The sequence below is a fragment of the Perna viridis genome, chromosome 3 (genome assembly GCF_037379345.1).
Source record: "Perna viridis isolate PV_CMFRI_1.1 ecotype Kerala chromosome 3, ASM3737934v1, whole genome shotgun sequence".
NCBI lineage: Eukaryota > Metazoa > Mollusca > Bivalvia > Mytilida > Mytilidae > Perna > Perna viridis.
In genome coordinates this window covers 13549902-13621990 of record NC_142447.1, presented here as the reverse complement: position 1 = coordinate 13621990, position 72089 = coordinate 13549902, and the positions used below count along the sequence as shown (strand labels likewise).

Sequence of the window (72089 nt, the reverse complement as noted above, 5' to 3'; positions counted from 1 at the left end):
TTTGCATTTGAGTCGATATTACCGCATGCAAAATTTTTGAAAAAATCTAGCACATGATATTTACGTATCTCCTATCTTAATACTTTACATACTCGCAATTTATACAGTACAAGTAATACATAAATCTGTCGGCCTGTTGGGGTTTAACGTCCGAGCAGCAATATTTCAGCTATATTCAGACAATGAACATGAAATGAAATGATAAAAAAAGGATGGGTCACAAGGACAACAAGGTTGACAAATTTTGATTACCACTAGAAAAAGGGGGGATGGGTAAGGTCGGGCAATTTAGCCTCCTGTGACGGAGCGCAAGGTTCCTACTCCTATCGAATACCACAGCAGGGTTCTTTAACGTGCGAGGAACGTGGCATCTTTCCCAACACGGTGCACCACTATGGTTTACGGTCAGGTTTTCCGTATTATAGCCTGACAACCCCAGCATGTAACATGCCAGGGGTACCCCACTCAACCACCTGGGGCACACATCCCAGTTGCTCTGTGGGCAGAGCGCCTAGCCCCCGGCTAGGTTTCTGAGCACTATTTAGTCGCCTTATGACAAGCTTAGCGCTGCTGCAGGCCTATTCTTTTAACACCCGGTCCTGCACGGGGCTACATAAATCTGAATGGTAAATGTAACAATGAAGGTTTTTCATTCGAATTGATCCCGTATTTCACCTGTACAAAGGACCGACAAAGATACGACAAAACACGTATAAAGCAAAACAGAAATACCTAGGAAATCGGCCAATTCAATATTACGGGCTGTTACTATCGACTTCCGTTGTACTGACCGACTTTATAGGCTTGGACAGGAAAAAAATACAAGACTATTTTCTGCTGTTTAAGACATAAAAGCAGTTTTCCATCTAACAACAAAAGATAAAGTACTTTTCGAAATTTGAATAAATCTATAATTAACATCATAATTATATCAGTACATTCCCGCCAAGAAAAAATCAAGATATAGCTATTTTAATCATTTCTGTATATAAGACGAACCTGCATTCTTTGTAAGCTAAATGAAGTAGACAAGGGAGGATCTTATCTCTGAAATCTATCGATATTTAGTCATTTCAAGACAAAATAATAAAAATATATACTCGAATGCAAGGAACAAAACCGATTGATTATTGAGGTTTAATGGCCGGAGCAGCAGTATTTCAGCTATATTCAAGCGATGAACGTGAAAACATGCAATGGATGATAAAATGAACATGAATTGATAAAATGAAAAAAAAAGGGATGGGACACAAGGATAATAGGATCGACGAATTCTGTTTGTTTGTTGGGGGTTAACGTCCGAGCAGCAATATTTCAGCTAAATTCAGACGATGAAAATTAAATTGATGATAAAATGAACATGAAATGAAAAAGGGATGGGACACAAGGACAATGGGGTGAACAAATTTTGATTGCCACTGGAAATAGGAGAGGTAGGTAGGGTCGGGCCCCGTGCAGGTCCGGGTGTTAAAAGAATAGGCCTGCAGCAGCGCTAAGCTTGTCGTATGAGGCGACTAAATAGTGCTCAGAAACCTAGCCGGGGGCAAGGCGCTCTGCCCACAGAGCAACTGGGATGTGTGCCCAAGGTGGTTGAATGGGGTACCCCTGGCGTGTTACATGCTGGGGTTGTCAGGCTATAATACGGAAACCTGACCGCAAACCATATTGGTGCACCGTGTTGGGAAAGATACCACGTTCCTCGCACGTTAAAGAACCCTGCTGTGGTATTCGATAGGAGTAGGAACCTTTGCGCTCCGCCACAGGAGGCTAAATTGCCCGACCTTACCCTTCTCCCCTTTTTCCAGTGGCAATCAAAATTTGTTTCATTATTTCATGTTCATTTTATCATCCATATCATGTTCATCGGCTGAATATAGCTGAAATATTGCTGCTCGGACGTTAAACCCCAACAAACAAACAAATGCTTATTTCTTGCTGCCTATCAAAGTTACAAGACATCCAAGTAAAAGAAAACGAACTTGTTGAAATGCTTAGAAAACGGATATTCTTGGAGGTTTGATTATTTCAAACCCGAAGTAGATCGTTGGATCTTGCGCTGGAGCTTGAAACGCCAAAACTTTCCACTTCGTGTGATACTTTAAATGTGACCGCTAAGGAGTTGTACCCATGTGTGTTGAATGTTCTAACGATGCCTGCAGAAACAGATGAAAGATCATTTAGTGTGTTACGTCGGGTGAAAACATACGGTGCATCAAGAGCGACTGTTAGCATTAGGGTTGATGTACTTTCACCGGGAAGTTTTGAGTCACGCAAAAACAAAAAACAAAAAAAAAAAAAAAAAAACAGAAAAGGCCCTCATTTACTTGACTGGCTAGAACTGTAAACTCTTCTGAAACCAGTAAAGAGGTTGATTGAGATGATCTGCGTGATGAGTTTTATTTCATTTGGATGTTTTGATACCGATAGTTGATGCTTATAGTTGATCTATAAATCACTGACCAGAAAATGACACAATACAACATAGAAACAATAAGACAATAATCCCTTTGGCAAACATACAAGAATCATCAAATTGCAATTTTCAATTTCCTATGATTATTTCTTAAAGATCTTAAATGCGATGAGCCCTTGCTTTTTGGGGTAATTACAACCCCGTTGAGGTCCGGGTGTTTAAAGAATAGGCCTGCAGCAGCGCTAAGCTTGTCGTAAAAGGCGACTAAATAGTGCTCAGAACCCTAGCCGGAGGTTGGGGCGCTCTGCCCACAGAGCAACTGGGATGTGTGCCCCAGGCGGTGGAATGGGGTACCCCTGGCGTGTTACATGCTGGGGTTGTCAGGCTATAATACGGAAAACCTGACCGCAAACCATAGTGGTGCACTGTGTTGGGAAATATACCACGTTTCTTGCACGTTAAAAAACCCTACTGTGGTATTCTCCCGGAGTAGGAACCATAGGGCTCCGCCACAGGAGGCTAAATTGCCCGACCCTAACCATCTCCCCCTATTTCCAGTGGCAATCAAAATTTGTCGACCCTATTGTCCTTGTGTCCCATCCCTTTTTCATTTCATCATCATTTCATGTTCATTTTATCATCCTTTTAATATTCATCGTCTGCATATAGCTGAACTATTGCTGCTCGGACGTTTAACCCAAACAAACAAACAAACAAACTTTCAATTACAAACATCATATACGTTTCCTAAATCCCAAGAGCATCAGGAAGCTTCGCCCTAGGGATCCCCTACCTTGACTTTGCCCTGGACCTGCTGGAGACCTTAAACTGCCACAGACCCCTCTATCTACGCCACTGAATTTTTGAGCAAGAGTATGGGTATCAAATTTGTACAAATAATTTTTTTGTCAAATGGTAGTACATTGCTAGATGAAATAGTATTAATTTGTTTTCTAACACTATTTGAATCATTATAATGAATAATTCTATAGTAACAACCTATTCTTTATAAAATGAAGAAAAAAGATATAATATCCTGGAAAATAAACAATTTTATTGAATATGGATGGATAATGGGACAAATTAGAGGAATAAATTGAAAAATGGAACACACGCAAGTGTGGAATTAAATCAGGCTAGATACGATAGCAAACTTCTAAGTAAAGAGAAAAATGCCCTGCATACTACCAACAGTTTCAGGTTGAATATGCAATAAGTCTTAATGTTTTTCATCCAAAATGAAAAAAAAAAAAATCAAATGTCACGCCATTACGAACACCCCATTCAATATTTAAATTTCCTGTTTTGCTTCCTCATGTTCGTTATGGTTAAACACATAAATATTATCCTTGACCATCGATGACGTCTTTTAAAAATACGGTACTAGTATTTTCGTTTGATCATGCCAACAATATTTTTCCTGCTGTAACTTTCTTATGTAACTGGACATTTTCCCTATCATTTTAATCACATTTTGATACCCATTGCGAACTTTTGCTTTATATTTGTACATTATCTTGAACTTAATGTGACTCTAAGGGTGCCAAGTGTTGTATACCCTTGCTGGATAAATGTATAGAGCTGGCATAAACGACTACATAACTTAGTGTAGAATTGCATGAAATTCCTTATTTTTGCCATAATCATTCTAATCCCGTCCGACAATGTCATATCACCGTCTCATCTGAATGCTTTATCGACCTTTATTTTTGACATATAATTTCGTAAACAATTAGGTTCAAATCCAATTTTCTGGAAATGCTGTCAAAACGACATTTTTCATTTCTTCAAGACTGCTAGACACGATCGCTATTCAATTATAACAAGCATTTTGAAGTTGAGATAACACGATTTTCTTTAATTATTTTAGTATGTCAAACAATTTTGGCACTTGCAACATTAATTACGATGTTAGTACATGACAAAGAATAAAAAAAGGATACAGAATTGTTCTGGTTATGTTAGTGCAGTAGTGGTAATTGTTCTTGATTTAAAAGAACATATTGAACAAGAAATTTCAATTAAAAGGGATTTATTTCAGAGCGTGAAGGGATTTTATTCTAATACGTAAGTAATAATAATTTTATCTTCGGGGAAAATTTTCTTGGGTAATTATTACTTTAATTAAGTAAAAAATGAATAAAAAATATGTCCTGCAGTATAAAATTCAATATCACAAATTACGATTAATCATTCTTGTTTTACTGTTTTGCCTGCCCCGTGCAGGTCCGGGTGTCAAAAGAATAGGCCTGGAGCAGCGCTAAGCTTGTCGTATAAGGCGACTAAATAGTGCTCAGAAACCTAGCCGGGGGCTAGGCGCTCTGCCCACAGAGCAGCTGGGATGTGTGCCCCAGGTGGTGGAATGGGGTACCCCTGGCGTGTTACATGCTGGGGTTGTCAGGCTATAATACGGAAAACCTGACCGCAAACCATAGTGGTGCACCGTGTTGGGAAAGATGCCACGTTCCTCGCACGTTAAAGAACCCTACTGTGGTATTCTACCGAAGTAGGAACCTTTGCGCTCCGCCACAGGAGGCTAAATTGCCCGACCTTACCCATCCCTCTTTTTCCAGTGGCAATCAAAATTTGTCGACCCTATTATCCTTGTGACCCATCCTTTTTTTCATTTCATGTTCATTTTATCCATTTCATTTTCATTGTCTGAATATAGCTGAAATATTGCTGCTCGGACGTTAAACCCCAACAAACAAACAAACATCATCCATTTCATGTTCATCGTCTGAATATAGCTGAAATATTGCTGCTCGGACGTTAAACCCCAACAATCAATCAATCTGTTTTGCCCAAAACAGGCATTGAGTACTGTTTCATATAGAGGTTAAGAGGTTCCTAACCAACGAGCTCATTGGACTATTTTATCAATTTATTAATCTTTTAAAGGAACTTAACAATCCGATAACAAAACGCAACACGCCGCTTTTTCGACATATATACCTGTTTTGGATATTGCACGTTTTCTGATGAATATCTTCATTAGTATTTCTGACTGTTGTTGTTCGAGGTATGAATTGAAGAACGCATTAAACATTTTGCTATTGTTGCCATGATTGTAATTAACCAATTGAAAATTAATCATTTCGTACAATTCTTGCTTAAGAACTCAAAACCTATAAGACGTTATCAGTATTTAAAGTTTTAAAATATCTAATTCAAATTAATTTTGTTTTTTTTTCTACAAAATACTCAGTATCGAGTATTTTATATAAACACATTGAGAGAGAATAATCATCTAGTACAGCTATAAAAAGTAATGGCGTCCTGTTAAACATTTTTTAAAATTTTTACTGATAAAGTCTTGGATTTTTAAACGTTATTAGAATGATTAGGTATCCAAGTGTGTATGCAAGAAAGATTCAAGCAAGAAACACGATGAGTGCAATTTTAGTATTTCAAAAATTCCAAAATGACAATTCTGACAATTATTCTTGATCCTTATAACTTTAATTGATTAAAAGATTCACTATAAATTGCTTTAAATAAGTACAGGAGAATAAGGAGATAAATGTTAAATTTGTGTCTCATAACGACACCCACATGTCAGTTATAAGTAAAAAAAAACATGGCTATGAAAACGAGCGGTATGAAAAAATCGTGATGTCTGTCCGCCCGTTCACACACATTTTGTTTCAACTTGACTAGTTATCACAACCACTTGGTATTAGGAGAGAAATTTTATATAAGTATGCCGTAGCGTGGGATTCGATTTCAAACTTAAAAGACATGAATCTCCATGTTTTTAGTCTTCTAGCATTTGAAATACAATTTCGGAAGATGTAACGCGTGCCAAGCCCAAGTTTCAATATTTTCAATTTCACACATTTCAATAAATTTTGGATATGTTTTAAACACTTTAGCCCTTTTCGTCTCAATTAGCGGATAATGAGAAGAACATTATCAATAACTTATATTCAACGGGTCATAGTTTTCCTTTCCTCGTTTGTCTACCCCGGACTTGAATTTTTATGAGCAACTCGGCGGGTGTTTCTAGAAAACCAGAGGACGTTACCATAATGATGCACCTGGTCCATGCTCCCAGTTTTTATAATGGAGTCCGAGTTGCTCATTTGCTGTTGTTACTTTGTATGTATGATTTTAGTTACGTATGTCTGTTTTCCATGTCGGGTCTTTGTCCCTGGATTACATTCTTTTGATTACCGCTATAACCTTGCTTCCCTTGATTACTCTTATAACAATATCATATTCATTCTTCTTGATTTCCAATATTAAAAAGCTGGAGTTACTAATGATGATTAAATCAGAATAGTTCTTTTAACACTGCTAATGTTTAATGTAAAAGCTTATCCACAATATAAACTGAGCTGCTTTTATTTTGATTTATCTTCTACTTTCCAATGGGTCATTTTGTCATTAGCATTTTCTATTCATCCATTTTCTACTATTCCAATCTATGGTTTGACAAGCCAAGGTTTCATTTATCAGCTTATTGCCCAGTTTGTTTATTACTGTACTGAACTGACTGACAACATAAAGCAAAGTTGTTCGCCTATTTAGTGTCTTGTTGATGAGATTGTCTTACCGATTATTATTCATCCCTTTAGAAAGGAAAAGCAGAAGAATAACATTAGCAAACAAATTTTTCTTATTTATGTAAATGTCAAACAACCATGCAGAATCAATCACACAAATATGTTTATGTCCGACAAGGCAGGTGCTCTGTGTAATTAACAAATCATTTGATGAAAGAAATATTTAAATACTGTAATTTTATAGAAAAAAACTTTCCATTTTGTGGTTTATGGGAGGTGAAGATGAGGAATGAGGGTTTGTATGGGAGAATGGAGATTTTGAATGGGAAAAATTAAGAAAGCAGTTTAAAATTATTTACACACCTTAAGTCATATTTAATAAAACTACATATAATAAGTTAAGTATTGGAGAATTTAACGATATCTATTTTTAGTATGTAATTTGGCACGATTATAAAAGCAAAAATTCTATGAAAATATGTTTGTTGGGGTTTAACGCACGAACAGCAATATTTCAGCTATATTCAGGCGGTGAACACGAAGTGGATGATAATACAAGGATAATGGGGTCGAGCAATTTAGCCTCCTGTGGACATCAAAACTTGTCGACCCTATTATCCTTGTGACCCATCCTTTTTTTCATTTCATGTTCATTTTATCATCCATTTCATGTTCATAGTCTGAATATAGCTGAAATATTGCTGCTCGGACGTTAAACCCCAACAAACAAACAAACAAATAAAATATTTTGCATTGAAAGAGTGTCTGCATTCAATTGACAGAAGTATATTTTACATGAGTTGCCGCCCCGTGCAGGTCCGGGTGTCAAAAGAATAGGCCTGCAGCAGCGCTAAGCTTGTCGTAAAAGGCGACTAAATAGTGCTCAGAAACCTAGCCGGGGGTTAGGCGCTCTGCCCACTGAGCAACTGGGATGTGTGCCCCAGGAGGTGGAATGGGGTACCCCTGGCATGTTACATGCTGGGGTTGTCAGGCTATAATACGGAAAACCTGACCGCAAACCATAGTGGTGCATCGTGTTGGGAAAGATGCCACGTTCCTCGCACGTTAAAGAACCCTGCTGTGGTATTCGATAGTAGGAACCTTTGCGCTCCGCCACAGGAGGCTAAATTGCCCGACCTTACCCATCCCTCCCTTTTTCTAGTGGCAATCAAAATTTGTCGACCTTACTATCCTTGTGTCCTATCCCATTTTTCATTTCATCATCATTTCATGTTCATCGTCTGAATATAGCTGAAATATTGCTGCTCGGACGTTAAACCCAAACAAACAAACAAACATGAGTTGCCTATATCAGTATCTTTTGCTATGTAAAATTCGGATTTGTGATTTCAGCTCGGAAGTCGTTGAAATAATCATTGTATGAATTTAATAGCGATTTTCAATATACCTACCAAACCTCCTTTTTTTTTCTTTTCAATGCCCTGTTCAAGAAGTTTAGCTTCATCAAGATTCGAAATGTATTAGGATTAACTAAAATAATCTATTCTGAAATAACTTAGTACAAAATAAATTTTGGATTTTAATTTCTAAACATGTACTTGTGTGTTTTTTTACCTAAAATAGACCTTAATGACTACAATGCATAGTTTATTATTATTTAAGTTGATAAGTTCAGTCTTCTTTATAATCATTGTAAACAATGCATTCATTTCGTAGCGGCATCTATACAGTAATATAAATGTAAATTGAAGATGGATAGAAATTGGATTCCATTAAAATACTGGCATTTTGTAAATCTAGGAAAATCCCTATTAAGCCTTAAACACGATTTACAGTGTCGACAACCATTTTCATTAACCTTCATCTCATTGTAAAATACAATAAGCATGTATTACAACTGTTTTACTGGATATTCTTCCTTCTATCATTATTCCCAATTGCCCTGGTCATGTTCTTTTAGCATAGTCTGAACGCTCAAACACCGGGCTTTTCATGATCATAATAAATGAGTTCACTGAACTCGTTGGTCAACATAGCTTACTGTTATCCTTAATGCAAAGTTTTTTTTTAAAAGATTATGTATAAATCAAATTCTGAAATTCATTTCTCTACTCCGAAATAACCTTTAAAGGGAATTCACCCTACGCAGGGTACTGTTTATATCAAATATAATTTGGAATAATGTATTGTCGGAGTTAATGGAGATTGTTAATATGGATTGAACTTACTTGCCATTTGAATTATCAAAAAAACTTTATATAAGAAAAAAATGCGTAACATGATAATGATTAAGAGAGTTTGTTTGTTTGTTTGTTTGTTGGGGTTTAACGTCCGAGCAGCAATATTTCAGCTATATTCAGACAATGAACATGAAATGGATGATAAAATGAACATGAAATGATAAAAAAGGATGGGTCACAAGGACAACAGGGTCGACAAATTTTGATTGCCACTAGAAAAAGGGGGGATGGGTAAGGTCGGGCAATTTAGCCTCCTGTGGCGGAGCGCAAAGGTTCCTACTCCTATCGAACACCACAGCAGGGTTCTTTAACGTGCGAGGAACGTGGCATCTTTCCCAACACGGTGCACCACTATGGTTTGCGGTCAGGGTTTCCGTATTATAGCCTGACAACCCCAGCATGTAACATGCCAGGGGTACCCCATTCCATCACCTGGGGCACACATCCCAGTTGCTCTGTGGGCAGAGCGCCTAACCCCCGGCTAGGTTTCTGAGCACTATTTAGTCGCCTTTTACGACAAGCCTAGCGCTGCTGCAGGCCTATTCTTTTAAACACCCGGACCTGCACGGGGATGATTAAGAGAGAGAGAGTGAGTGAGTTAAAATTTGAGATACAAATCTTGGAAAACGTATACAGCCCTACCAGGGAATATTCTTGGCAGTAAATCGCAATGACACCTCAGTCTTTAGTTCCAGCTATGTGTTATGAAAGTTACTGGGGAGCTGAAAAAAAAAATCGATGCACGGTCAAAGACATTACTTTCCGGTGAAAATCGGATTTAAGGGGCTGCAAGTCTAACATTGTTTTGACAAACAATTGAATTAATTAACTTTGGAAGTTATTAATCATCGAAAACAATGAATTAAAAGCTGAATTAAATGATTTTTTTACTCATGAAGGAATACAGTCATGGAAAAGCCTTTCATTGTCGTGTACAGTTGTGATGATTAAGTTTTGTAGAGATGACTATATTGCGTAATCTTTATCAAAGAAACGACATTTCATTCCAAATGACAATGATCCCTCGAGAAAACATCATTACGTTATATTTGAAAATACAATTAAATTGATATGTTTTAAATATAAACAAAAAATACATAGATCGTAATAATGTCAAACGTCAAATCTACCGCCTTGCACTAAGTAAAACATGATTATTAACTTTTAATGGACCCTTTTATGGTTGTTTAAGCCGTACAGAATATATGGCAATATTTCAAAATCGGCGTTGAAATGCTTTGAAAAGACTAACAACACATTTGATTAAAACATTATAAGATTTCCCTTACAATGGTTGTCCCCTCAAACTGGAAATCTGTCCTACTCAGTTAGGTTGCAATACTTCCGATTAGTTATGATACCTTATTAATGACCGATCGATTGATTTCTTGCAAGACATCGGTTTATTTAATAAAATCAAATTTTTAATACACTTAAAAAGTGCTGTTTCTATGTTATTTCATGTACAATTCAAAATTAAGGGAGATAACTCTGTCAATGACACTAAATTACAATAGAAGGCATTGAATTTTTAATGTGAATTTTCTCCCAAGTGCTTACAGATTGGAATGAAAATTATACATTTCATTTGGATGTTAAAATGTTCATGAAATGATGATTAAATGAAAAATGGGATGGGACACAAGGATAATAAGGTCGACAAATTTTGATTGCCACTAGAAAAGGGGAGGGATGGGTAAGGTCGGGCCCATTTAGCCTCCTGTGGCGGAACGCAAAGGTTCTTACTCCTATCGAATACCACAGCAGGGTTCTTTAACGTGCGAGGAACGTGGCATCATTCCAAAGACGGTGCACCACTATGGTTTGCGGTCAGGTTTCCGTATTATAGCCTGACAACCCCAGCATGCAAAACGCCAGGGGTACCCCATTCCACCACCTGGGGCACACATCTCAGTTGCTCTGTGGGCAGAGCGCCTAGCCCCCGGCTAGGTTTCTGAGCACTATTTAGTCGCCTTTTACGACAAGCTTAGCGCTGCTGCAGGCCTAATCTTTTGACACCCGGACCTGCACGGGGCTTTCTGCATCAAAAAAGTGTAAGTTGGTGACTCAGAATATAGTCAAAGTTCCCTTATAAATCATCGACTTTTATGAGCAAATAATAGTTGTTTTCCCTTCATTTAAAGCTTTCCAGTGCTTTCTTTGTAATTATTTTTTTTCGAACCATTCAGTACATTACCAACCAACATTGTTTCTTGGAATAGAAAAAAAAGATATATCGATTTCTTAATGTTGACAATTGTTTCGTAACAAAATTTGGCGTAAACCGCACAATACCTACTTGAGATGTTTCAATTTTCAATGACCAGCCTTTTACGTGAAGCAAGGATCCAGCTACATTGTTCAAAGGATATTGTTTTTTTTTTACATTTTGTTATGACGTGGTGTACTATATGACACATTTGTGAGGTCTTCTTAACTAATTTGCAAGACCTATTTACACAATTTTCATATCAAACATCGTTGTACATGTAATGTTAACACAGTATAAATATTCCTATGAAGTTTGCTTTTCATTTTCAAATAGATTGATCAGTGTCTTTTTACAATACGCTATCAAACCAAACGAAAACAAACAAACAAACATGATTAATGCATTTTTAGAGAACTCAATTTACTTTGGAATATTTATAAAATTGTATTTTTTACCGAACAAAAAAGTTTGTTTTTTTGTTTGATGGGGTTGAACGCCCGAGCAGCAATATTTCAGCCAAAAAGAAAACTAGATTAAAATCGTGTTCAATAAAAACAGACTTACATGGTGTTTTGCACGTTCCTTGTACGGCAGATTCCAATAATAGATTGAACATACCATTATACTGACTATATTCACCTGATACTGCATTTAAATGTAGTTTATTAATTGTTCCCCATATTTTTTGTAGAATCGATTGTATTTTATTGATTTTGGACTTTGTTAGTTCGGGTACTTTCGTAGTGTGATCTAACAATAACTCAGTTTTTTTTTTTTATAAATTTATATTTAAGATCAGCGACTACATTTGACGCTCAGGAACCTGTTCGCAGGTATTGGTTCTATGAATTTTTATTCAAAATGCATCGTTAGGGTCAGTCGGATGGTGGATATGGCTTTATTTAACTTTCGTTTTAGTATGTTTTAAATTTTGGACATGATATTCATTTTCGGTGGCATTTTACACTTCTGTGCAACGAAGCGGTTTGTGTATAAAGCATGAATTAAAGGCGAAAGTGAAATCAATCCATTTAAAATATTTGTTATAGTTTTGTATTATTGAATCGCGGACTGCGGAACGATTGACGTTAAAGACCTTGCAGAACAAAACAAGGTAGCAATAGAGCACCATCCAATTAAGAAAGTCGTTACAAATCAAACTTAATCATTTGAGTGATGAACTGTGAATAACACTGGTCAATAACCAGCTATCGGATAAACATCTCTTAACCCTAGAAAAAGATGGACATTCATCATAGTCCGATCATGATATGCCAGACACACCGGTTTCATTAAGTCCTTCAACGCCAACTGAACAGTGAATTTTCATTCAACCTTAAATTGATCTAATTTATCTGTGAAATTAACAACAATAATAATTTGCGGCTTTATATAACGTTTTCACATAGAACGCGATGGTGAAATGTTCATATTTTACGAAGTTGACCAAAATGCGAGTCTCTCTCATGATCTTACTAATTGCAGGGGAAAGACTACCAGGCAATAATGGATTTCCTTTAACTGATGTATCTCAACCTGAGTAAAGCTAATACGACAGGGCTTGAAAAAATAAGAATTATAAAAATCATTGGATATTCAATTCTTTTTTAAATTGAATGGAGGTGTAGGGAATTTTTTATTATTCGACAAAGGCGAGTTACACTGTAGGTTATTTTTTAATCCATTCTTTACGACAAAAATCCTCGTTCAGTTGTTTCAGAGCTTGAAAAAAAGACCTTCTGACCGAGAATTTTACAGATTGCCAATCTTTACTCTAAACATACGATTGGGAATGCCGTAAAATGTAATGAACTGTTAGAACTTCTGGTCGTTAAGAGAAATCATGTTCAATATAGGGAGAACAAATAACAACTAATAAATTTTATAGCCTATTTGCGATGAACCTGTTAAATATGGTTTTCTAAAGATTTTTAAAACTTGAAAGATCATTGAAAAGCCGCATTAATAATTTTAGAAACCATGTCTTATATGCATTTCTTTTGGGCTAATTTTGACAACCGTCTTAATGTTGTCTTCATATTCCTTTTCGGCGACTAAATAGTGCTCAGAACCCTAGCCGGGTCCTAGGGAGTTTTGCCCACAGAACAACTGGGTTGTGTGCCCCAGGTGGTGAAATGAGATACCCCAGGCGTGTCACATGCTGGGGTTGTCAGGCTGTAGTACGGAAAATCTGACCGCAAACCATACTGGTGCACCGTGTTGGGAAAGATGCCACGTTCCTCGCAAGTTAAAAAACCCTACTGTGGTATTCTCCCGGAGTAGGAACCATAGGGCTCCGGCACAAGAGGCTAAATTGCCCGACCCTACCCACTTCTCCCTATTTCCAGTGGCAATAAAAATTTCTCGACCTCATTATCCTTGTGTGTCGTCCCATTTGTCATTTCATCATCCACTTCATGTTCATCGCCTTAATATAGCTGAGGTATTGCTGCTCGGGCGTTAAACCCCAACAATCATATTCCTTTTTGTTCGGCTAAGGTTTAGTCTAAAAGAAGGGTTATAACCGAACTGATATAATCTAGGCAATAATCAAAAGAAATATTAAACATGTACTATCTTCCAAAAAAGAGATAGACGACGCAGTAAAATTTTACTCAAAAGTTATTACTTTTCTTTCAAGAAAATAACACATTGCACGCAAATTTCAAATACAATTTTTTAACGCACTTTCAAATTTTCGATACAGTTTTTTTTAACACCACTAAGTTAGCAGTATTTGGCTAATCGGGAAACAGAATTGCGATCAGGTGACTTGCGTTTCCATAGAAGAGCGTCCTTAAGGTCAAAGGGTAAAAAGCGAAACTATACCGACTGTGTCGGAAAAAGGGAAAGCCAATAAAATCAAATGGCCATACCAAGAGAAATCCGGACAGATGGAAACTGAAAATATTGGTTTAAAACAGGGTTTCATATCGCGCATTGACTACGGTGAAACAAAGTGATTTTTGGAAAAGAACATCGACTGCATTAATCATCGTTGTAGGTGCATTTAGAGTAAAGGGAAAGACATTATTAAGATTCAATGCATCCACTTCATATTCATCGCCTGAATATAGCTGAAATATTGATGCTCGGGCGTTAAACCCCAACAAACAAACAAAACCTACTTAAATCCCTTACAGGGTGTGATGCATTCATATAAAACACAAAGAGGGCAAGTCGACCGGCATTTGAAAATATATTAAGTCAAATTGATACGAATTTAGAATAATACACTTTTTAGGAACACATTTGCTTATTTTGTCAGCAAAACCTTATTACAGTAAATTACACTATTTTCATGCATAGTTGTTTAGAAATCTTATTGCTTTGTTTGTTCGTTGGGGTTTAACGCCCGAGCAGCAATATTTCAGCTATATTCAGGCGCTGCTGCGCCCCGTGCAGGTCCGGGTGTTAAAAGAATAGGCCTGCAGCAGCGCTAAGCTTGTCGTATAAGGCGACTATATAGTGCTCAGAAACCTAGCCGGGGGCTAGGCGCTCTGCCCACAGAGCAACTGGGATGTGTGCCCTAGGTGGTGGAATGGGGTACCCCTGGCGTGTTGCATGCTGGGGTTGTCAGGCTATAATACGGAAAACCTGACCGCAAACCATAGTGGTGCACCGTGTTGGGAAAGATGCCACGTTCCTTGCACGTTAAAGAACCCTGCTGTGGTATTCGATAGGAGTAGGAACCGTAGCGCTCCGCCACAGGAGGCTAAATTGCCCAAACTTACCCACCCCCCCTTTTTCCAGTGGCAATCAAAATTTGTCGACCCTATTATCCTTGTGTCCCATCCTTTCTTTTTCATTTCATGTTCATTTTATCATCCATTTCATGTTCATCGTCTGAATATAGCTGAAATATTGCTGCTCGGACGTTAAACCCCAACAAACAAACAAACAAAAGGCGCTGCTGCAGGCTTATTCTTTTGCCACCCGGACCTGCACGGGGCAGAAATCTTATGGCAAAGTGCAACCAAAATGTGTAAATTTTGCCAAATTAGAGGAACACTTTATTTCATTACATTTATCTTTGCAGGAAACGTTTGCCACATTCCTCGATACTGAAATGTTTCAACCATAAAAAGATTTTGTATCAGAAAAAAAAATCAAGTATTTATCTTGTCAAGGCAAACCTTTATTGACAGAAAACCTACACTAACCTCCAAATTTCGTAGGAAATAATGAAAGTTGAATAAAAACTATACTCTAACACGCCGGGGGATAGGCGCTCTGCCAAAAGAGCAACTGGGATGTGTGCCCTAGGTGGTGGAATGGGGTACCCCTGGCGTGTTACATGCTGGGGTTGTCAGGCTATAATACGGAAAACCTGACCGCAAACCATAGTGGTGCACCGTGTTGGGAAAGATGCCACGTTCCTCGCACGTTAAAGAACCCTGCTGTGGTATTCGATAGGAGTAGGAACCTTTGCGCTCCGCCACAGGAGGCTAAATTGCCCTACCTTACCCATCCCCCCTTTTTCCAGTGGCAATCAAAATTTGTCGACCCTATTATCCTTGTGACCCATCCTTTTTTTTTCATTTCATGTTCATTTTATCATCCATTTCATGTTCATTGTCTGAATATAGCTGAAATATTGCTGCTCGAACGTTAAACCCCAACAAACAAAACAAACTTTTTGCTTTTTCCTATATTTTTTTGGCAAATGCGTATCATTTTTCATTTTAAGTACAGAATATATATTAAGCTATGACACTATTAACATGTTTTGTTTTACAAGCAAAAAACAGTCATGAAACATAATGCTTCAGAAAAGGGGACTATTTTATACATTCAAAATAAGTGAAGTAGAAAAGTCTTTTTTAGTTCGACCTGTTCTTGTGGGAGTGAGTGTTGGTGTTTAACGCCGAAGCAGTAATAGTTAAGCAATACCCGGGTGATGAATATGAAATGATGTTAAAATGAAAAATGGGATGGGACAGAAGGATATAGGATCTACAAATTTTGATAGCCACTTGAAATAGGGATAAAGGTTGGGGTTGGACAATTCAGCCTCCTGCGTTGCAAAGGGTCCTACTCCTATCAAATACCACAGCAGGGTTCTTTAACGTGTGAGGAACGTGCATCTTTATCATGTAGTTGCACCACTATGGTGTGTTGTTAAGTTTTCCGTATTATGGCCCGATGACCCCAGCATGTAGCATGCTAGGGGTGCCACATTCCACCCGGACCCGCACGGGGCCTTTACTGATGTACCGAAGTTCGTGCTTCCTATAATTATTGACATTTCCTTAATGAAAAAACATGGTCAAAAATTAGATTGAAATTCCTTGTCTATTTTTTGTAAAATTGCCCGACCTTACCCATCCCCCTGTTTCCAGTGGCAAAGAAAATTTGTCGACCCTATTATCCTTGTGTCCCATCCTTTTTTGTCTTTTCATGTTCATTTTATCATCCATTTCATGTTCACCGTCTGAATAAAGCTGAATTATTGCTGCTCGGACGTTAAACCCCAACAAACATGTAAAAAATCATGACAATTTATAGTTTATGGGGCAAACTGAGACCTTAAGTCATTTCTTAATTCAAATATCATATGACTAAAGGTCTTTTCAGTTTAGCTTAAATCTTTCTACAGAACAGGGCCGACAATTATTATAAACGAAAAAAAAAACCCTTTTTTCTACAGAACGCCCCCGACAATAATTTTAAACGAAAAAAAAAACCTTTGACTTTTCATTTCTTATTCAGACGGTTATTCGGTTGTTGGGCCTTTGAGACAAATATGATATGGCTTGTACATGAAAGTGGCCCTTTGAGAAAGTCATCGGATTTTATTTTGTTCATTAATAATAGTATGAGTTTTCCTAAAGCACAGATCTGTATTCAGAATGATTATACTGTTACGAACAATATGGTGTACCTTTGCGCTCCGCCACAGGAGGCTAAATTGTCCGACCTTACCCATCCCCCCTTTTTCTAGTGGCAATCAAAATTTGTCGACCCTGTTGTCCTTGTGACCCATCCTTTTTTTTTTCTTCATTTCATGTTCACTTTATCATCCATTTTATGTTCATTGTCTGAATATAGCTGAAATATTGCTGCTCGGACGTTAAGCCCCAACAAACAAACAAAATATATGGTGTATCATTAACACCACACCGTCCAAGAAAATCGTTTGTTCGCTTGTTCCACCTCTTCCCTTGATAGTGTGTGATTTTGTTTTACAAAAACTGAATAGACAAGACAATAATTATCAGTGCATTTGTTATAAATCGAAACAAATTTATATGGAAATACAGATGTCCATTTAGTATTAATATCTTATGAAAAATGATAGCAAATCTTCACGTGGACAGGTTCAGTATATCAGTCAGGTTTAAAGCAAATAATGTTGATTGATTGATTGATTGATTCTTGGGGTTTAACACTCGAGCAGTAATAATTAAGCGATGAAAATGAAATGGATGATAAAATGAAAATGAAAAATGAAAGGGGCAACTGGGATAATGTGGTCGACAAATTTTGATTGCCACTGGATATAAGGAGAGGTTGGTAAGGTCGGGTAATTTAGCCTGCTGTGGCGGAGCCTAATGGTATCTACTCCGAGAGAGTACCACAGTAGGGTTCTGTAAAGTGCGAAGAACATGGCATCTTTCCCAACACATTGCACCACTATGTTTTTCGGTCAGGTTTTCCGTATTATGGCCTGACGACCCCAGCATGTTAATAAAGGACAGCAATAGTTACCTGTTATATCGATAAAAACACAACAAATAACATTCATTGAGAATCTGTGAAATTAACCTGAATGGAATCAAGTTAATATTTCTATTCAAAGAATTTTGATATTGCTGGTAATTATTTTCGGCTCTCCAATAGATTATCTAGAAAGTCGTTTGGAATAATATTGTGATACAATCCTATTCGCTAATTGATCCAAAGACTTGTTATATATAAATAGCATTCACATAAACAAGAATAAATAAAGGAGATTCAAAAGCTCGAGAAAGGAATATTTAATGAAGGAAGAACAAGGTAAATCACTTCTTTAGAGATAATTTTATGGTTTTTTTTAACAGATTTCATTTTACGTTAAATAGTATTTATATATAAAAGTAATGGTATGCACTATCATATAATTTCAATAAAAAATAATATGCTGTTTTAAAACGTTGGTCCTCTCTGTATTAGTAAGTATACCCGATTCTTGGTTAAATCTTGTTTATTAAAAAGGAAACATCTCGAGTTCATACATTTACTCGTATTAGTATCCAAACCTGTATAGACTGATTTAATTTTAATTCTACGTTCTACCCATATGAATATCAAAAGTTTTATGATTAGACCTGATAATATTAGAACTATGAATTGTACATAAACTGTTTTGAACTTGACTTTAAATTTACCGCAAATAATGAACCGTAAAGGAAGCAGGAGGTATAGCGCGCTATAAAATTTGGTTTAACCCACCTTAGATTTTAAAATGCCTGTACTAAACCAGGACCATTGCGGTGGTTTCATTATCCTTCATTGAAACGCTTGTCTTGGAACTCATATTGTACATGTACCTCATATACATTTCAATTTGTTTGTTGGGGCTTAACGTCAGAGCAGCAATATTTCAGCTATATTCAGACGATGATGATAAAATGAACATGAAACGATGATGAAATGAAAAAGGAATGGGACACAAGGACAATAGGGTCGACAAATTTTGATTGCCAATGGAAATAGGGAGATGTGGGTAGGGTCGGGCAATTTAGCCTCCTGTGGCGAAGCCCTATGGTTCCTACTCCGGGAGAATACCACAGTAGGGTTCTTTAACGTGCAAGGAACGTGGCATCTTTCCTAACACGGTGCACCACTATGACGTGCGGTCAGGTTTTCCGTATTATAGCCTGAAAACCCCAGCATGTAACACGCCAGGGGTACCCCATTCCACCACCTAGGGCACACATCCCAGTTGCTCTGTGGGTGGAGCGCCTAGCCCCCGGCTAGGTTTCTGAGCACTATTTAGTCGCCTTATACGACAAGCTTAGCGCTGCTGCAGGCCTATTCTTTTAACACCCGGACCTGCACGGGGTAAGTACCATTCTGCGTAAGAATCGGGCAATGACTGCTTTTGTAAGGAAAAAGTTCGGATAATTTTTCCCGCTATTTTTCATAGTACATATCGACTGAATATGTTTGTTTGTTTGTTTGTTGGGGTTTAACGTCCGAGCAGCAATATTTCAGCTATATTCAGGAAATGAAAAAAAGGATGGGTCACAAGGATAATACCGTCGACAAATTGGAAAAAGGGGGGTGGGTAAGGTCGGGAAATTTAGCCTCCTGTGGCGGAGCGCAAAGGTTCCTACTCCTATCGAATACCACAGCAGGGTTCTTTAACGTGCGAGGAACGTGGCATCTTTCGCAACACGGTGCACCACTATGGTTTGCGGTCAGGTCTTCCGTATTATAGCTTGAAACACGCCAGGGGTACCCCATTCCACCACCTGGGGCACACATCCCAGTTGCGCTGTGGGTGGAGCGCCTAGCCCTCGGCTAGGTTTCTGAGCACTATTTAGTCGCCTTATACGACAAGCTTAGCGCTGCTGCAGGCCTATTTTTTTAACACCCGGACCTGCACGGGGCAAAAAAGCAAAAAAAGGCAAAAAAAAAAGGTAAAAAGGCAAAATTGTACAAACACTTTGATATTTTTTTCTGGATATTATGCGGCATAAATGCTTTCATAATGTATTAAAATTCAAGCGTTCTTCTTTTTTTCATCTGCCACACCTTATATATATCTTGCCTAATTCTTATACAAAAAAAAATGCTTAATACTTTGTATCAACAAACACTTCTTATACTTGAAAATTCATGAAAATACTGTATGAATCCCGCAAAAGATTGTATCAAATTAACTGAGAAAATAACGTACATATATAGGGTATGTGGCATATTATGTCGTCCTTTTGTTGTCATGGATGCTAAAAATAGTCTCAGTCTCTTTGTACGAATACAGTATAAATACATATGCAAAATCATACTTTTGAAACGTTTGTACAACATTTGTGTTTTTAGTATAATTTACATTTCATGATAACAAAAACTACATCGCCGGTCTTTTCTAGATTAAACCGCGGATTGAATTTCTTCCCTTTTTCTGCATAATTGTTTCTATCTCAATCAGTTATCCAAGGTTGTCTGTTTTTCGTCTCTATTTGCATTATTTATTTACGTATTTATTTTTCCGTTTGTTTCGTTGTTTGTCAATGTATATGTTCCAGAACATATGCCATTAATACACATTCTTTGTTTAATCGGTAATCTGTACTTTTTTCCCCTTGATATTATTGATAGTTATTTTTTCTATTTCTCGTACATGACAAGAAATACGAAAATATGTAAAACATTGGGAGTGAATTTTTTAACTACTTTTATGAGCCCCGTGCAGGTCCGGGTTTTAAAAGAATAGGCCTGCAGCAGCGCTATGCTTGTCGTAAAAGGCGACTAAATACTGCTCAGAATCCTAGCCGGGGGCTAGGGCGCTCTGCCCACATAGCAACTGGGATGTGTGCGCCAGGTGGTGGAATGGGGTACCCCTGGCGTGTTACATGCTGGGGTTGTCAGGCTATAATACGGAAAAACTGACCGCAAACCATAGTGGTGCAACGTGTTGGGAAATATGCCACGTTCCTTGCACGTTAAAGACCCCTACTGTGGTATTCTCCCGGAGTAGGAACCATAGGGCTCTGCCACAGGAGGCTAGATTGCCCGGCCCTGCCCGCCTCTCCCTGTTTCCAGTGGCGGTCAAAATTTGTCGACCCCATTGTCCTCGTGTCCCATCCCTTTTTCGTTTCATCATCATTTCATGTTCATCGTCTGAATATAGCTGAAATATTGCTGCTCGGACGTTAAACCCCAAAAAACAAACAACTTTTATGATAAAACGTGGCCGCTTGCATTGCGTAATCTAACGTCCTTATCTAAAACTCACCAGATTTAAAAAGCAATTTCGTTCCAACTAATTAACAGATTTTCATTGCCATTCCTGTTGCCACAAGGGGTTTATTTTCGATTAATTGAATAACATTATCTTTTTGCAGAAGGACACAATACAACATACTCAAATGTGATTCCGTTTAAGACTGCAGGTGTTTACACAATTTTCGCCAAACCACATCTTTCCGTAAATCAGAATTCACCTTTAGCAACATCACAGTTGATTTAAGCAAATTACAAATTAATTCTCTTTAAAAAAAAAGTCTTAGAATGCAAAGTTAAGTACGGACGGATCTTTGGCTGAACAAATTGACCTATTTTGATTTCGACAAAATGTTGACTCTTTCTTTATTTCACTTGTTGAATCATTTATTTTACTAATATAGCTACGGATGGCCTGCAATGTCTAACAGACTAAACTTGTTATAAAATTATACCATTCAAAGTTACATGATTCATGGACAGATGTTTATTTCCTTCATTTATTGTCTGTTCTTGGGTCTTTCATTGTTTTGTCGTACTTCCCTTTTGTACCAATTAACTGTCGACATTGTCCGTTCCCACAAAAAATATCCAATTATATCTATAAACAATCCTAGAAATGCAACAATTACGATGAAATGCGTATAAGGTCGGTCGTTATTTAGATCTGATGGTAATCCACTAGACCAACATTTACGAACCTGGTCTTGACGGTTATATATTAAAGGTCAGTTGTCACATCATTTAATGTAAAGAAAAAATGCTTCTTAGTTAAACTTTATTTTTAAAAAATCAATTATTAGAATGTTTTGTAAAGGGTGATATTTGACGCATTTTGCATTTTGCATTTTTCAATGATAAAATATTTCTTAATTAAAGTTGCAGGTGATCATATCATTTAACTAAGAATACAGAAAAAAACCCACTTCGGAATACATTTCAGTTGTATGGGGAAGGTTCAGTATAAGAAGAATGTTTCATTTTATAATGTTTCTCTTTGAGTAATGAACAGTTACCATTATTTATCCATTCGGAATTGTATAGTGCTGATTTTTAATATTCGAGTTTAGCGAGCATATTCAAATTTTGATTTCGATACAGAAAGTGGGTTTGTTTGTTTGTTTGTTTGTTGAGGTTTAACGTCCGAGCAGCAATATTTCAGCTATATTCAGACAATGAACATGAAATGGATGATAAAATGAACATAAAAAAAGGATGGGTCACAAGGATAATGGGGTCGACAAATTTTGATTGCCACTGGAACAAGGGGAAGTGGGTAAGGTCGGGCAATTTAGCCTCCTGTGGCGGAGCGCAAAGGTTCCTACTCCTATCGAATACCACAGCAGGGTTCTTTAACATGCGAGGAACGTGGCATCTTTCCCAACACGGTGCACCACTATGGTTTGCGGTCAGGTTTTCCGTATTATAGCCTGACAATTCCAGCATGTAACACGCCAGGGGTACCCCATTCCACCACCTGGGGCACACATCCCAGTTGCTCTGTGGGTGGAGCGCCTAGCCCCCGTCTAGGTTTCCCGCCACAGGAGGATAAATTGCCCGACGTTACCCATCCCCCCTTTTTCCAGTGGCAATCAAAATGTGTCGACCCTATTATCCTTGTGACCCATTCTCTTTTTTTTTCATTTCATGTTCATTTTATCATCCATTTCATGTTCATTGTCCGAATATAGCTGAAATATTGCTGCTCGGACGTTAAACCCCAACAAACAAACAAAACAAACCGTCTAGGTTTCTGAGCACTATTTAGTCGCCTTATACGACAAGCTTAGCGCTGCTGCAGGCCTATTCTTTTAACACCCGGACCTGCACGGGGCACAGAAAGTGGGAAAAAAATATCAATATGCCGAAGAAGAATAGGTCTCTTCAAAGTAATGTATAGAAAGCTTGGAAATAATAAAATGTAGGGAAATCTCTGTGAAAAAATGATAAATTATCTGTGGTTTTGCATATAGAGTCACGAGCATTTTCAATCAATGTTTTAGAGTGAGAGACAAAAAGTCATTTTTTACTTTATTGATTGAACAGTGAAACTGTATTATTAATGCAAAATACACCAATACTTAGAGAACATATTAGGAATTTCTACGAAATAACATTGTCATACTACTTCACTTTGTTCACCTCAGTGACCATTTCTCTTCAACTCGCACTCAACAAAAACTTGAGTATAGACCAGGTACACCTGTAGGGTAAGCATGCTCCGCATTTCTAGAAACACCCGCTGAGTTGCTCAGGGTTGATTGATCATTGATTGTTGGGGTTTAACGTCCGAGGAATATTTCAGTTATATTCAGACGATGATTTTTTTCCCCGAGTTGCTCATAAAAATAACGTCCGGAGTAGACGAAACAGGAAAGGAAAAGATGGATACACCATAACGCTCCATTATAACACAGTTCCAGAAGCCTAATCGTAAGAAGTCTAGCGCGGACAAAAAATTTGCATGGTAACGGCAAGCTCAGGCATAACGTAGGAGTTGTGATATGAAAACTCCATAGGCAGGTGCTGAAAAGATGCTGCCACAAATGAAAGGTTTGTTTGTTTTGTTTGTTGGGGTTTAACGTCCGAGCAGCAATATTTCAGCTATATTCAGACGATGAACATGAAATTGATGATAAAATGAACATGAAATGATAATGAAATGAAAAAGGGATGGGACACAAGGACAATGGTGGGTCCACAAATTTTGATTGCCACTGGACATAGGGAGAGGTGGGTAGGGTCGAGCAATTTAGCCTCCTGTGGCGAAGCCCTATGGTTCCTACTCCGGGAGAATACCACAGCAGGGTTCTTTAACGTGCGAGGAACGTGGCATCTTTCCCAACACGGTGCACCACTATGGTTTGCGGTCAGGTTTTCCGTATTATAGCCTGACAACCCCTGCATGTAACACGTCAGGGGTACCCCATTCAACCACCTGGGGCACACATCCCAGTTGCACAGTGGGCAAAGCGCCCTAGCCCCCGGCTAGGTTTCTGAGCACTATTTAGTCGCCTTTTACGAAAAGGTTAGCGCTGCTGCAGGCTTATTCTTTTAACACCCGGACCTGCACGGGGCTCGGTTTGTGTGAAAATATCCGATCATTCACAGGGAGAGGTAAAAGGAAGCGAGCGGTCCTTCAACAGGAAAGAACTACAAACCCCAAAAAGAACGAGAATCAGTGTCAAAATTTAGCTTTTATGTTCAATACAATGTAATCTTAATTCTCAATCCCTAAAATGCTAGTTTTATTGTGTAAGTATGCAAAAAATGAAAGTTTTGTTCCATACTGGGATCAGTCTATTCGGGTAGGGAAATACTTTAACCTTTTGTGAAAATGTTTTAGCTGGAAGTTAGTTTTTCTCGGTTTTAAGTTGAAGGCATTTAAGTCAACAGAAAGGATATTTTGTGTTAGTACTCATCAAATATGAAATAAACCATTTAAAAATAAAGCATAAATACTATAAAGGTTCTTAATTCGAAAAAGTCTAAAAATTTAAACGAAATTTTTCTTTGCATTGTGGTATATTTTGCCTTCTGTTCAAAAGCGTTTGTTTGTTGGGGTTTAACGTCCGAGCAGCAATATTTCAGCTATATTCAGACAATGAACATGAAATGGATGATAAAATGAACATGAAATGATAAAAAAAAGGATGGGTCACAAGGACAATAGGGTTGACAAATTTTGATTGCCACTAGAAAAAGGGGGGATGGGTAAGGTCGGGCAATTTAGCCTCCTGTGGCGGAGCGCAAAGGTTCCTACTCCTATCGAATACCACAGCAGGGTTCTTTAACGTGCGAGGAACGTGGCATCTTTCCCAACACGGTGCACCACTATGGTTTGCGGTCAGGTTTTCCGTATTATAGCCTGACAACCCCAGCATGTAACATCCCAGGGGTACCCCATTCCACCACCTGGGGCACACATCCCAGTTGCTCTTTGGGCAGAGCGCCTAGCCCCCAGCTAGGTTTCTGAGCACTATTTAGTCGCCTTTTACGACAAGCTTAGCGCTGCCTCAGGCCTATTCTTTTAACACCCGGACCTGCACGGGGCTACATGAAATGGATGATAAAATGAACATGAAATGAAAAAAAAGGATGGGTCACAAGGATAATAGGGTCGACGAATTTTGATTGCCACTGGAAAAAGGGGGGATGTTTGAAACCATAGGGACTTTATATAAGTTCTACATACTGTGTTATAATAATCATCAGCTTCCATGTTTGGCATTGAAAAAGAGCACGATCCGTAAAATAAGGAAATGAAAAATTCCAATTAATAACCTCTTTGAAAAAAACATTTTAGTCTGCGGTCATGATGTTAAATGTTCCTTGGCGTGTTCATGTTGCATATCTTGAAGGTTAAAATACTATGAAATAGAGCAAGCAGCATTTCATCAATTTTGATGTTATTATCATGTTTCTGTTTGGAAGATTAATTTACTCAAACCGATTCGTTTCTTTAAACAAGAGTTTACGACAAAAGGCCCAATGTGGAACATTACACAAAACTGATTTAATTGAGTTTTATAGTTGAACCAGTTAACATAATTGGTCGTGGATTTGTTAAATGCTTTATGAAGCGAATAATTTTACAAGAAATAGAAAATGTATCTTTAAGAACATTGCCCGACCTATATACGACATATAAGTAAGCGCCGGGAATGATATGTGATTATTCACTCATTTTAGATGAACAGTTCAGTCGGTTAAATAAACTCGTTTTATGGATTTACTTTTATAAAAGATATTCTGGCTGTAATCTTGTTTAAGACCTAGATAGGTCGAGAGGGTCTGATTGAGAGTGAAATTTGTCATTTTTGCAATGCTTTAATTTTGGCATAATGAATAGTAGTAATGTCGACATACATTGAAACATGACCCGACCTGTCCCAAGTTTAAAATTATTTCAATTTAAATATAGATATCGATTCATTGTTGTTTTTGTGCCGTTTCTTCGTTCAGGACCATATAACATTTAACAATCATAGAACATTTAAAGACATCTAACATAGGATTCGTATGAATATATTTCGGTCACAGGTTTTCCGTATTATAGCCTGACAACCCCAGCATGAAACACACCAGGGGTACCCATCCCAGTTGCTCTGTGGGCAGAGCGCCTAGCCCCCTGCTAGGTTTCTGAGCACTATTTTGTCGCCTTTTACGACAAGCTTAGCGCTGCTGCAGGCCTATTCTTTTAACACCCAGACCTGCACGGGGCTTTTCCAGTGGTAATCAAAGTTTGTCGACCCTATTATCCTTGTGACCCATCCTTTTTTTTTTCATTTCATGTTCATTTTATCATCAATTTCATGTTCATTGTCTGAATATGGCTGAAATATTGCTGCTCGGACGTTAAACCCCAACAAAAAACTATTTCTAGTGGCAATCAAAATTTTTCGACCCCATTAACCTTGTGTCCCATCCCATTTTTCATTTCATCATCATTTCATCATCCACTTCATGTTCATCGCCTGAATATAGCTAAGATATTGCTACTCGGGCGTTAAACCCCAACAAACAAACCTACCGCAGCATCAGATGTCGTTCTGTGAATTATGTTGATTGTTTGTTTGTTTGTTTGTTGGGGTTTAACGTCCGAGCAGCAATATTTCAGCTATATTCAGACAATGAAAATGAACATGAAACGAAAAGAAAAAAAAAGGATGGGCCACAAGGACAATAGGGTCGACAAACCTTGATTGCCACTGGAAAAAGGGGGGATGGGTAAGGTAGGGCAATTTAGCCTCCTGTGGCGGAGCGCAAAGGTTCCTACTCCTATCGAATACCACAGCAGGGTTCTTTAACGTGCGAGGAACGTGGCATCTTTCCCAACACGGTGCACCACTATGGTTTGTGGTCAGGTTTTCCGTATTATAGCCTGACAACCCCTGCATGTAAAATGCCAGGGGTACCCCATTCCACCACCTGGGGCACACATCCCAGTTGCTCTGTGGGCAGAGCGCCTAGCCCCTGGCTAGGTTTCTGAGCACTATTTAGTTGCCTTATACGACAAGCTTAGCGCTGCTGCAGGCCTATTCTTTTAACACCCGGACCTGCACAGGGCGTGAATTATGTTGAACTTCATACTTCTAAGTGCGTTCGAATTTGATAAATTGTGTATGTAGATTGTCTTTGATTCTAGTTTTCACTTTATGATCATGTGTTTTTGTGTTTTACGTATTAGAAATGCCCCATCGTTCCCGCTTTTTTTTTTCAGTTATCCAAAGTTAGGAAAGATATTTGGATATTTTATTTGAGTTCAAATGATATAAAAGGGCTTAAAACCAAGACAAATGACCATTCTAAGACGGGGTTAATCCTAAGATGGCATCGATAAAATAGGCCTCTGATGTTTACAGTGTATTGCTGATTATGCATTAAACGGCTAGTTGACTAGAATACATTATGGTCAAAGTAGCAATCAATTTTCTGTGTATGTTCTTTTTTTTCACATAGAATCTTTAAATGATATCACAATATCGCCTTGGACCATTTGGATCGATGATTTGCCGTTTTATGGTAGATTTATTCACTTAAAGCACAACAAACGCCGAACGTTGTGTAAATTATGATTGCGGTTGACATTCAATGACCATAGATTTTGATATTGAAGCTTAAACGTCTATTCCATACGCCACCTTATTTCCGTAATTCCTTTGGAAAAAGGAAACCATAAATAATCTTTAAAGATAGATCTGACAAATTCACATCACGTATGAAATTATTTAAGTACGAAAAGACCTTAAACACAAGACAAGTCGATCTGAATGTGAAGGTGTATGGCAGCTGGAACATTTCGTGAGAATACATTATGAAATTAAACGCTATGGACGTCAAGAAGCGGGAAACCAAGTTTATGAAAAAAAATGTATTAATAAACAATGACGAATAGTTGGCTCGCTTTTATCGGACAAATTAAAGAATATTGCCTGGCCTGGATATTTGATACCTTTACTTAACCTAAACGTGTTAAGCCTTGTGTTTTTCCGCCACTGATACTGAAAACGTTCTCCAATAAAAATAAAATCATTGTTCTTTAATGTTTGATTTATCCAAAATCATGTTATAGGTTAAATATAGAAATAAAGGTTCAGCAAAAACAAGGAAAACCAAGATTTGACATGTTAGCAGACTGTTTAACAGTGATATACCATAATATATCAATCAACAGAAGGACAAACGTTAAAATTTAGTTAATGTTTATATAAAGTATCCTGTATCGTAGTATTTAGCCTATAAACGATCAAGTTTATTATAAATCCCCGCCTCCCCCTAAAAAGGGTAGGACACTTAACCCTATCGCTGCACCTGGTCCATGCTCCAAGTTTTTTGTGGCGTCCGAGTTCCTCATTTACCTTTGTTTCTTTGTATGTATTATTTTAGTTATTTCATGTTCGTTATTGTGGTTTTTTTTTCATGTCTGATCTCTGTCGTTGGAGTACATTATTTTGATTTCCGCTGCTCGGACGTTAAACCCCAACAAACATGAATTCCTCAAATTCAACCTGAATCACTGCACTTTGACAAATACATTCAAGATTGCATTAAAGTTCACAACACAAATGCATAAAGCACTAGGCAGTTTATAGTCAGATGAAAATTAATATAATTGTTTCTCAACTGGTATCATGTCATGTGCAGGTCCGGGTGTTAAAAGAATAGGCCTGCGCTAAGCTTGTCGTATAAGGCGACTAAATAGTGCTCAGAAACCTAGCCGGGGGCTAGGCGCTCTGCCCACAGAGCAACCGGGATGTGTGCCCCAGGTGGTGGAATTGGGTACACCTGGCGTGTTACATGCTGGGGTTGTCAGGCTATAATAGGGAAAACCTGACCGCAAACCATAGTGGTGCACCGTGTTGGGAAAGATGCCACGCTCCTCGCACGTTAAAGAACCCTGCTGTGGTATTTGATAGGAGTAGGAACCTTTGCGCTCCGCCACAGGAGGCTAAATTGCCCGACCTTATGTCACACGCCAGGGGTACCCCATTCCACCACCTGGGGCACACATCCCAGTTGCTCTGTGGGCAAAGCGCCCTTGCCCCCGGCTATGGTTCTGAGCACTATTTAGTCGGCTTTTACGACAAGATTAGCGCTGCTGCTGGCCTATTCTTTTAACACTCGGACCTGCACGGGGCACGCACGTTAAAGAACCCTACTGTGGTATTCTCCCGGAGTAAGGACCATAGAGCTCCGCCACAGGAGGCTAAATTGCCCGACCCTACCCACCTCTCCCTATTTCCAGTGGCAATCAAAAATTATTGACCCCATTGTCCTTGTGTCCCATCCCTTTTTCATTTCATCATCATTTCATACCCATTTTATCATCAATTTCATGTTCATCGTCTGAATATAGCTGAAATATTGCTGCTCGGACGTTAAACCCAAACAAACAAACAATCTTCTTTGTTTAGAACACACGTTTTTTGTTCTTATTTTTTCAATATGTTATTTCTTCTTACGATCGTTAGAATTTGATTCCTTAACACCACAAGAATCCATACAAACAACACTACATAGCTGGATCTGCAAAAAGTACCAACAAACCTCTTTCAGCACTTTCAACTTGTATATTCATAGCTGTCAATGATGTTGTCCAGTTCTACCAAGACACTTGTTACTCCCGTAGTGGTATTAACTCAATGTGGATCCTGAAAACCCTCAGTTTAAGATTATTATTAGAATATGCTAGCATTAAAGTCTATGATTTTTTAACTCTTTATATTCTATTCCCAGTACTCAGTTAAAATCCCGATTCAAAAGCTCGATACATCGTTGCTACTCAAAATAAAAATTGGGTTCACCTAGATACAAATATGTAGTTCTGGTAGAGATTGCTCATACTTTATAAAAAAAAATCAAATCATCTTCCAAATATACAAAAGATGTTTTCAAATGCTCGATTTTTTTTCGAATTATAACAACTTATATGTCCAGTGTGGTGGACACGATTTTCAACAAACGGTCGGCATTCAAATGGGTACAAATTGTGTTCCTCTACTTGCTGATCTTTTCCTACACTCTTATGAGGCTGACTTTATAGCCGATCTGATCGTTGAGCTAGATCCTTTAATTCGCTATATAAATGACGTACTATCGTTAAACAATCCTAGTTTCGGGGATTTGATACATCGCATCTACCCCCCCCCCAAATGACTTGCGATAAAGGTTACCACAGACACTGTGAAGTCAGCCTCATATCTTGACCTATATTTATAGATCTATGGTAAAGGAAAACTATTGACCAAACTATACGACAAACGAGATGACTTTTCATTCACAATTGTCCTCTTTCGTTCAGCACCTCCATATGGAACTTTTATATCACAACTCATGCTTTATGCCAGAGCTTGCCGTAAATACGTAGACTTTTTGTATCGCTCTAGATTTCTTACGATTAGGCTTCTGGAACAGGTTTTTATTGATAAAAGATTGATGTCTCCATCTGTTCCATGATGACTGATTTTTTTCAACGTGTCATAACTTTCCTTTCCTCTTTCGTCTACCCTGGACTTGATTTTATATGAGCAACTTGACGTGTGTTTCTAGAAAAGCGGAGGACGCTTATCCTAGCAGTGCACCTGGTCCATACTCCCAGTTCTTTGAGTCCGTTTGTTTGTTTGTTGGGGTTTAACGTCCGAGCAGCAATATTTCAGCTATATTCAGACAATGAACATGAAATGGATGATAAAATGAACATGAAATGAAAAAAAAAAAGAAAAGGAAAAAAAAAGAATGGGTCACAAGGATAATAGGGTCGACAAATTTTGATTGCCACTGGAAAAAGGGGGTGGGTAAGGTCGGGCAATTTAGCATCCTGTGGCGGAGCGCAAAGGTTCCTACTCCAATCGAATACCACAGCAGGGTTCTTTAACGTGCGAAGAACGTGGCATCTTTCCCAACACGGTGCACCACTATGGTTTGCGGTCAGGTTTTCCGTATTATAGCCTGACAACCCAAGCATGTAACACGCCAGGGGTACCCTATTCCACCACCTGGGGCACACATCCCAGTTGCTCTCTGAGGAGAGCGCCTAGCCCCCGGCTAGGTTTCTGAGCACTATTTAGTCGCCTTTTACGACAAGCTTAGCGCTGCTGCAGGCCTATTCTTTTAACACCCGGACCTGCCCGGGGATTTTTGAGTCCGAGTTGCTCATTTCCTTTTGATACTTTGTATGTATTATTTTGGTTATTTTTATGTTCTTTGTTGTGTATGTTTTATTTCGATATCTGGTCTACATTTTTTTATTGATGCTACAATCTTGGTTCCCTTGATTACTCTCTCATAGGACTTTTATTAAAGTGTAAATCCTTCAATAATTAACAGTGTTAGCAAACAGCGAATATTATCTTACAAAACTACTGTCGTGCAGAATATTCCTCAATCAAAGGACAACAGCATGAATCTTGCACTATCTATTTTTACTCTATAAATTAAAGTGATGATGGAGTTCTAAATCGGCTCTCGTACAGAATAAAACGAATTAAGATAATAAAAGTCAAGCTCCCATTTATGGAAACATCACTTTAAAGATTCAGATAAAGATAACTTAAGCCTTGATTATGTTGTGTAATCAATAGATTTTCCTTGATCTTAAACAGCAGAAGAATCCACAAGTAATTTATTTTATAAAAATGCTGCAGTTTTCCAGTTCGTTGTTATAATTGCTGTACGTCATGAGAATGCTGCTGTATTCAGTATTTATTTTGATAACAAAATGTTACAATGTTTCTAATGCTTTGGGGCATAAAAACAAATTACATTGAATGTTAACTAAAGACACGTTTATAAAATATGTAAATACATGAAACAAATCAGTGTTTAAAAATCATCAACGAAACAAATATCCGACCTTCCGATTATTAGAACAACAACAATAATATAATAATAGTAAAAATTATTTATATAAAATTCATGTTTCTTAATCCCTTTGTTCTCACGGGATGGAAAATTAACTCCATTCACAGGATAAACTAAAATAACATAGACATCAATAAACAACGAGAGAACAATAAGGCCATTTAAAACAATTTTATTCTACGAATTTGCATTGCTTATGGACAATGAATGAGCAGTTCAGCAAGTGACCAATATTAAGAACTCCCTTATTTGCACCTACTAGCGCCCCGTGCAGGTCCGGATGTTAAAAGAATAGGCCTACAGCGGCGCTAAGCTTGTCGTATAAGGCGACTAAATAGTGCTTAGAAACCTAGCCGGGGGCTAGGCGCTCTGCCCACAGAGCAACTGGGATGTGTGCCCCAGGTGGTGGAATGGGGTACCCCTGGCGTGTTACATGCTGGGGTTGTCAGGCTATAATACGGAAAACCTGACCGCAAACCATAGTGGTGCACCGTGTTGGGAAAGATGCCACGTTCCTCGCACGTTAAAGAACCCTGCTGTGGTATTCGATAGGAGTAGGAACCTTTGAGGCCCGTGCAGGTCCGGGTGTTAAAAGAATAGGCCTGCAGCAGCGCTAAGCTTGTCGTAAAAGGCGACTAAATAGTGCTCAGAAACCTAGCCGCTCTGCCCACAGAGCAACTGGGATGTGTGCCCCAGGTGGTGGAATGGGGTACCCCTGGCGTGTTACATGCTGGGGTTGTCAGGCTATAATACGGAAAACCTGACCGCAAACCATAGTGGTGCACCGTGTTTGGAAAGATGCCACGTTCCTCGCACGTTAAAGAACCCTGCTGTGGTATTCGATAGGAGTAGGAACCTTTGCGCTCCGCCACAGGAGGCTAAATTGCCCTACCTTATTTAGTCGCCTTATACGACAAGCTTAGCGCTGCTGCAGGCCTATTCTTTTAACACCCGGACCTGCACGGGGCTTCTACGGTATTTAATGTTCATATCGTATAGAATACCATTATGAGAACTTCAACCTCTTTGAAATAAAAAACATTCTGGATATCACATTTTTCACTGCGTTTGTTTGTGCTTCAATAAATGTTTGTTTGCTGGGATTAACGCCCGAGCGGAGAGGTTTTCCGTATTATAGCCTGACAACCCCAGCATGTAACACGCCAGGGGTACCCCCATTCCACCACCTGGGGCACACAACCCAGTTGCTTTGAGGGCAGAGCGCCCTAGCCCCCGGCTAAGGTTCTGACCACTATTTAGTTGCCTTTTACAAGATTAGCGCTGCTGCAGGCCTATTCTTTAAACACCCGGACCTGCGCGGAGCGCTTCAATAAATGAAACGTTTTATTAAGTTGTAAAGACAAACCATTGGTTATGTTGTTTTATCTTCCTCGTTCAACGCTAGAGCAAATAACCTCAAATTAGAAACATACTGTGATTCATTAACATTGTAATGAATCAATTGTAAGCTATATGAACATGTTTTTCTATTTCCAGTTTTCGTCAGTCATTATATTAATTGTCAGAGTTTTAATAATAGATAAAAACAACATACAATCATTAAATTTGGTTTACCTTTTTTTCTCGGTTAAGGGGAAATTCGAAGTATCTTGTTAAATAAAAAACAAAACAAGCACCAGTCTTTTGTATCTTGTATAGTTTGTTTGTTTGTTTGTTGGGGTTTAACGTTCGAGCAGCTATATTCAGACGATGAACATGAAATGATGATGAAATGAAAAAGGGATGGGACACAAGGACACTGGGGTCGACAAATTTTGATTGCCACTGGAAATTGGGAGAGGTGGGTAGGGTTGGGCAATTTAGCCTCCTGTCGACCCCATTGCCCTTGTGTCCGATCCCTTCTTCATTTCATCATCATTTCATGTTCATTTTATCATCAATTTCATGTTGATCGTCTGAATCTAGCTGAAATATTACTGCTCGGACGTTAAACCCGAACAAACAAACAATCTTGAACGTATTATCGTTGATGGACAAATAATACTATAACTAAAACATGTATTTAGCTTCGGAAGATGACCCATGGGGAACGCTTTGTCAAGTACAAAATCTTTTCATTTTGTGTACTAGTCAAAAACATGTATAAATTGCTTATTGTCTACAAATGGATGGCATTTGCACGTTAGGGTGATAGTAAGTGAGAATAGTGAATGCAAATTTAGAAAGGCAGCAAGTGGGCAATGATGAATAGTAAAAATTCTGTATGTTGGCTTCCTTTTAGGATATGCTAATCGTATTTTGTATTAACTTTCCATACAGACCTGATGCTTTGATATGGTAATCGCATACAGGTCTGTCGCGCCTCCATTCGAGTACATGTCACAACAACCGATATCCACTTCTTATGTAATTAAACGATGTAATCTAGTGATTACGTTTTTGGTTCTAGTCATTTAGTGTTATACTAAAAAGAAGTTAAAGCATTAAAGGAATCCCAGGTCATGTTAAGTTCCTTCGCTTTTTGGAAGAGTAATCAAGGGAACCAAGGTTATAGCGGTAATCAAAAGAATGTAATCCAGGGACAAAGACCAGACATGGAAAACAGACACACACAACAAAGAACATAAAGTAACTAAAATCATACATACAAAGTAACAAAAGTAAATGAGCAACTCGGACTCCACTAAAAACTGGGAGCATGGACCAGGTGCACCGGTTGGACAGTAGTCTTCAACAGCATTTCATAAAAGCTAACTGTCCATAAAAACAAAGGAGTGCATTGAAATCTATGTAGCTAAGGCAATCGTTGTGATATAATGGTAAGAAAGCACCAAGTGACAGTGAAATCGTTGACACATTTGTAAACATCGTCTATTTTGCATTGCATAAACTAAACCGTTTTGGATATATCAGGTGAAGTTGAAGTGATGTCCCGTATGTGATCGGTTCAATTGCATTGATCTGCCATGGGGCATCATCATTTTAAAAAAGCGATGTTGATGAAATTGTTCAATTTTCATCAGATCATTTTATTGACAAGCAAATTGTGTTAGTCTAACGTCTAATGAAGTTTAAAAAAAAACTAGAATCAAATCAATATATTACCATTCTCCTAAACTAATTAGATATTTTACGTTGATATCAAGCAAAGACATCCTGATATTAACGAAATGATATCCGGCTGGTCAAGAAAGTCTCTTTTCATTCTTTGTTCAAGAAGACGCAATGAAGATATATAACAAAACTTCTTAGATAATTGCAAGCAACTCTTCTATAAGCAATTACTTAACTCATCTGCATTATTTGATATTCGTCCATAAAGGTAATCCAATTTTAACTCGCTTCTTACATCTGCATGATGTGATATAAGTCCAAATAGGGTAACCAATAAAGGTAATAACAAAGTTACTAAAGTTTAAACGCAAGATATACGCACGATAAAAAATAATGGATAGCACGCCAGGAGTACCCCATTCCACCACCTGGGGCACACATCCCAGTTGCTCTGTGGGCAGAGCGCCCTAGCCCCCGGCTAGGTTTCTGAGCACTATTTAGTCGCCTTATACGACCAGCTTAGCGCTGTGCAGGCCTATTCTTTTAACAACCAGACCTGCACGGGGCCCCAGGTGGTGGAATGGGTTACCCCTGGCGTGTTACATGCTGGGGTTGTCAGGCTATAATACGGAAAACTTGACCGCAAACCATAATGGTCCACCGTGTTGGGAAAGATGCCACGTTCCTCGCACGTTAAAGAACCCTGCTGTGGTATTCGATAGAAGTAGGAACCTTTGCGCTCCGCCATAGGAGGCTAAATTGCCCGACCTTACCCATCCCCCCTTTTTCCAGTGGCAATCAAAATTTGTTGACCCTATTATCCTTGTGTCCCATCCTTTTTTTCATTCTGTGTTCATTTTATCATCCATTTCATGTTCATCGTCTGAATATAGCTGAAATATTGCTGCTCGGACGTTAAACCCCAACAAAGAAAGAAACAAACAAGTCTCCATACATGCAAAGAGTCGATATGTCAGCTAAGCTTGTAAATGAGGGGGGGGTAAATTAACGGGGTACACAGCACTTAAGGGAAATAATTAGAGAAGATGCTAGGTACCACCTTAAGCACATTTTTAAAATTGTGTCCTTTATATCAAATCTTGATTTTGACAGTTTTTATTCGACATTTAAAAAAATGAAAAAAAAATATAAAGATTTACTTCTTATGTTGCTCTTAGAGGTACATGAATAATTCATGTTGTGATGGATCGTCAGTTTTAAGTTTCATTAAATGTGAAATTAAGTAGGAAACTAGAGTATTCAATGTCATCGGCCAATCTAATACTGAAGAAATGTCTAATACACAAATAATGAAAAGACAACTTCTTTTTCTTCCTAGTTTCTTAAACTAACCCTTTTTGTATATTCATTTTTTTTTTGGTTCGGTTTAAACGGTTATACGGTTTACCAAGATTGAAAAAACATTTAAATTAATGTAACAGGACGTTCAAAAAGGGTTTTGGTAGAATTTCGGATTATTCAGGATTCGGAGTAGACGGGATCACTAAAAAAAAGCTCTTCGCCCTGATCATTTTAAATTACCAAACTAAAATCGTATTTAGCTTTTTTCAAAGGTATAAACTATTAAAAACACGGTGGTGCTGTACCGGTAGAACATATATTAAAATACTCATATCTTTCGTAGCATGTTTACTCGAATAAAAGTATGTTGAAATTTATGTTCGGTACTACAATAATTCAATCTTTTTCGGTTTCAATTTATATACAAAGATAAATGCAAGTTTTATATTTTATTGGTCATAGGTTTGGTTCAAAATTTAAATGTAATAAACCAATACTCTAATAGCATTGGTGATATCAGAGGAAAAACACCTGAAATTAATTAAATTTCAGTGTCTTTATTAGCAGTGCAATTCAAATACTTAAAGGTTCGTATGATTAGATTTCGATTTTAAACAGATCTTTGATGTTTAATTAAACAAAAATCAGAAGTTATTGAGAATTATATCATGCCTGTGACGATAAGATATCAAGAATATTGGTATTTGAATTTGAAATCCTCTTGTAAATGATTATGATTTAGTTTGCTTTCTTGTAATAGTCACGGTTGGTTGATTAATTCTGGTTTAACGTCCTATGGCAGATATTTCATGCATTTAAGGACGAAAACGTAGGACAAATTGAAATGACTCATTATAATTGAACTTGTACTCAGCATCATGAAAACTGATTTATTCAACGGGTGAAAGTTTACCTTTCCTCGTTTGTCTACCCCGGACTTGACTTTTTATGAGCAACTCGGCGGGTGTTTCTAGAAAAGCAGAGGACGCTTACCCTGCAGGTGCACCTGGTCCATGCTCCCAATTTTTTAGTGGAGTCCGAGTTGCTCATTTACTTTTGTTACTTTGTATGTATGATTTTAGTTACTTTATGTTCTTTGTTGTGTGTTTCTGTTTTCCATGTCTGGTCTTTGTCCCTGGATTACATTCTTTTGATTACCGCTATAACCTTGGGTCCCTTGATTACTCTTTGTACTAGTCCGACAAGCTGACCCGGATCTTTACTGTGGTTTCTCACAGAAACAACAGCCTGCAGGTGGTCATATCAACCAACTCTGACACCTGATGATTCTGATTTCGTCAACCGGTCGTTATTTTCTCCTTAATACCGCTTGCTTGCTGGAGGAGCAGGGACATTTTAAGTCTGGTAACACTCGCCCAGGAATCTTAACCAAGACCCTCACTGAGGTGAGCAGGCTACCCCGAGCTTTGTTAGTCATAGACTTCTTAGGCTCAAATTAGATGCAAAAATAATGCAACAGTACCTGCTTTAATTAGAGGGATATCCGGTAAATAATTGGTTTGCCGTAATAAACATTGAGTGAAGCAAACATACTACTAAAATACATCATAAAGTATATATAACACATATAAAAACTAGAAAAGTGCAGAAAAAAAAACGATTTTTCGGTCTTCATGCGCTATTATTTACATTGATGTACATGTAGTCTTATCAATTTGTCACAAGTCAAACATACTATTCATACATATCGGAAACCTTTGTCTGATTATATAAATGAAATCATTTGCTTCATTTTTCTTCAATTAAAAATTTTTAGATGACCACCATAAACACGACTGGCTAAGTTTCTGAAGTTCATGCAAAAAAAAGTCATATTTTTTTTACTAAAACAAATAATTATGAAGTAACATCCTTAACTAAAAATGTGATCAGATAATTGCATTTGTCATGACCTTTGAACTGTACATTTATGTTGCTCTTTATTCTTTTTCCTTTATAGCTGTTTATTTCATGTGTACATTATCAATTTTTTTGTCAGTCTTCACAACAGATATGAAACCATTAATAAATGTAAGGAACAATCTATCAATACTGAAATTCAAACCCTTTAAAAAGTTCACAAAACCCCTGATTGAATAATTCCAAATGATTTTTGTTATGTTAATTGAATCTACAATTTGAGTCAAATTGACATATAAGTGTTATTCGTTCTCTACCAATTGAATATCTAATGAATATCCGTTACTTTGAGATTGTCTCCAGACATCCTTTGTCCATCTAACTACAATCAAAGAACTTCACAAAACATTTTCGATAATTGCGACCGAATGCTTCCTCAACATTCACTTAATACATCTGCATTATTTAATTTCCTTTTCGTAGAAGAATAATCCAATCTTTGCGCCGGTTATCTTAGTTCACACGTAAAGGAAACCAACTTAATAACATTTATCTTTTAAGAAGATACCACCAGGTTATATTGCGCTAAAACGTACTTGTCATAGAGGAAGAGTAACACTTTACTGGATATAAATCAACACGAAGGCTAGTAACATTTTATTTACATACTTTTAAGTAAGGATAAAAGATGAAAAATAAAAATAACAAGAAAAGGGGAAAAAGAAAAGAAAGAGGATGCACCATAGGCTTTGAGTGAGTAGAATGCCTCGTGTAGAATTCACTTATTTTCTTTTGAGTGAGTAGAATGCCTTGTGCCGGATTCAGATTTTTCTCTTGAAATGAGTAAAATTTGTTTAAAATTCATTTTTTTTCTTTCGAGTGAATAGAATGCCTTTTGCAGTATTCGGTTATTTTCTGTTTGGGTGACTAAAACACGTGTGCAGTATTTTATATTATTCAATGTTAGAGTGAGTACAACACTTGAACAGTATTATATTTTTCTCCGTTTGATGGACTAGAACACTTGTGCAGTATTATACTATTCACTGTTTGAGTGACTAGAACCCTGTTGCAGTATTATTTTATTCTCTTTTTGAGTGAGTAGAATGTCTTGTTTAATATTCGATTAATTTCTGTTTGAGTGAATTGTTTGTTTGTTGAGGTTTAACGTCCGAGCAGCAATATTTCAGCTATATTCAGACAATGAACGTGAAATGGATGATAAAATGAACATGAAATGAAGAAAAAAAAGATGGGTCACAAGGATAATAGGGTCGACAAATTTTGATTGCCACTGGGAAAAGGGGGGATGGGTAAGGTAGGGCAATTTAGCCTCCTGTGGCGGAGCGCAAAGGTTCCTACTCCTATCGAATACCACAGCAGGGTTCTTTAACGTGCGAGGAACGTGGCATCCTTCCCAACACGGTGCACCACTATGGTTTGCGGTCAGGTTTTCCGTATTATAGCCTGACAACCCCAGCATGTAACACGCCAGGGATACCCCATTCAACCACCTGGGGCACACATCCCAGTTGCTGTGGGCAGAGCGCCTAGCCCCCGGCTAGGTTTCTGAGCACTATTAAGTCACCTTTTACGACAAGCTTAGCGCTGCTGCAGGCCTATTCTTTTAATACCCGGACCTGCACGGGGAGTTTGAGTGAATAGAATGCTTTCTGTACTATTCTTTTATTACTAATGTAATGTTTCATGTACCATTAATAAGCAAGTAATTGACATTTAACTGTTGGAAATCGTAGATTTTGTACTTTTAGGTATTTAATCCTCATAATTTAGTCTTCTAATTAATTTACGTCTGACGTGTAAACAAAGTTTTATTACGACTTCGAAATAATGGGGAAAATATTATAAAATGTATTACGGATTTAATTTCAACTGCCCGATCATATATATTCGTATTCACTCTAAGTTGGTTTGTTTAAAGAATAAAAGCCTAGACTCACCCTAAAATGTTTTATTACCATGGATGAGATTATTCCGATTGAAAACTCAGGTTTTGGCCTTGATTATTTCTGGGCGTTTTAGTATATTTTCATTTTTATTATTCCTTTCTTTAGTTGAATAAACATCTAGACATGACATAAAGTTAAATACTAAGATGGTTCAATGTTAATTGTTCACCTAAAGTACACACGCAAAAATTCAACATATGTCTTTAGTGAAAAACATGTCTAGGACTAATTCAGCCCCGTGCAGGTCCGGGTGTCAAAAGAATAGGCCTGAAGCAGCGCTAAGCTTGTCGTAAAAGGCGACAAAATAGTGATCAGAACATAAGCCAGGGGCTAAGGCGCTCTGCCCACAGAGCAACTGGGTTATGTGCCCCAGGTGGTGGAATGGGGTACCCCTGGCGTGTTACATACTGGGGTTGTCAGGCTACAATACGGAAAACCTGACCGCAAACCATAGTGGTGCACCGTGTTGGAAAAGATGCAACGTTCCTCGCACGTTAAAGAACCCTACTTGGTATTCTCCCGGAGTAGGAACCATAGGGCTCCGCCACAAGGGGCTAAATTGCCCGACCCTACCCACCTCTCCCTTTTTCCAGTGGCAATAAAATTTTTCGACCCCATTATCCTTATGTCCCATCCCATTTTTCATTTCATGTTCATTTTATCATCCACTTCATGTTCATCGCCTGAATATAGCTGAAATATTGCTGCTCGGGCGTTAAACCATAACAAACGAACAAAGAAACAAACAGGACAAATTCATGAAAATACTAGTTAGTAAAAAGTTAAATGTTTCGTATAGACCTTAATATATGGAAAGAGTACAGTTTTATTTTGTTTGATCTTGGAGGACACGTTTTGATGAACTATTATTTGCACACCCCACCCCCAAATATGTACTTATTGATTTTATGTTTTAAATGATTCCGTGTCTAAGAATCGGGCAACATGTGCATAAGGTATGGCACGTGAGTAAAAAAATCAGGGATTTTATTGCTTTTTCTAGGTATTTATACCTCCAGTACCGCCAGAATATACCATGAAAACGCTTTCTTCAGATATTGATTGGTTGAATTTATTAGAAATGCACTATCGGAAAAAGAGGGGGGATATCTAGGTCACAGATCTAAATAACTTTTTCCGTTGTTTTCTAGTTGTATTGAATATATTTGGAAAAAATGAGAAAACTGATGTGCCACCCATTTCCTGATATTCTCAAATAATGATACTTAAAATACACGGAAACATGTACTGCCCATCAATCTGCATGCATGTCTTAATCCGGGACATGTAGCATAACAATTTTAACTTTTACAAAGTTACAATCTTTTACCATCAACTTCTTTACAATTGCTGAAATGGTTTACATTTTAGCATAATGCTACACAAAGGTTCTAAATGAGACATTTATTCACTAATTCTGAGGATCCCGATGAGCGATATTTTAAAAACGAACAAATGCAGTTTGACAAGTGTTGTGATAAAAAGTCTGAATTACTAGCATGTTTCAATTTTTTTATAACCATTCCCCTCAAATTTAAAATGTGTAACTTTCCTTACATTAAACATGATACAGATACGTCCCTTAAAATTATACAACTTCATTTTTTTTTAGTTTCCATCTATTTCTAATCTTGTGGTGGAGTTGACTATTCCGATACGGGTCTGTGAGTGTTACCTACACCTCCTGATTCTTTTATAATTATTTGAATAATAGTTTTGCTTACATTATTTTTAAGTAAAAATGCATACTACATACATGAACGCTACTAAAATTAAATCTGTATAAAAAGAAGCCTAATAATCAAAAAGGCTCTCTAAACCAGACACTTTGTTTGTTGGGGTTTAACGTCCGAGCAGCAATATTTCAGCTATATTCAGACAATGAACATGAAATGGATGATAAAATGAACATGAAATGAAAAAAAAACGATGGGTCACAAGGATAATAGGGTCGACAAATTTTGATTGCCACTGAAAAAGGGGGATGGGTAAGGTCGGGCAATTTAGCCTCCTGCGGCGGAGCGCAAAGGTTCATACTCCTATCGAATACCACAGCGAGGAACGTGGCATCTTTCCCAACACGGTGCACCACTATGGTTTGCGGTCAGGTTTTCCGTATTATAGCCTGACAACCCCTGCATGTAACACGCCAGGGGTACCCCATTCCACCACCTGGGGCACACATCCCAGTTGCTCTGTGGGCAGAGCGCCTAGCCCCCGGCTAGGTTTCTGAGCACTATTTAGTCGCCTTTTACAACAAGCTTAGCGCTGCTGCAGGCCTATTCTTTTAACACCCGGACCTGCACGGGGCCCAGACACTTTGTAAAATCACTTCATATCAATTAGACTGTAAACCAAAAAACCTGTCTAAACAGAACAGTATTATTAAAGGGCATAAACAGTTTGTTTGTTGGGGTTCAACGTCCGAGCAGCAATATATCAGCTATATTCAGACGATGAACATGAAATGACGATGAAATGAAAAAGGGATGGCACACAAGGACAATAGGGTCGACAAATTTTGATTGCCACTGGAAATAGGGAGAGGTGGGTAGGGTCGGGCAATTTAGCCTCCTGTGGCGGAGCCCTACAGTTCCTACTCCGGGAGAATACCACAGTAGGGTTCTTTAACGTGCGAGGAACGTGGCATCTTTTCCAACACGGTGCACCACTATGGTTTGCGGTCAGGTTTTTCGTATTATAGCCTGACAACCCCAGCATGTAACACGCCAGGGGTACCCCATTCCACCACCTGGGGCACACATCCCAGTTGCTCTGTGGGCAGAGCGCCTAGCCCCGGCTAGGTTTCTGAGCACTATGTAGTCGCCTTTTACGACAAGCTTAGCGCTGCTGCAGGCCTATTCTTTTAACACCCGGACCTGCACGGGGCAAGAACATAAACAAGTCCAAAACATGTTTAATCCAGACACTTTTAAAGTCTTTTCTTTATCAATCCAAAATCATGTCTAAACCAGATACTTGGAGTCTATCTTCAACGTTCCTTCATTCAGGCAATGGATCGTATTCTTCTATTGATTTAAGCATTTGTGATCCTCTCGTACTTTCAGAGTTTACATGGCGAGTTCATGATGACTTGTGCGGGAGTGATCATTTTCCAATTATTTTGGAGCATTTATCCTCCAAAACGGAGGAACGTCAACCTCGTTTTAAACTTGAGAAAGCAGATTGGGCTTCATTTGAAGCCCACTGTCTTGAAGAATTACGATTAGAAGCGATGAAGGATGTTGAAGATACCATTTTATTATTTAATGAAAGACTGACATCAATTGCTAATAAAACAATACCTAAAACCTCGACAAATCCAAAAAGGCCTAGTAAACCATGGTTTACTGATGAGTGCGACAAAGCGATCGAAGAACGCAACAAGGCCCATCGCCGGTTTGACAAAAATCCTACACCAGCAAATCTGTCAAACTTCCGAATATTTCGAGCAAAAGCTCGACGTACATGTAAACAAGCCAGACGAACCTCTTGGAAAAATTTTGTTTCTAGTATTAAATCTCACACTCCCCTCAATAAAGTATGGAATTTTATTAGAAAAGTAAAAGGAAAAAATTCGAATTCTTCAGTAAAACACCTTAAGGTTGGTAATACCACTCTAACCACCGAAAAAGATATCGCCAATAAGCTAGCTGAAACATTCGCTAAACATTCATCCTCATCTAACTACAAACCGGATTTTCAAAAAATTAAATCATCTGCAGAAAAGACAAAATTAAACTTCAAGTCAAATAATGCGGAATCTTACAACTCTCAATTTTCTATAGAGGAACTAAAATCGTCACTGGCTAAAGCCCACGATACAGCCAGTGGGCTAGATAATATTCACTATCAACTTTTAAAACATCTTCCTGATCCATCTCTACATACACTTCTCACGTTAATGAACGAGATATGGACTTCTGGTAACGTTCCGTCCATCTGGAAAACGGCTTCAGTAGTCCCTATTCCAAAACCAGGAAAAGATCATACGGATCCTTCAAATTATCGCCCGATCGCATTGACAAGCTGCGTCTGCAAGACAATGGAACGAATGGTCAATGATCGCCTTGTGTGGTTCCTTGAGAAGCACAACTTACTAATATTCAGTGTGGTTTTAGGCAAGGCAGAAGTACTCTTGACCATTTAGTCCGGTTTGAAACGCTCATCAGAAATGCATTTGCTAAAAATGAACATGTTGTTTCGGTCTTTTTCGATTTAGAAAAAGCCTATGACACGACGTGGAAATATGGTATTTTAAAAGATATATTTGATATGGGGTTGAAAGGAAGACTTCCTCTGTTCTTGTCTAATTTTTTGTCAGATCGTCATTTTAATGTGAGGGTAAATTCGACTTTTTCTGAGGAGAAGGAACAGGAAATGGGAGTTCCTCAGGGAAGTATTCTTTCTGTCACTCTCTTCAGTATTAAAATTTATAGTTTAGCCCAAGTTTTAAAGGACAATATTGACGGTTCCTTGTATGTAGACGACTTTTTGATCTGCTACAGGGGACAAAATATGAGTAATATTGAAAGGCAGTTACAACTTTGCCTCAAAAGAATTGAGAAATGGGCTTTGGAGAATGGGTTTAAGTTTTCTACATCTAAAACTGTTGGTATGCACTTTTGTCGAAAGCGAAAGCTGCATCCGGACCCAGATCTCTTTCTTTATGGTAATAAAATCAAAATAGTAGAAGAAACAAAATTCCTTGGATTACTTTTTGATAGTAAACTTTCTTTTCTTCCCCATATCAAATTACTTAAATCTAGGTGTCTTAAGGCACTAGATATTTTAAAAATGGTGTCCAGTACCGATTGGGGTGCTGATACCTCAATTTTATTAAATTTATATAGATCTTTGGTTAGGTCTAAACTTGATTATGGATCTATTGTTTATGGTTCCGCCAAAAAATCTTACCTTAAAATTTTAGACGCTGTTCACCACCAGGGGTTGCGACTTTGCCTTGGTGCCTTCAGAACCTCTCCTATTGAGAGCCTTTATGCCGAGGCAAATGAACCATCCCTTGGAGACAGACGTTTGAAATTAGGTCTTCAATATGTAAGTAAACTTATGGCCTACCCAGATAGCCCTGCCTACGACTGTGTCATTAATCCTATTTATGTCGACATTTATCGAAAACATGAAAGCAAAACCCCTCCTTTTGGAATTCGAATAAAACCTCATTTGGAAGCAATTCATCTGGAAACCAATGCAGTGACACCTGTTGTTACTCCGAAATGCCCTCCATGGGAGCTTCCACATCCTTCTTTCACTTTTGATCTGCGTAAATATAAAAAGTCCGATACCAATCCTTTATTTTTACAACAAAAATTTTCTGAAATTAAAGCAAATTATCCGGATTTTTCGACGGTGTATACAGATGGCTCAAAAGATGGCGATAGCGTTGCATGTGCTGCTGTCCATGGTGACAGAACTGTAACTGAACGGTTGCCATCGAGCGCTTCCATATTCACAGCTGAAGCTCGAGCCATATTGTTAGCACTTAAATTGATTACTCAATCTAATCTGTCACAGTTTATTATTTGTTCTGACTCTTTGAGCTGTCTTTTGGCAATTAAGAATCACAAACTGAAAAACACTCTTATTTTACAAATTTTGTATTTTATTCATCGACTTCGGGAATTTGATAAAGAGATTGTTTTTCTCTGGGTACCCAGTCATGTTGGTATTCAGGGGAATTCAGTTGTAGACAGGGTTGCCAAAAAGGCATTAAATGAAATAATAAAGGACGTTAGTTTGCCATACACTGATTTTAAACCTTTAATAAGGAAATATATTTTAAAGATGTGGCAGGACCGTTGGGACGGTCTTGAACACAACAAACTCAATTCCATAAAACCCGATCTAGGCTTTCATCAATCCGGGTCGGGCAATCGCAAAGAGCAAGTGGTCATGACTAGATGCCGCATTGGACATTCTAGATTTACACATGGCCATTTGCTTGTTGGTGATCCTCCACCTGAGTGTATCCCATGTCATTGCCCTTTCTCTATCAAACATGTTCTTCTAGATTGTGTGGATTTTGCCGACACCAGGCAAAATTATTTTGACTGCGCCAATATGTTTGATTTGTTCAAGACCGTTTCATCTGAAAACATCATCGATTTCTTGCGGGACATCGGTTTATTTAATAAAGTCTGAATTGGATACCTTCCTTAGTTTTTCAATATTTTAAATGTTTTATCGAATTTATGTTTCTATATGTATTTTATGTCTTAGGTTCACCTTTTATGTACCTTTTTATATGTAAATAGCTGCTTGTTTTAATTTCATTATTTTATGAAGAGACTTTGATCTTAATTTTAATATTTTCCTTGCATTAAATGTTCTTGCCATGATATGGCCCTGGCCGCCGAAACGGCAATAAACAACAACAATCAATCAATCAATCAATATGTATTATTTTCAACCTTGTCTAAACCGAACCAAATGTAAATAAAAAAGAGGTTCCATTTAGACAGATTTTACTTTAATCCTACTCAAGAATACAAACAGAAAAATAACGATAATCCTTTCTTGTCAGCTGTTGCCATGAAATGAATTCAATAATCAATTACATGTTCTTCTAGAAATGCTACAACATATCTAATACAAAGATTTTGTTTCACGAATTAAAGTAAAACAAATTGATGTAATATTAACACCTGGAAGAGAAATAAAATTCTGAAGAAATTATCTTTGCTAGCAGAAAATTTGTTATATTTTTTCTGAAAACTTTTTAAGTGATTAATTTTTATATGATCTAAGTTATGTCATCATAACACAGCATCCAAAGCAACAATTTGAGCATTGCGATGATGGATGTAAAGAATGTTTTATAGCAATTCTATCATTTGAACCCGTTAATTATTTGAAGATGGTTTTTTATGATGAATCTGATACTTCAGTTTTGCAATAGTGCCGATCAAATTGATCACTTTCCATCATCTAAAAATAATTTTTCCTACAAATGTATCTATAAAATAAAAGTCAAGTGGAAGCAAATTTCAATTTAATAACTACATTTTATTGCTATTATTTTTTTTCTATTTCAGATGCTATTTTACGAGTTACGGTTTAAATTTAAACAAAGGTGAATTAATGTAAGCTAGCATCAAACAGATGTCTACTCAACAAATACATTGATCCATGTATAGCTTCTATTAGTAGAAAGTTTCATCAGAATTAGTATGAAGAATTATAGACAAATTTGCGGTAATGGAATATCAAGAAGAGACCTGACGTGAAGCAAAGTAACAATTTGATACATCGTATGATGCATTATATTAAGATTGGTCTGAAAGTTATTTCATCATGAGTGCTTTGGATAAAATGGTAGGAATGCCAAATATACTGATTAATGAGTCGTTCCCAAACAATTCACCACAGGATGCGTTTTCAAGTAACATTCCGCCAGGATACACACTACCACATTTAATCGTATTTGCTGTTTTAGTTAGCACAATAATGGTCATAATTGTTTTTGGAAATTTACTAGTTGTTGTTGCGATTGCCACTGATAGACAATTAAAGACGATACAGAATTGGTTCATTGCTTCGTTAGCCGTTGCCGACTTGTCATTAGGCTTGATAATCATGCCATTTTCTCTTGCAAATGAACTTATGAGGTACTGGTACTTTGGGCCTATTTGGTGCGATTTATGGAAGGCAATAGATGTTCTCCTGTGCACTGCATCAATTTTGAGTATATGTCTAATAAGTTTGGATAGATACTGGTCAATCACCCGTGCTATAGAGTATTCTAGACAGAGAACTCCTACACGCGCTGCGTTGATGATCACCGCCGTATGGGTACTATCCGTCATTGTATGCGTCCCTCCTTTGATTGGTTGGAAAAATCCACTGCCTATTTCCGAATATCCTCTTTGTCTACTAAGCTCAGATATAGGTTATGTTATATCGTCCTGTATGGGATCATTTTACATTCCTGCCGTTATCATGGTATTTGTTTACTTCAAGATCTACCAAGCAGCTAAACAGCGTGCACGTCGGAGAAGACGTCATAAAAACAATATTAAGGTAAATGAACCCGAAAGTCGACGTTCTTCAAAACAAATTATGATCCAAAATAAAGAACCCACATCACACAGTGACGAAATTGAAAAGCGTTCAATGATATCAGACGATGAAAGTACGTGGCCTGTCTACAAGAAGCAAGGAATGTCCACTCCTGTTGTCGTAGGAGATGAAAATACTTCACTCCTACAGAATATCAAAGCAAGTAAGCAAACAAATCATCTGTCCATATCCGGTAAACCTCAACAAACTGATACATGTGGACATGAAATTGTAATGGAACAGAAATGTCTTCTACAAACTCCTGTAAGCATAAGAGTAACCCATATTACCTCAGACGAAACAACCACTAGGACAGATGATAGTTATTTTTCTGTGTCAAGTAATAATGAAGGAGAAGAAACTCCCAAGAAAACAAAATGCGACATGACGGTTCAATGTCCAGAAATAAGCGTAAACAACTCCGTGAATGATATTCCTAACTTAAATCAAATTGAAAGGCAGAAGAGAAAACTTGCAAAAGCGAGAGAGCGTAGAGCTACAATAGTTCTCGGTTTGGTTATGGCTGCTTTTATATTTTGTTGGTTTCCGTTTTTTACCATTTATATAGTAACATCATTATGCGATTACTGCGTACCGGAAATTATATTCACCATAGCTTTTTGGGCTGGATATTGTAATTCGGCACTTAATCCAATCATATATACTATATTCAATCAAGATTTTAGGAAAGCTTTTCGAAAAATAATTTTCAGAAACATTTTACTCAAAAGGTAACAATGCGCAAAAATTAATCAAAGCCGCTCGGAAATGTCAATTTCGAAACGGAAATGTAAACTATGAATTTCAAATAGACTCGATAATGTTATAATTTGATAACCAAATCTTTCTTGCCAGAAATCTATGCGCAAAAATTTAAACCAGTCGAGTAATGGATGATGTTCTAAAGCTAAAAATATGTTTCATGTCGAGTTACTGAATAGTTGATTTTTCGTGTAAGTACGCTGCAGCAGCATGCCTTTAAATCAATACAGTGCATTGCGAATTAATTTAAGAATTGATGAAACCGAATTAAGATTAAAAGTTGACACAAATGTAGTTTATTCATATTGATCCATTCACTTTTATCCAACACATTTGTTATAAATTCAGTTCTAAAACAAAAACAATCGGCTACTCTCTTTTTCGAATAAAGATTTCCAAATAGGAAAACTGGTCAGGTAAGACTTCCTTAAGGAGGTAGACCTAGGGTAAGGGACATAGCTCTTACAAATCATTGACACATTGTATCCACCAATTTACATCAATCTCATGTAAGCATCAAAGTAACTTGGACTAATTTCATTTTGTTTCAAAAGAAACCTTGCAAAGCTTTGGTGAAATTGAATATGATACAAACATATCACTGATTTCAAGAGTTACGTCCCTTGTCCTAGGTACACAACCTATTGGAGAGTAACAATTTTCTTTCGTCAATTTTGTTCAAATATTGTACAAATACATTGAGGTCTAATAATAGGGAGTAAAAGCCTTAAAAGCATGAACTTGATATAGTTTTCATTGCTAGAAGACAAACCTGTGTGATGTCAACCAATTATCACATTACATTCATTTTCATACTTCCTACATGTACGTATGTATTCATGGCCAGCAGCTGGTATAGTATTAATCAGTCTATGAAAGTGTCTCGTATAGTAAAATTATAAAAATAAAACTTTGTTTGATCTAAACTAATTTATCATTTGACTTGCACAAAGAATTATTTAAGTACCATTCTGTGTAAGAATCAGGCAATGGGTGGCACATCATAATTCTCAATTTGGTCTTTTTTGCCTCATATATATTCAAGACATCTAGAAAACAACTAAAAAACTATCTTAATTTATTCTGAAGCATCTGTTTGTTTTTGTTTGTTTATTGGGGTTTAACGCCCGCGCAGCAATATTTCAGCTATATTCAGGCGATGAACATGAAGTGGATGATAAAATGAACATGAAATGATGAAATGAAAAATGGGTAGGACACAAGGATAATGGGGTCGAGAAATTTGTTTGTTTGTTTGTTGGGGTTTAACGTCCGAGCAGCAATATCTCAGCTATATTCAGACAATGAACATGAAATGGATGATAAAATGAACATGAAATGAAAAAAAGAAAGGATGGGTCACAAGGATAATAGGGTCAACAAATTTTGATTGCCACTGGAAAATGGGGGGAATGGGTAAGATCGGGCAATTTAGCCTCCTGAGGCGGAGCGCAAAGGTTCCTACTCCTATCGAATACCACAGCAGGGTTCTTTAACGTGGGAGGAATGTGGCATCTTTCCCAACACGGTGCACCACTATGGTTTGCGGTCAGGTTTTCCGTATTATAGCCTGACAACCCCAGCAAGTAACACGCCAGGGGTACCCCATTCCACCACCTGGGGCACACATCCCAGTTGCTCTGTGGGCAGAGCGCCTAGCTCCTGGCTAGGTTTCTGAGCACTATTTAGTCGCTTTTTACGACAAGCTTAGCGCTGCTGCAGGCCTATTCTTTTGACACCCGGACCTGTACGGGGCTCGAGAAATTTTGATTGCCACTGGAAGTAGGGAGAGGTGGGTAAAGTCGGGCAATTTAGCCTCCTGTGGCGGAGCCTAATGATTCCTACTCCGGAAGAATACCATAGTAGGGTTCTTTAACGTACGAGGAACGTGGCATCTTTCCCAACATGGTCCACCACTATGGGTTGCGGTCAGGTTTTCCGTATTATAGCCTGACAGCCCCAGCATGTAACATGCCAGGGGTACCCCATTCCACCACCTCGAGCACACAACCCAGTTACTATGTGGGCAGTCAGAATGTTGGTTTGTTGAGGTTTAACGTTGGAGCAGCTATATTTCAGCGCCCAACCCCCCCCCCCCCCGGCTAGGTTTCTGAGCACTACTTAGTCGCCTTTTACGACAAGCTTAGCGCTGCTTCATGCCTATTCTTCCGACCTGAAGCATCTGTGATGTAGATATTTTTTGACAGCTTATATAAGGAAAAACTACGGGAAAATGTTCCCGGCATTTTGTCATAGTGCATTTCAACCAAGTGTGACCTATCAATATCTTAAAAAGGCAAATTTGGCATCACATTTTTCGTGCTATATCTCCTGAATAGATTTATATTTTACAATAATTCCACTTCTAAAGATACAATTGTTACGTTTGTTTGTTTGTTGGGGTATAACATCCGAGCAGCAATATTTCAGCTATATTCAGACAATGAACAGCCCCGTGCAGGTCCGGGTGTTAAAAGAATAGGCGTGCAGCAGCGCTAAGCTTGTCGTAAAAGGCGACTAAATAGTGCTCAGAAAACCCTAGCCGGGGACTAGGGCGCTCTGCCTACAGAGTAATTGGGATGTGTGCCCCAGGTGGTTGAATGGGGTACCCCTGGCGTTTTACATGCTGGGGTTGTCAGGCTATAATACGGAAAACCTGACCGCAAACCATAGTGGTGCACCGTGTTGGGAAAGATGCCACGTTCCTCGCACGTTAAAGTACCCTGCTGTGGTTTTCGATAGGAGTAGGAACCTTTGCGCTCCGCCACAGGAGGCTAAATTGCCCGACCTTACCCATCCCCCCTTTTTCCAGTGACAATCAAAATTTGTCGACCCCATTCTCCTTGTGTCCCACCCCTTTTTCCATTTATCATTTCATGTTCATTTTATCATCAATTTCATGTTCATCGTCTGAATATAGCTGAAATATTGCTGCTCGGACGTTAAACCCCAACAATCAATCAGACAATGAACATGAAATAGATGATAAAATTAACATGAAATGATGAAATGAAAAAGGGATGAGACACAAGGACAATGGGGTCGACAAATTTTGATTGCCACTGGAAATAGGGAGAGATGGGTAGGGTCGGGCAATTTAGCCTCCTGTGGCGGAGCCCTATGGTTCCTACTCCGGGAGAATGTTCACAGTAGGGTTCTTTAACGTGCGAGGAACGTGGCATCTTTCCCAACACGGTGCACCACTATGGTTTGCGGTCAGGTTTTCCGTATTATAGCCTGACAACCCCAGCATGTAACACGCCAGGGGTACCCCATTCCACCACCCGGGGCAAACATCCCAGTTGCTCTGTGAGCAGAGCGCCCTAGCCCCCGGCTATGGTTCTGAGCACTATTTAGTCGCCTTTTACGACAAGCCTAGCGCTGCTCCAGGCCTATTCTTTTAACACCCTGACCTGCACGGGGCTCAATTGTTACGAGATCTCGATACTTTATTGTAAACCAATAGTACCGATTAACAAATCCAAAGGCAGTCGATTTATCGGTGTCTTTTATATCAAAGTGAGAATATTATGTTTAGTTTTGTTCTTTGAATAAGTTCAGAGCAATGACAGCTTTTTCTGGCCGTGTAGATTTTCATTTGAAGACCTAAGCAATCCTGAAAGAAGTAAAAATCTTGAAGACGATGAGCAACAAATCACATGACATGAATAATTTTACGGATCTACATTTTGCTGAGTGAGTAATTGGGGATTATTTTGTAAAAGTAACGAATACTTGATCTAACCAATTCCTAATTGAATGAGATATCTTATACAAAGCTTTTGAAATTGCATCGTTTATTTTTTCTGACAACCTTCAGTATCAGTTTGCATCAAGGTACTTATGATCCACCAATGAAAAATTACAAATTTATGCTTTACCAAGGAAGTCGATTAGTACGATAGTTTCAAAAAATATATACAAAATACAATATCCCTCGTTTTATCAAAGGTAAAATTTGAATTGCCCCGTGCAGGTCAGGGTGTTAAAAGAATAGGCCTGCAGCAGCGCTAAGCTTGTCGTAAAAGGCGACTAAATAGTGCTCAGAAAACCCTAGCCGGGGACTAGGGCGCTCTGCCTACAGAGTAATTGGGATGTGTGCCGCAGGAGGTGGAATGGGGTACCCCTGGCGTGTTACATGCTGGGGTTGTCAGGTTATAATACGGAAAACCTGACCGCAAACCATAGTGGTGCACCGTGTTGGGAAAGATGCCACGTGCATCGCACGTTAAAAACCCTTACTATGGTATTCTCCCGGAGTAGGAACCATAGGGCTCCGCCACAGGAGGCTAAATTGCCCGACCATACCCACCTCTCCCTATTTTCAGTGGCAATCAAAATTTGTCGACCCCATTGTCCTTGTGTCCCATCCCTTTTTTCATTTCATGTTCATCGTTTGAATATAGCTGAAATATTGCAGCTCGGACGTTAAACCCAACAAACAAACAAAATTTGAATTCCTTTGAAAGTTTTATTGCTAAGTTCATTTTTTTCCCTGTCATTATGCCTAGCTTATAAGCAAACCTTCCTTTGATGGGAAGGCATAAAAAAACTTAAGCGGAAAAAAATTGCATATATATTCAAGAAATTAACAGCTTAAAAATCATATATATACTGAAATCAATATAGCCAATAACTGTTAGGATGTTGAAGCAAACATGAAAAAAAATGCATCACAAAACATCAAATTTAATACCTTAATCTTTAATCTTTTAGACTGAATGAATAAAAGTTCACGCATATGATATGATATGATACAGTTGGGTTGTTAAATTGTTGATCGATTGATTGTTGGGTTTAACGCCCGAACAGCAATATTTCAGCTATATTCAGGCGATGAAAAGGATGATGATGAAATGAAAAAAGGGATAGGACAGACACGAGGATAATAGGGTCGACAACTTTTGAATGCCAAAAGAAAAAGGGAGAGATGGGTAGGGTCAGCCAAAATAGCTTCCTGTGGCGGAGCGCAAAGGTTCCAACTCCGACAGAATACTACAGCAAGGTTCTTTAACGTGCGAGGAACGTTTGTTTGTTTGTTGGGGTTTAACGTCCGAGCAGCAATATTTCAGCTATATTCAGACGATGAACATGAAATGGATGATAAAATGAACATGAAATGAAGAAAAAGGATTGGACACAAGGATAATAGGGTCGACAAATTTTGATTGCCACTGGAAAAAGGGGGATGGGTAAGGTCGGGCAATTTAGCCTCCTGTGGCGGAGCGCAAAGCTTCCTACTCCTATGGATAACCACAGCAGGGTTCTTTAACGTGCGAGGAACGTGGCATCTTTCCCAACACGGTGCATCACTATGGTTTGCGATCAGGTTTTCCGTATTATAGTCTGACAACCCCAGCATGTAACACGCCAGGGGTACCCCATTCCACCACCTGGGGCACACATCCCAGTTGCTCTGTGGGCAGAGCGCCTAGCCCCGCGCTAGGTTTCTGAGCACTATTTAGTCGCCTTATACGACAAGCTTAGCGCTGCTGCAGGCCTATTCTTTTAACACCCGGACCTGCACGGGGAGTTTGAGTGAATAGAATGCTTTCTATAGTGCACCACTATGGTTTGCGGTCATGTAACCGGTATCATAGTCTCAAACCCAAGCATGTAAAACGCCAGGCGTACCCTATTCCACCACCTGGGGCAAACAAACCAGTTGCTCTTCCGGCAGTTTGTTTTGTTGGGGTTTAACGTCCGAGGAGCTATATTCAGATGATAAAATGAAAGATGGATGGGACACAAGGACAATGGGGTCGACAAATTTTAATTGCCACCTGCACGGGGCTTCATCATAAATGAAAAATTATCCATTCGAAATTATTCAATATCAGCATCATAATTTAAGATCATTTATATAAACCACAAATGTTCTTCATATATATATTTTAATAAAGTTGAAACAACATAGGGAAAATGATGTTACATATTGTATGGTGTTTGTAGTTGCAAACTAAAGAAAAAATAAACCGAACTCTAGTTCAGCTTTCGTAAAAAAAATTTAGTTCGACTTAAATAGTATCTATTTCTCCCTATGAGCTATACGTTCTTTTAACTCACACGCAAAAAAAATGATCCTTTTTGCTATAAGAAATATATCGGCACCTGATATTGTTGGGTATGATACAAAAATAACAACTTATATTAATACATTATTAAAAGTCTATAAACAGAACGAGTTATAGAAATTCTAGTAGATTTAAACCATCTCAAAACCCACCTTTGAGATGAAATTAATACTCAATCTGTTTTGTTATGATATGTTAATCACTTTTCTTAATTGGGTCTTGGATTTTCAACCCGATTCCAAGTAAAATGGTAATTTTCGAAATAAAATAATTTTGGACGGTCCTAAACGGCATTACGATGCGCACAATCAAAATATAATGTTTTGTTTTTAAATATATATTATAGTAATGCAAATCGTTCACATTCTAAACTTTTATCAAACGGATAAACGAGAAAAACAAAGGAAGACACCAATTTTATTTTCCAATAATTCCCATAATTAGATAAATTAAGAGAAAAGATTGTTTTTTTTTGTTTGGGTTTAACGTCAGAGCAGCAATATTTCAGCTATACTCAGACGATGAACATGAAATTGATGATAAGATGGGGATGGGACACAAGGACAATGGGGTCGACAAATTTTGATTGCCACTGGAAATAGGAAGAGATGGGTAGGGTCGGGCAATTTAGCCTCCTGTGGCGGTGTTTGTTTGTTTGTTGGGTTTTAACGTCCGAGCAGCAATATTTCAGCTATATTCAACCCCGTGCAGGTCCGGGTGTTAAAAGAATAGGCCTACAGCAGCGCTACGCTTGTCGTAAAAGGCGACTAAATAGTGATCAGAACCCTACCCGGGGCTAGGGCGCTCTGCCCACAGAGCAACTTGGATATGTGCCCCAGGTGGTGGAATGGGGTACCCCTGGGTTGTCAGGCTATAATACGGAAAACCTGACCGCAAACCATAGTGGCGCACCGTGTTGGGAAAGATGCCACGTTCCTCGTACGTTAAAGAACCCTACTGTGGTATTCTCCCGGAGTAGGAACTATAGGGCTCCGCCACAGGAGGCTAATTTGCCCGACCCTACCCACCTCTCCCTATTTCCAGTGGCAATCAAAATTTGTCGACCCCATTATCCTTGTGTCCCATCCCTGTTTCATTTCATCGTCTGAATATAGCTGAAATATTGCTGCTCGGACGTTAAACCCCAACAAACAAAACAAAAATCTCATTAAATCTCTCGCTTTAATAATGCCATGACATCGGTATATTGCACAGTTCAAGGAAAACCAATGGTAGTGGTAAAACGGGAGTAAAAAAGTGTGCCGTATGCAAACTTAGAGAAAATAAAGAAAACCATAATTACATGTAGCTGCAAATGTGGTTGTTGAGCAGGGATGGTATTGACACGGTTAAAGGGTGTGTTAGTCTTGTTCTCGAAAAAGGAACTCCTTTCCACTGTTGAAAGCATGCACAATTAAAAACAGAACACAATTTGGTACCCAGTTTATTTCTTCCGAGTACCAGACCTGTTTAGCCCTACAATTTAAGCGTAGTTTTTACGATATCGCTCTACGATTTTGAATTTCTCCATAATACACGTGTTATAATGACACAAAGTTCAATATACCACGAGTCATTTTTAACAAAAATACGGCTAAACTATGCTCTGTCTTGGTTCATTAATGTGAAGATAAAAAAGGAACAAAACGTTATTTATCATATTTTATTTTCTGTTTGTTTGTTTGGGGTTTAACGTCCGAGCAGCAATATTTCAGCTATATTCAGACGATGAACATGAAATGAAAAAAAAAGGATGGGACACAAGGATAATAGGGTCGACAAATTTTGATTGCCACTGGAAAAAGGGGGGATGGGTAAGGTCGGGCAATTTAGCCTCCTATGGCGGAGCGCAAAGGTTCCTACTCCTATCGAATACCACAGTAGGGTTCTTTAACGTGCGAGGAACGTGGCATCTTTCCCAACACGGTGCACCACTATGGTCATATTTTAACATCGTATTCACACAAAATAGGTCTCCATAGACAAGAATGTAATATATACTAAAGAAACAACCTTTCAACAAGCTTTTAAATACGAGTTATTGGTCCAGTCTAATGAAGGTGCAAGGTAACTAGCCCTTTCTTTTTAAATAAAGAAATGAAGAGGCTCACGTAACCTTCCCCGCTAGTGGCATAATTCCATATAATCGACAAATTTGAAATTTGTTAGACCCATAATTATATTCGTATATACTATTCAACATTTGTCACGGCTATGTTGAGAGTTTGTTAATTGTTCAATGTACAAACACTGACACAAACATTATATAATATAAAGCCTGATTTTTATAACAAACCATACATGATAGCTACAAAATGCATTCAAGAGTACAAATCTATTTTGGTCAAACAGTGCAATAATTGTTTTCCCCAGTTCTTTCAAACCTTTTTCATATAAATGTCTATTCGGAACTCTGCAATGCAAAACCGTCGGCGATTATCAATTTACATGTAGATTATGGTCGACGCTGACAGTCATTGTCACGTAAAAACATATTTGTATGCCCTGGGTCAAGAGTTTGTAGTAATAAAGTCCCTGAATGGTAACGGAAATGAGATCTGCAATTCGATGTCAAATCCAATCTTTTCAATTTGAACTGCTTTTTGTGGTTCTGACAGATATTTTTGTGCTTCAGTGCGATCAAGTTCATCAAAGGAAGTACACAGATGAATTGAACCTAATTTGTTATGTGTCAAGGGAATGTCACTTAATATTTCAATTGTTCTAACACTAAATTTTTGTTGTCTTAGCCAGTAGAAAGAAAATGAAATTCATTATCAAAAGATCAAGAAATTCAGTCAGGTAATGTAAATGATGTACGGGTCGAGAATTGTGATACCATAAATACTGCAAATTCAACATATACCTCAAAAGCAGATTATCTTGGTTTGGTGATTTTATAAGCAAGCAAAAGCGAACTCGTGTAACGTAATGCATTTTTCTATGTTAAACAAATATAGCCCCGTGTCGGTCCGGGTGTTAAAAGAATAGGCCTGCAGCAGCGCTAAGCTTGTGTCCAATCCCATTTTTCATTTCATCATCATTTCACGTTCATTTTATCATCCACTTCATGTTCATCGCCTGAATATAGCTGAAATCTTGCTGCTCAAGTCACATGTGTTCTCAAATATCACTTTTAGATATATGAAGAAATTGACCCCTGTGATTTAAAAATGTACATGTTTTACGCTTGATTTACATAATCGACAGTTTGATAATATTCCACTGAGTAGTTTTAGAAAAAGATTTTTTAAAGAATAGTAAACGACAGACAACGACGGACGCCAAGAGCTCACGTGGCCTTTTTATACCAGGTGAGCTAAACTTTAAAAAAGGAATACACATGGACGAGCGAAAATCATATCATGTATTGATTGCATGAGCCTGTTGCCACGTTCTAAAGCTTTTGTTTGTTTGCTTGTTGGTGTTTAACGTCCGAGCAGCAATATTTCAGCTTTATTCAGGCCCCGTGCAGGTCCGGGTGTTAAAAGAATAGGCCTGTAGCAGCGCTACGCTTGTCGTATAAGGCGACTTAATAGTGCTCAGAAACCTAGCCGGGGGCTAGGCGCTCTGCCCACAGAGCAACTGAGATGTGTGCCCCAGGTGGTGGAATGGGGTACCCCTGGCGTGTTGCGTGCAGGGGTTGTCAGGCTATAATACGAAAAACCTGACCGCAAACCATAGTGGTGCACCGTGTTGGGAAAGATGCCATGTTCCTCGCACGTTAAAGAACCCTACTGTGGTATTCTCCCGGAGTAGGAACCATAGGGCTCCGCCGCAGGAGGCTAAATTGCCCGACCCTACCCACCTCTCCCTATTTCCAGTGGCAATCAAAATTTGTCGACCCCATTATCCTTGTGTCCCATCCCTGTTTCATTTCATCGTCTGAATATAGCTGAAATATTGCTGCTCGGACGTTAAACCCCAACAAACAAAACAAAAATCTCATTAAATCTCTCGCTTTAATAATGCCATGACATCGGTATATTGCACAGTTCAAGGAAAACCAATGGTAGTGGTAAAACGGGAGTAAAAAAGTGTGCCGTATGCAAACTTAGAGAAAATAAAGAAAACCATAATTACATGTAGCTGCAAATGTGGTTGTTGAGCAGGGATGGTATTGACACAGTTAAAGGGTGTGTTAGTCTTGTTCTCGAAAAAGGAACTCCTTTCCACTGTTGAAAGCATGCACAATTAAAAACAGAACACAATTTGGTACCCAGTTTATTTCTTCCGAGTACCAGACCTGTTTAGCCCTACAATTTAAGCGTAGTTTTTACGATATCGCTCTACGATTTTGAATTTCTCCATAATACACGTGTTATAATGACACAAAGTTCAATATACCACGAGTCATTTTTAACAAAAATACGGCTAAACTATGCTCTGTCTTGGTTCATTAATGTGAAGATAAAAAAGGAACAAAACGTTATTTATCATATTTTATTTTCTGTTTGTTTGTTTGGGGTTTAACGTCCGAGCAGCAATATTTCAGCTATATTCAGACGATGAACATGAAATGAAAAAAAAAAGGATGGGACACAAGGATAATAGGGTCGACAAATTTTGATTGCCACTGGAAAAAGGGGGGATGGGTAAGGTCGGGCAATTTAGCCTCCTATGGCGGAGCGCAAAGGTTCCTACTCCTATCGAATACCACAGTAGGGTTCTTTAACGTGCGAGGAACGTGGCATCTTTCCCAACACGGTGCACCACTATGGTCATATTTTAACATCGTATTCACACAAAATAGGTCTCCATAGACAAGAATGTAATATATACTAAAGAAACAACCTTTCAACAAGCTTTTAAATACGAGTTATTGGTCCAGTCTAATGAAGGTGCAAGGTAACTAGCCCTTTCTTTTTAAATAAAGAAATGAAGAGGCTCACGTAACCTTCCCCGCTAGTGGCATAATTCCATATAATCGACAAATTTGAAATTTGTTAGACCCATAATTATATTCGTATATACTATTCAACATTTGTCACGGCTATGTTGAGAGTTTGTTAATTGTTCAATGTACAAACACTGACACAAACATTATATAATATAAAGCCTGATTTTTATAACAAACCATACATGATAGCTACAAAATGCATTCAAGAGTACAAATCTATTTTGGTCAAACAGTGCAATAATTGTTTTCCCCAGTTCTTTCAAACCTTTTTCATATAAATGTCTATTCGGAACTCTGCAATGCAAAACCGTCGGCGATTATCAATTTACATGTAGATTATGGTCGACGCTGACAGTCATTGTCACGTAAAAACATATTTGTATGCCCTGGGTCAAGAGTTTGTAGTAATAAAGTCCCTGAATGGTAACGGAAATGAGATCTGCAATTCGATGTCAAATCCAATCTTTTCAATTTGAACTGCTTTTTGTGGTTCTGACAGATATTTTTGTGCTTCAGTGCGATCAAGTTCATCAAAGGAAGTACACAGATGAATTGAACCTAATTTGTTATGTGTCAAGGGAATGTCACTTAATATTTCAATTGTTCTAACACTAAATTTTTGTTGTCTTAGCCAGTAGAAAGAAAATGAAATTCATTATCAAAAGATCAAGAAATTCAGTCAGGTAATGTAAATGATGTACGGGTCGAGAATTGTGATACCATAAATACTGCAAATTCAACATATACCTCAAAAGCAGATTATCTTGGTTTGGTGATTTTATAAGCAAGCAAAAGCGAACTCGTGTAACGTAATGCATTTTTCTATGTTAAACAAATATAGCCCCGTGTCGGTCCGGGTGTTAAAAGAATAGGCCTGCAGCAGCGCTAAGCTTGTGTCCAATCCCATTTTTCATTTCATCATCATTTCACGTTCATTTTATCATCCACTTCATGTTCATCGCCTGAATATAGCTGAAATCTTGCTGCTCAAGTCACATGTGTTCTCAAATATCACTTTTAGATATATGAAGAAATTGACCCCTGTGATTTAAAAATGTACATGTTTTACGCTTGATTTACATAATCGACAGTTTGATAATATTCCACTGAGTAGTTTTAGAAAAAGATTTTTTAAAGAATAGTAAACGACAGACAACGACGGACGCCAAGAGCTCACGTGGCCTTTTTATACCAGGTGAGCTAAACTTTAAAAAAGGAATACACATGGACGAGCGAAAATCATATCATGTATTGATTGCATGAGCCTGTTGCCACGTTCTAAAGCTTTTGTTTGTTTGCTTGTTGGTGTTTAACGTCCGAGCAGCAATATTTCAGCTTTATTCAGGCCCCGTGCAGGTCCGGGTGTTAAAAGAATAGGCCTGTAGCAGCGCTACGCTTGTCGTATAAGGCGACTTAATAGTGCTCAGAAACCTAGCCGGGGGCTAGGCGCTCTGCCCACAGAGCAACTGAGATGTGTGCCCCAGGTGGTGGAATGGGGTACCCCTGGCGTGTTGCGTGCAGGGGTTGTCAGGCTATAATACGAAAAACCTGACCGCAAACCATAGTGGTGCACCGTGTTGGGAAAGATGCCATGTTCCTCGCACGTTAAAGAACCCTACTGTGGTATTCTCCCGGAGTAGGAACCATAGGGCTCCGCCGCAGGAGGCTAAATTGCCCGACTCTACCCACCTCTCCCTATTTCCAGTGGCAATCAAAATTTGTCGACCCCATTGTCCTTGTGTCCCATCCCTTTTTCATTTCATCATATTTTCATGTTCATTTTATCCTCAATTTCATGTTCATCGTCTGAATATAGCTGAATATTGCTGCTCGGATGTTAAACCCCAACAAACAAACAAACAATTTTTCATGAAGCATAAATATTGAAAACATAAGACTTGCCACCGGGAATGCATTAATCACGGTTACATCACGATCCCCAAATGGCTTTATCTTCATATTAACCCTTGCGTCTAGACGAGATACATGGTAAAATAATGACAAATGTAATAACAGCGATATCGGTATTACATATGTCAACAAATTACAACATTGCTATGTTTAAACACTATCGATTTGGACATTTCATATTAATATTCCTTCCTCGTTTTAATGACCAAATCACCATTACTCGAAATTCCATAATCATTACGAACTTGACATAATAAAGTTTCATAACAAATAAGCTATCTTGATTAATTAGTCTGATTACTACAAAGATGTTTGTGTACACTTTAAAATAGTAAATTGGTATTATAACCTACATTTTAGGGTACGTACACACCTACTTACTTTATATAACAAATTCATAATTAAAATGAGATTATTACTAAGCCAATTACAGTGTAAAATACATAATGGTAACGACACATTTAAATACAAACGACTTTATTCAGCATTGAATGTATACGTTTTATACGTTTTAATTTGTTTGTTGGGGTTTAACGTCCGAGCAGCAATATTTCAGCTATATTCAGACGATGAACATGAAATGGATGATGAAATGAAAAAAGAGACAAATTTTGATTGCCACTATAAAAAGAGGGATGGGTAAGGTCAGGCAACTAAGCCTCCTGTGGCGGAGCGCAAAGGTTCCTACTCCTATCGAATACCATAGCAGGGTTTTGCTTGTCGTGGCAATCAAAATTTCTCGACCCCAATGTCCTTGTGTCTCATCCCGTTTTTCATTTCATCATCATTTCATGTTCATTTTATCATCCGTTTCATGTTCATCGTCTGAATGTAGCTGAAATATTGCTGCTCGGGCGTTAAACCCCAACAATCAATCAATCAATCATTTTTCATTTCATGTTCATTTTCTGAATATAGCTGAAATATTGCTGCTCGGACGTTAAACCCCAACAAACAAACAAACAAACATGTTCATTGTCTGAATATAGCTGAAATATTGCTGCTCGGACGTTAAACCCCAACAAACAAACAAACATGTTCATTGTCTGAATATAGCTGAAATATTGCTGCTCGGACGTTAAACCCCAACAAACAAACAAAACAAATCCACTAATTGTAGTTTAAAATTTAGGAGCAATGTTAAGTGAGGTAATAAAAACAAGCGATCATTGTTATTTGCCAATGCTTAGATCAGTGGCATACTACAAGACCATAGTTATTGTAAATTTCTGTTTTTACCAAAAAAAGTTGTTTTCTTTCATATCATGACCAAGAAGCTTAAGATGTGAGACATTGAGTAAAAGCAACTATAATTACACATGATTTTTTTCATTGACCCATTATAAGTATTTTGCGTTACTTTTGTTTACGTTCTTCCTTTGTTTGATGTTAATTTTCCAGTCTTCATAGTCATTAAGTATTACGAAGTCAGTGTTATCATTAAATATTACTTCATAGTTAATGATGATAGCGGTGGATCTGTTTGTTTATATTTCATTAATCCTGGACAACTTCAATCTGTTTAGGGTCAAATATAGAACATATGATTAAGATGTGATCCAAGAAAGTGTCATTTCATAATATGAGTTTTCTTCAATTAATTACTGCACTCGTGCAGGTCCGGGTGTCAAAAGAATAGCGCTAAGCTTGTCGTAAAAGGCGACTAAATAGTGCTAAGAACACTAGCCGGGGGCAAGGGCGCTCTGCCCACAGAGCAACTGGGATGTGTCCCCCAGGTGGTAGAATGGGGTACTCCTGGCGTGTTACATGCTGACGTTGTCAGGCTATAATACGGAAAACCTGACCGCAAACCATAGTGGTGCACCGTGTTGGGAAAGATGCCATGTTCCTCGCACGTTAAAGAACCCTGCCGTGGTATTCGATAGGAGTAGGATTTGTTTGTTGGAGTTTAACGCCCGAGCAGCTATATTCATGCGATGAACATGAAGTGGAGGAAAAAATGAACATGAAATGATAATCCCCGGCTAGGGTTGAGCACTATTCAGTCGCTTTTACGACAAGCTTGGCGCTGCTGCAGGTCTATTCTTCTGACACCCGGACCTGCATGGGTCGATAGGAGTAACCTGCTCCGCCACAGGAGGCTATATTGCCCGACCCTACCCATCCCCCTTTTTCTGGTGGTAATCAAAGTTTGTCGGCCCTATTATCCTTGTGTCATCAGAGTTGATAATGTATGATATCTAGACTGAAAGTATCTGACTTATCCTGGCAAGTTTTAGCATCTCTTTATTTTGAGCCCGAATTATGTTTTGGCCGATTTGAAAGAGAGAAATGAAAATATAAGGGAGAGCACATTGGAGATCTGAGCATCATTAGACCAATAGATGAAAGTTTATTTTAGCAGTTCCTTTTTTTTAGTCGTTATTCAAACTTAACTTATTCAAACACACTTCTGGTAATGAATCTTGATACTAAACATGTAATGCGATTTAAACGAGTCAGACCTTCTCTTCATGTTATTTTCTTTAGAATGTTAAATATGTTCATATTGTATTTACCTAGTACTTCTAGTGTTTATTTCTATCCTTTTAGTTACAACTAAAAGATACTCCACAAAAAAAATGTTAAGGGTCACTTAGTTTTAAACGTTATTAAACTCATTTGTTTTTAAGGAGAATTTTTTACATATACGCCGATAATTATAAATTTAAATGTATTGAATTTTTCTATAGTGGCTCTTAATATTTTTTGTGGAGTATATATTAAGACGTACACTCGTTTACTTTATATGTTTACAGCCCCTTGAGGGTCCTGGTGTCAAAAGAATAGGCCCACAGCAGCGCTAAACTTGTAAATGACGACTAAATATCGCCCTGAAACCTAGCCGAAGAGCAACTGGGTTGTGTGGCCTAGGTGGTGCAATGTGGCACCTTGGACATGCCACATGATGTCGAACCTATAATCCTTGTGTCCGATCCATATTTTTCATTTTATCGTCTGTTTCATGGTCATCGCTTAAATATTGCTGCTCGTGCGTTAAGCATCAACAATCAATCGATCAACCATAAATGTCTACATTCTTTTTGTCCTCAGAACGCTGGCCGGGGGCTAGGGCGCTTTGCCCACAGAGCAACTGGGTTGGATTCCCCTGGGGTGTTACTTGCTGGGGTTATCAGGCTATAATACGGAAAACCTGACTGCAAACCATAGTAGTGCACGGTGTTGGGAAAGATGCCACGTTCCTCGCACATTAAATAACCCTTATGTGGTATTCTCCCGGAGTAGGAAACATAGGCCCCCCCCCCACGTAAGGCTAAATAGCCCGACCCTATCCACTTCTCCCTTTTTCCAGTGGCAATTCGTCGACCCCATTTTTTGTGTGTCCCACCCCATTTTTTTTATTTCATCATCATTTCATGTTCATTTATCATGCATAGCTGAAATATTGCTGCTCGGGCGTTAAACTCCAACAAAAAATAAATCAATCTAATTCTCATTTATTACCAATGTGATGTATGAAAACATAGTTTGTGTTAATAAGGTTAAAGTTATTTTTATCATTTTGGTTGAGATTGTTTTAATTTCTTGAAGAACAAATAGGTAAAGTCTGAGTTGTATTGGGAGAGAATTTGCATAGTATACACATTAGTTTAGTCCAGTTATAATTCCAATCATTCAATGTCAATTTGTACTGCTGTCGTAGATTGGGTAAGGTCAGGCAATTTAGCCTCCTTTGGCGGAGCCTATGGTTCCTACTCCGGGAGAATACCACAGCAGGGTTCTTTAACGTGCGAGGAACGTGGCATCTTTCCCAATACGATGCACCACTATGGTTTGCGGTCAGGTTTTCCGTTTTATAGCCTGACAACCCCTGCATGTAACATGCCAGGGGTACCCCATTCCACCACCTGGGGCACACATCCCAGTTCCTCTGTGGGCAGAGTGCCCTAGCCCCCGACTATGGTTCTGAGCACTATTTAGTCGCCTTATACGACAAGCATAGCGCTGCTGCAGGCCTATTATTTTAACACCCGGACCTGCAAGGCTATAATTCCTATTCAATAAAGTAGTAAAACCTTCTTCTAATGACTATATAGAAAGTTAAATATTGACGATTTATCAACACCAAACATACCCTGGTTGTAAGCATTAACACGTTAGTTGTTGTAAGCATTCTTTTTTTAACATTTATTTCTTAATATGGTGGTTTGTAGTCCCAGTGCCTGTAATGATTTTTCTTTGAAAAGAAGGGGGGGCAAGGCAAGTTAAATTGTTTGTTTGTTGGGGTTTAACGTCCGAGCAGCAATATTTCAGCTATAATCAGACGATGAACATCCAATTGATGATGAAATGAAAAAGGGACGGAACACAAGGACAATGGGGTCGACAAATTTTGATTGCCACTGGAAATAGGGAGAGGTGGGTATGGTCGGGCAATTTAGCCTCCTGCGGCGGAGCCCTATGGTTCCTACTCCAGGAGAATACCACAATAGGGTTCTTTAACGTGCGAGGAACGTGGCATCTTTCCCAACACGGTGCACCACTATGGTTTGCGGTCAGGATTTCCGTATTATAGCCGGACAACCCCAGCATGCAACACGCCAGGAGTACCCCATTCCACCACCTGGGGCACACATCCCAGTTGCTCTGTGGGCAGAGCACCTAGCCCCCAGCTAGGTTTCTGAGCACTATTTAGTCGCCTTATACGACAAGCTTAGGGGTGCTGCAGGCTTATTCTTTTAACACCCGGACCTGCACGGGGCCATTTACTTAAAATATTCAATATCTAGGAGCTGAATTATTACTGCTTACACCATTACATTTGAGTTGAATTTGATACCATTCATTGAGTAGTATCGAAATGTTCCCTTTTTTAACTACGTGTTTCTAGTTAAAAAAAAGAGAGAAACGTCTATGTTAAGATTAATATTATAATTAAGTGAAAAGAGTAAGTGACCAAAATATTATCACGAGTGTCGAGGAACGCCTAGATTTAACGGGTGTGCGGAACTTGTCCCGCGCACGAATTCATCCTACAGCGTTCTAGGCACAAGTGGTAATATGTTGGTCATTCACGATAAACAATTGATTATCCTCTTTACTAGTATAATATAGATCGTAATTTATCAATATTTTTAACATGAAATTTGAATTATGTGACTGGCGGATTGATATCAAAGTTGTGACATTTTGGCGGAAGAAAGTGCTGAAGTGAAATTACCGATTTTATTTCACAGTGTAAATTATCGAAATGTGGTTCCAATATACAGAAAGGGTGTTATTTTTAACAGTAAGTTTCGAATTCTGACCCGGTCTAAAAATAATTTATGTAAGTGCAAGGGACAAAAGCAAACGGTGATAATTCATAATTTGGATAATGAAACTAAGTTACATAGATAGATATGATACCAAGCAGGGCTTTGATGCACTAATTTCATAACACATACGAAACTAAAATGCTAAAATACTGTTTCAGCCTCTCATTGTACACAAGTTACATAAGCATTTTTTTTAAATGAAAGCAGCGTGGACACGAGCAGAAAGACCCCACAATTTCTTTAAAAAGTAATAAAGTTTGTCTGCTGGGTATTAACGCCCGAGCAGCAATATTTCAGCTGAATATGAAGTGGACGATGAAATGTAAATAGGATGGAACACAAGGATATTGGGGTCGACAAAGTTTGATTGCCACTGGAAATAGTGAGAGGTGGGTAGGGTCGGGCAATTTAGCCTCCTGTGACGGAGCCCTATGGTTCCTACGCCTGGGGAACACAACCCAGTTGCTTTTAGGGTTCTAAGTACTATTTAGTCGCCTTTTACGACAAGCTTAGCGCTGCTGCAGGCCTATTCTTTTTACACCCGGATCTGCACGGGGCTGAACATGAAATGGATGATAAAAAGAACATGATTTTTTTTACAGTTTTTTTTTAATCACAATTACACATAACAAAACAGTGAAAAATCAATAAACTAAATATAAAAATTAAACACTATGGCAGTTCATAAACTAATTTTATAAATGGGTTTACTTGAATGGAATACTGTGCTCAAAATTTTACTTATTTTAAAACCGAGTTACTTCCCTTTGTCCACTGATAATATTCTTGAAAATCATGCCATTTACTATCACACAAGATACCAGAGCCTAGACTAATCGATTGCCCGATAGATCTATTCACTCGAGAGAGAGAGTAGTTTAAATTTTAGCCCCGTCGAACGTTTTTTGTTGAGTCTCTTTTCTTGCCATTTCTTTGCCAGTATTTTCCTTTTTGCAAATCACATGTATTAATTGAAATAAGAGAAATAGTATGTTCCTAACTGGCTCATCGATTGATATCGTAATTTCCCAATTTTATAGAGTTTCTACTTAAGCCGGTAACAACACCTCCTTTTTATCCAGTTAGGAGCATATAAATAGAACAAACATCTTAAATTACTGGTTTTGAGTTGCGTATTCCCCCATCTCATGTCAACTATTTTACCGGTTTGGTTTCAACCAGTTGAGATGATTCCTGTGTATTTCAATACAGGTTGTCGCAGTAAAATTACTTAACACAGAGAATTTATAAAAGACATAAGCTCCTTAAAGCGTCTGCCTTTCGAAATTAACGCAGAACGCTGCAGCCAACCCTCTCAGAAAATGCAAGAATCTTCCAAAAGTGAATTTTTTTCACTCTGATATCCCTTGTCTAACGACGTTTAATTTGAATTTTGTCAGAGAATTTCAGCAGGGTTATCAGAGAAAACGAACGTTTGCCTCTGTTTGACTTGAGAAAAGACCTTGATACCGGCCCATTAGCATCATGCAACGTATTCGTAGCAGTGGTAGAGTATCGATATTTCTTGTAATATACAGCCCCGTGCAGGTCCGGGTGTTAAAAGAATAGGCCTGCAGCAGCGCTAAGCTTGTCGTAAAAGGCGACTAAATAGTGCTCAGAACCCTAGCCGGGGGCTAGGGCGCTCTGCCCACAGAGCAACTGGGATGTGTGCCCCAGGAGGTGGAATGGGGTATCCCTGGCGTGTTAAATGCTAGGGTTGTCAGGCTATAATACGGAAAACCTGACCGCAAACCATAGTGGTGCACCGTGTTGGGAAAGATGCCACGTTCCTCGCACGTTAAAGAACCCTACTGTGGTATTCTTCCGGAGTAGGAACCGTAGGGCTCCGCCACAGGATTGTTTGTTTGTTTGTTGGGGTTTAACGTCCGAGCAGCAATATTCAGACAATGAACATGAAATGGATGATAAAATGAACATGAAATGAAAAAAGAAAGGATGGGTCACAAGGACACTAGGGTCGACATATTTTGATTGCCACTGGAAAAAGGGGGGATGGGTAAGGTCGGGCAATTTAGCCTCCTGTGGCGGAGCGCAAAGGTTCCTACTCCTACCACAGGAGGGTTCTGTAACGTGCGAGGAACGTTGCATCTTTCCCAATACGGTGCACCACTATGGTTTGCGGTCAGGTTTTTCTATATTATAGCCTGACACCCCCAGCATGTAACACGCCAGGGGTACCCCATTCCACCACCTGGGGCACACATCCCAGTTGCTCTGTGGGCAGAGCGCCCCCTAGCCCCGGCTAGGGTTCTGAGCACTATTTAGTCGCCTTATACGACAAGCTTAGCGCTGCTGCAGGCCTATTCTTTTAACACCCGGACCTGCACGGGGCCCGCAACAGGAGGCGAAATTGCCCGACCCTACCCACCTTTCCCTATTTCTAGTGGCAATCAAAATTTGTCGATCCCATTGGCCTTGAGTCCAATCCCTATTTCATTTCATGTTCATCCCCTGAATATAGCTGGAACATTGCTGCTTGGACGTTAAACCCCAACAAAGTTTGTTTGTTTGTTGGGGTTTAACGTCCGAGCAGCAATATTTCAGCTATATTCAGACAATGAACATGAAATGGATGATAAAATGAACATAAAATGAAAAAAAAGGATGGGTCATAAGGATAATAGGGTCGACAAATTTTGATTGCCACTGGAAAAAGAGGGATGGGTAAGGTCGGGCAATTTGGCCTCCTGTGGCGGAGCGCAAAGGTTCCTACTCCTATCGAATACCACAGCAGGGTTCTTTAACGTGCGAGGAACGTGGCATCTTTCCCAACACGGTGCACCACTATGGTTTGCGGTCAGGTTTTCCGTATTATAGCCTGACAACCCCAGCATGTAAACACGCCAGGGGTACCCCATTCCACCACCTGGGGCACACATCCCAGTTGCTCTGTGGGCAGAGCGCCTAGCCCCCTGCTAGGTTTCTGAGCACTATTTAGTCGCCTTTTACGACAAGCTTAGCGCTGCTGCAGGCCTATTCTTTCAACACCCGGACCTGCACGGGGCCCCCAACAAAGAAACATTACCTTAATGACTTTGAATTAGCGGTTTGAAAGGTGCGAACATGGGGGAAACGAATATATTAAAATCCTCCTCCATACTCCCAGGTGTTTGTGGAGGCCGAGTTGATCATTTCCTTTTGCTTCAATATAAATGTTATTCTGTTTATTCTAAGTGCCTATTTTCCTTAATTAGTCATTGTCCTTGTATTGCCGCTCGAATCACATTAAAGTCTGTGTTCTTATGTGCTAAAATAAATTTAGTACAATAAAAAGAGAAAATGATGATTACCCGTACTTATGTTATCAAACAAAACATTTATATATTTGATATTTGGATTAATACGCCTAGGTAAAACATTTAAAATACAATTAAAAATCTTACGTCAATATGTTATCCTTAATTTCTAATTCATCCACTCTAAAAATACTAATGCATCTAGCTTGGTTGTAAGATGTTCGAGATCTCAATCAAGGAAGTAATTTTGTATATAACCGTCTTTATTACTTTATACTCCATTTACTATCGAATTCCATAGCAGGGTTCTTTAACGTGCGAGGAACTCGGCATCTTTCCCAACACGGTGCACCACTATGGTTTGCGGTCAGGTTTTCCGTATTATAGCCTGACAACCCCCGCATGTAACATGCCAAGGGTACCCCATTCCACCACCTAGGGCACACATCCCAGTTGCTCTGTGGACAGAGCGCCTAGCCCCCGGCTAGGTTTCTGAGCACTATTTAGTCGCCTTTTACGACAAGCTTACCCTGCTGTAGGCCTATTCTTTTAACACCCGGACCTGCACGGGGCCAAGATAAGAATCAATCAATCAATCCATATCAAAACCCCTAGAGTATTTATACTTCGGTAAAAAAAAATGCATACTTGATATTTTCTCTTTAGCATGACCACAATTAATATTTCTGGGGTTTTGGCGATTTTCGTAGTCAGAATTTATCCATAAAAGCAAAAAATGAGATGTACGATTTTTCCGTAAAAAGTCACATAAATTCGATTGACTGATTATTGAGGTTTAACGCCCGAGCAAATATAAATTGGATGATGAAATGAAAAACGGGATGGGACACAAGGATTATAGGGTCGACGAATTTTGAATGCCACTAGAAAAACGGAGGGATGGGTAGGGCCGGGCAATTAAGCCTCCTGTGGCGGAGCACGAACGTTGCTACACTTATTGAATACCACAGCAGGGTTCTTAAATGTGCGAGAAATTTCCATCTTCCCCAACACGGTGCACCACTGTGGTTTGCGGTCAGGTTTTCCGTATTATAGCCTGACAACCCCAGCATGTAACACGCCAGGGGTACCCCATTCCACCACCTCTGTGGGAAGAGCGCCTAGCCCCTGGCTAGGTTTCTGAGCACTATTTAGTCGCCTTATACGACAAGCTTAGCGCTGCTGCAGGCCTATTTTAACACCCGGACCTGCACGGGGCTAATCGATTATGAAAATCTTAATCAATATATTACATCTAGGTGGTCAACCAACCGATTTGAGACTTACCTACACAACACTACTTTATACAATGACACATTTTTTTTTTTCTTTTTCCTTTTTTTTTCACCAGCTAATTGTAAGTTTCAAAATGTTGTCTGCGTCAGAGACAATTTGTAACTTCAAGCCAAATATAATTCCCAAGGACTCAATAACAACTTAATTAGAACAAATTAGTGAGAACAATCCCTTTAACAATAAATCTTACAGTCAAGCACCTCACTGGGAAATTTGTCATACTTCGAAAACAGAATGCTACTAGATATATTTTA

General features: G+C 38.5%; 1 protein-coding gene across 1 annotated transcript; it reads left to right on the top strand.

Moving 5' to 3' along the window:
• Positions 1-18217: 18217 nt before the first annotated feature.
• On the top strand, positions 18218-50044 carry LOC148621084 (alpha-2A adrenergic receptor-like). The gene is made up of 2 exons (XM_088575124.1): positions 18218-18333; positions 47333-50044. Exon 2 carries the CDS (start codon positions 47592-47594, stop codon positions 49089-49091), a length of 1500 nt encoding a protein of 499 aa, XP_088431250.1. The 5' UTR covers positions 18218-18333; positions 47333-47591; the 3' UTR covers positions 49092-50044.
• The last annotated feature ends 22045 nt before the right edge of the window (positions 50045-72089 follow it).

Coding starts and splice junctions, on each gene's coding strand:
- LOC148621084 (XM_088575124.1), top strand. CDS start 47,592: ATGAGTGCTTTGGATAAAATGGTAGGAATGCCAAATATACTGATTAAT.